Here is a 72,089-nt window from a genome sequence, read left to right as displayed (position 1 = left end):
TGAAATCACAACAAGTGACTCTAAAGTTTCAGCATGTTGGAAAAGATGACTCTCTGAAACTAGTTGTCTTCAGTGATGCTTCCCTAAGGAATGTTACAGATGGCGGCACATAAGGTGGACATCTAATTGTGTTAATGGGTGAAGAAGGAAGATTCTCACCTATCTGTTGGCAGCCAAAGAGGATCAGAAGGGTTGTCTGAAGCTCACTAGCTGGAGAAACCCTAGCTCTTGCGGATGGAATTGACAATGCCATCTCTCTGGCAACTCTGTTCTCAGAGCTTACCACTGGTGAGACAAAACGGCACATTCTACCTGTAGTTTGTGTTACTGACAACTACTCCTTAGTTGATACTGTCAAGTCAACCAAGTCTGTCACAGAGAAAAGACTTCGTCTTGAGATTAGCAGCATCAAGGAACTTATTCAAGCACAGGGAATCCAGCAGATTCTGTGGTCGGCCACAAAGGAACATCTTGCTGACTGACTAAAAAGGGAGCATCCGGTCATGTGCTCCTAAAGGCACTCAGTAATGGAATGTGGCAGCCTGAGTAATAAAAATTAAAACTTTGTCACACAACCCATTTGTAATGGGTAACTTAAATAATACTTGGGACATTTAATTATTTTGTTGATGTTTTATTTGTCTTTAAAGAAAAGTGGGAGATTATTACGTTCATGTTTTAAGTATCCCTATATTTCTGTTATTACGGTGCTATCGCTCTGTTATTAGTATACCTGCGCGGTAGTCTCTCTGTTGGACCTGACCTGAGTGCAATGGCAACTGTGTACTGTGGAAATACGGTGAATTTAACGTTGTTAAACTGGAACCTAGTCGTTGTGTCATTTTGAGTTAACATTGGTAGCAGAGGATGGCTAATAACTATGATGTGCAACCTCGCTTCGACAAGAAGAGGTCGTATGAATGTTGTAATCTGGACACACTGTAACCTAGTCGTTGTGTCATTTTGAGTTAACAGCTGCCATCCAGTGGCCCCAGCAATGGACTGCAGTTACTACTGTTGACTGGCTGCCATCCAGTGGCCCCAGCAATGGACTGCAGTTACTACTGTTGACTGGCTGCCATCCAGTGGCCCAGGCAATGGACTGCAGTTTCATGTGAATCTGTTACACCGTATGCAAGTGATTGTGACTTGTTTCTTCCTTCGAATTTGATTGTATTTTTATGCAGTTTTTCTATTCCCCCCCAGCACACAGACACACACACACACAGATTTTCAAACGGATGCCTTCATTCAATTGTAATGAAAACCAATTGTATTGACAAACATTTCATATCTATGTGTGCTTCCTTATTTCTGGATAATGTTTGTGTGGTGTGGTCTGTCTCTGCGGCTTATGCTTTTTATTTACAAGCAGGCTTTACTACTGTAATGCTCTCCTGTCTTGTCTACCCAAGAAAGACATTGGTCAACTGCAAAACATACAGAATGCTGCAGCATGGGTACTGACCAAGACCAAACGGAGAGCACACATTACACTGGTTTTAAGGTCTCTGCACTGGCTGCCTGTGAGTTTTAGAAATAAAGCTTGATTTGATTTGTACCTATTGTTCATTTAGGGCTGTGTTGGAAACCACTTCTACATCTACTTCCCAAAGGTTAGTGGATAGACAGACAACTACTTTACTTATCAGCTTATCTACATGAACATCAACCACCAAATACACACACAGGCGGGCACCGGTAGGTCCCCTGCGTGCCACACACACTGGTGAACCTTCATAGAGGCCTGCTGTGTGCGTTTCTGAATAGACACTGAACAGAGGGACAAACACTCACACACACACCTGACACCACATTGACTGACATGAATCTGTCAACACTTCCCTCTCACCAGCGGGCCTCTGGCTATTGTTGGCCTGGATGTCTCTCATACTTGGCATGACTGTGTCTGGGTGACAACAGCCAGGCGACCCGCGCAGGCCAATGAAGTGATTGACGAGCTCCGGCTCCAGTGTTTGTTTCCAAGGTTGGATTAGACTCAGAGAACAACGGAGCTAAAAATACAAGGTGATTGAGGATTTGATGCAGGGGGGCAGGTTTTAAGATTCACCATCTATTGAAAACAGAACTCGCAATACCCACAAATTGTTTCTGCTTCTTATTAGACTGGTGTAGTTGTCTCGTGTGTCCAATAATCTACCCGAAATTATGCTGTAATTCTGAGTTGAGTGATCGTGTTTCTGGCATTTCCATCCCGTGTAACCTTTTACAGGAAAGTGCTGTTATAGTTGGTAGTGTACACATTATTTTCACTCCTATTCCTTAGCTTTAGAAGACTAAAGAAGTGGTTGTAAGACAGTGCTGATAAAGCCTTTGGCCAGGTCATCCAGAAGATCACTACTATATCATATTAATGTGATTCCTGGTACATTAAACACTGCACAGCTAGAGCACAACTTTTGACTGGAGGTCAATGTGAAAGTGGTTTTCCCTCGCCTGTCGGCAACTTCCATTTGAAGTTTACAAAGTAGTAGATGAATAACCCCATGGCATTGTCAAGCTATCGTTTGTCAAATCCATCAACACAGTTAAAGGGATAGTTCACCTAAATTAGAAAAATGACATATTGGTTTCCAAACCCTGTAAGCAGTCTATAGACAAGGTATGACCGCAATCCATGCTTTGGTTTAGTTTCCCTGGCACTTATTTCAAATGCTAATGTTTTAGCATTTGTGGCACAAATCCCAATCAGGTACCTATATTAGCATTTTTCGCGCATCATGTCCAAATCATCCCAAAGTATCTGAAATGAATTGTCTAGCTCAATAAAGTCACTTATAGATTAGCTGGACATGATGCGCAAAAAATGCTAATATAGGTATCATGACTTGAATGGGATTTGTGCCACGAAAGTTATAATGTTAGCATTTGGAAACAGTGCCAGGGAAACTAAACCAAAGCATGGATTGCTGTCATACCTTGTCTATAGACTGCTTACAGGGTAAGGAAAAAACATGTAATTTGTTTATTTGGGTGAACGATCCCTTTAAGCTGCTCCCCGTGGTCATACATGCCTCTATTAGATCACTGAGTACCAGACAATTGAAACTAGACACTGATGTGAGTACGCATAACAAACCAATGGCAACCTTTGGCGATTCATTTTTTATAACGCCATAAATAAAACCCATACATCTATTCTTCCATAATAAATAGCATAGTGAGATACACACAACTTTTCAAGAAGTGGTGAACTGTCCCAGCGTGATAGGCCAAGTGGTCAGTGACAGGGTGGAGAGATCATGCGTGAGGAAGGCAGCGAGGGGTTAAATCATGCGGTTTTACCATTGAGATCAGCCCTGAGGGAGTCAGAGTCCGAGAAAGCAACCTGTTGCTTAATGAATGAGGAAATCATCATGATATTGACAACTGTAAACGTTCATCAGCCTCAAGCCTTTCCTATTTCTTTAAGACTACATACTGTATCAGCCTAAAGGCTTGACTCAGTGGAGGACTATGATGACTTCACTATTCTACATTACTCCAATCATTCACTTAACTTTTATGTGACCTCTCTGTGTTTAGGGTGTTCACATATTTATGTGCTTTGTAAGCGCATCAATTACTAATCTCTTGTGGACAGACTATGTAACAAACATGGTATTGTAACGTCTGTCAAAAGACTGTGGGATGTGACGACTAACGAGGAGCAGTAGTTCTGGTGCTTTTGTGGTTTTCCGTCACTGGTTATTTGGACGTATCAGGACTGGGTGAAGATGGTGCTTTTGGAAGTGGGGGGGCTTTGGCTGAGAGTTTCCGTTTAAGGGGTGGAGACTTCGCTAGTCTCGTTAGTATCTTATCTCATACATCTCTCCCCGTAACCTAATTGAGCATCTGACGCAATTACAAAATATTTTCGTTTTGGGTTTCCAAGACTACCACATATGGTCTCATCTGAGGGCTTTGTGGTACACTGTTAATATTGGGTTGGGTTCCAAAACGATTTTGTACAGGGTTGTCAAATATTTGGTAATGGTAACTGAAAGCAATCGGAGGCTCTGTAAAACTTTTATAGAAACCCCTCCACTCCAGCAGAGAACTACAACCTGATTTACAAAACTACAAATCCCTCTAATGGACTCCTCAGCACTGGACTCCTCACAATTTAACCCCCTGCTGCCTTTGTACTGTGGTAGGGTGTGTGGCGGAGCGCTTTCAGGGACTACACAGCTCCTCCTCCGTTCCCGTCCCAAGGCTGTAGCAAGGCTCACTGGCCGCCAGATGCGTCGAACATCTTCTTGCGGCCCTCCATGCCAGACATGGCCTCCACGTTCTTACGCCAGTCGGTCACCTCAGCCGTGAGCACCTAAGAGGGAAGGGGAACAAACACTGTGCTGTCAGACATCAGCGTTTAACTAGCTTTAGTGCCCAGGCTTCCTTGTGTTCGTGGAGAGTTGTCTCATGTGGCCACATTACAACCTATCCCCATACAATGTGTAGAGGGAAAACAAACAATGAGTAGCGCTATGCTAACTCATGTTTGATTAGCTAGCTAGCTACTATAATAAGCTAACGTTATGGTCGGAGTTAGTCTTTGTTTAACCATTAGATGCAAATGCTCGGATGTCCACAGTAGCATGGTTTCCAGTACCACGCCATCTCTGCGCAAGCCAGTGCTTACTAGTGCCAGAGAGGTTTCAAACTGAGAGATGCAACATGTGATTGTGCATATTTTCACTGTGTTCGATCAGTGATTACTTCAAGGTAAAGTATTTAAACATGGCCCAAGTCCCAGTTACCTTGTCTTTGTCCTTGTTGGTGTCTTCCTTCTTGACAGACTTGAGGTTGGACCTGAGGTCCATAGAACCTTTGTGTTTGGTGCCCAGCAGAGCTCTCATCATCTCGTCTGCAGAGACGCGCACCTTCCTCAGGGCGGGCTTCTTAAACTTCCCTCCTAAGTCCTGCACCTTCAGCTTCAACTCATGGATCTGTAGATTTAATCGAAATCTACTATTAAATATTGTAGCAACCTTAAGCCAACACCTAGCAACCTCTGCAAAAAGTGTTGGTTTGATACTTGCTGGACCCGGGTTCGAATCCCGGCCAGGGCCAACCCCAGGAACTGGTACTGACCCATGAATTGTCCCTGACCCAGCTGCAACACTGAGACTAACACCCATTTGTTACCACCACAAGAGGCAGGACCTTAGGATAACATCTCACCCAAAGGGCCGAAGACTTACATCTTTGTTGTGCTTGGTCACTTTGGCCTCACAGTCGTATCTCTCCTCATCTACCACATCTATCTTTCCATGGAGCTGCTTGCATAGGTCCTGAAGAAAATAGAGAAACACACTACGATTAAATATCATACATGAAAAAGGTGATATCTAGAACCTAAAAGGGTTCTTCGGCTGTCCCCATAGGAGAAGCCTTTGTGGTTCCAGGTAGAACCCTTTTTGGTTCCAGGTAGAACCCTTTTGGATTCCATGTAAAACCCTTTCCACATAGGGTCCTACATGGAACCCAAATGGGTCCTACATGGAACCCAAAAGGTTTCTACCTGGAACCAAAAAGGGTTCTACCTGGAACCACAAAGGCTTCTCCTATGCGGACAGCCAAAGAACCCTTTTGGAACCCTTTCGTCTAAGAGTGAAGAATCAATCTCATTGAGATATATGTGACAGAATAACCATGCTGGAATATTTACTTGAGTGTTGTTCAGTTACAGTCCAATTGTTTAGCTTTGTGGTTGGCCCACTAGTTTGGCCCAGTCGTATTGCTCCCTCGATTGGCTGACTCTCTTATCTCTCACCTGTAGCTCAGCCAATGACAGTCCAGAGAGCTGCAGGGGGGGCAGTCTCTCTCCCACGTAGCGCAATTTCTCCTCATCCCTGTCCTGCGTCTCCTGTTCCAGCTGCTCCATCGCCCTGGTGAGCAGCATGATCTGATTGGATGAGAGAAAGATCCGTCATTGCAGGGGTGGGCCAGAGGTGGAGGAACCAGTGTGATACTACTATGCAGTAGCTGGGAAGATGGTGTCACTACAGCTGTATCCATAATAAAGAATGACTTAGTTATAATCTATGTTAATTGTTAACATAATGCATGGTAATTTACCTTCAGGGAGAGCTTACGCGAAGCCGTAATCTTCGACTTCGGCTGTAGGGAAAAGGACACAATGTTATTGCAAATGTGTGCCCAATGCTGTCTACTTGAAAGTGAAAATAGATTTTGTCAAGATCGGTGACCTATTATTTTATTGGGACATTTTTGTGTTGTCCCAAAAGGGTTTAGGTGGTCACAAAACTGCCACTCACAACAAATCTACTTTGGACCTAAAGCATTGACCTAACAATGGGCCAGTTTCCTGCACACAACTAGTCCTGGAATGAAAAGCTCTTTCAATGGAGATTCTCCATTGAGCATACTTTATACTCTCTTTATAGCACTCATCCATACAGGGAGCCAGTTACAGTTTAGTCAGGATGTGGTCACTCGAAAACATTCAGCTATGTGGGCCCTTGATAGCTGACAATAACTGATAAGATTGAAGTGGCAACCTTGGGACAACGTGTTCCCTCTCTATATAGGGATTACCACTGTTGAACTAGGGCTGTCTCTGGTTCTGTCTCTAGCTCACCTTGTCAATTAACTTGGGATTCATTGGCCTGGGTTTGTATTGCTCCTACAGGGACAGAGGGGACATGTTAGGACATCGTTCAAAATAGTCAAAGTATACACACTTCTATGAGGGGTAGCCTGAAAAACGTGTCTCTTGATTGATTGGTCTTTGTTCAAAATTGCAAGTAAGAATTCAACTAGACGTGAAAGAAATCAAGTCAAAATAGAATGAAGACTTTTCCTGTCCTAAATCTAATACGATGATGATGACTATGGTCATGACAATGATGATGGTGATGATGGTTAATTTATCAATATTAAAAGACCTACCTCGCTTAAATTTGACCAGGTTTATGGGCACAAAAAGACAAGGGAGACACAGAAGAAAAAAGTAGCATTAGTAAAAAGAAAACATCATTTGTAACCTGCTGGAGGTTCATTACATTGTAATAGGAGACCGACCGACAGACAGACAGACAGACAGACAGACAGACAGACAGACAGACAGACAGACAGACAGACAGACAGACAGTTGCAGCCTTGTCCCCAAGCCCCGTCATCCTTTTACCCATAGATTAGGGCAAGGACACTATAGGGAAAATCCATTCCGCCGCGTATAGCATTGTAGCATCCCCTCAGTTTTAGCTCAGTGTATGGCTAACTGGCAGCTTAACAGAGTTGTTATGTGTCAGTTGCAAAATATCCACAATCAGGTAGAACGGACGTATCATACCCTCAGAAGCAGTTATTATAACATACATAGCATACATTATACACATTATAACTTGGGGCCTACAACATGCTGCAGCTGTAAGACGCAAATGGCTTTTCATCTCAAGACAATAGGTCCACTTCGTTATAATAAGGCTAAATATATATATATATTATGTATTTTTAAACAGATAACACACTGAGATTGAGATATACATAATCATTAAAGCGGTATTAATAACAAAATGTATTCGAAGGGAACTATACGCATAATTAATTAAGTCAAGCGGACCTATTGTCCCAGATAACAATACTTACTCATCAGCCATTATGAAAACCTTGGTTGGAGAGAGAAAATTAGATTTTGAAAGCCGATCCAGGCAATTAAATTAGTGCACCTTCCCTTTGTTGAATTACCTGATCAGCCTGAAACCCTCAGATCATTTCAAATCACTGACAACAGCAACAAAACGCCACCATTCACTTAAGTGATTATTAAGGAAACTAAATAAATAAGTCATTAACTTAATAAATACTTAAGTTTGATTCTGAATCACAGAATCCCCACCACAAATGAGTATTACCTGGAATCTGGTGGACCACAGTTGGGTCGGGTACAGTACTCTCTCTCTCTCTGTCTCTGTCAAACAACAGAGGGATCTGAGACAATGGGGGGGGGGGGGGTTCTCTTTTATGTGGGGCTGGGCAGGGCTGGGCAGCGGGTGGACAACAGATATAGCCTAGCACCAGGGTCCTGCAGGAATGGGCTGGCTGGCCAACAGGGATGAAATATCACCTCCTGTGACATTGTGGGTTTAAATGTAATAATAAATCATGACCAACGCCTTAATGGCATTGTCTGAAAACGTCTGTGAAAGCCTCTCGCTGCCTTTTGCAAAAAGCCCTTGTTCCTATGGAACATTGAAAATAAACAGAGTAATGCTGTTTGGGTTATTTTGTTGGTTTGGTGGATACATACTCTATGTTTCACTTGTATGGTTTATGTTCTCATGAAAGTCCATGAAAGTGATCATCTTGTCTTGAAATGAAAAGAATACATGCGTATATTGGTTATTGGGATTTTGACTATCATTACTAAACTACAGGTAACTGCCAAAATAAAGGAAACACCAACATAAAGTGTTTTGGGCCACCACGAGCCGGCAGAACAGTTTCATTGCACCTTGGCACAGATTCTCCAAGTGTCTGGAACTCTATTGGATGGATGCGACGCCATTCTTCCACGAGAAATTCCATCCTTTGGCGTTTTGTTGATGGTGGTAGAAAACGCTGTTTCAGGCGCCACTCCAGAATCTCCCATAAGTGTTCAATTGGTTGAGATCTGGTAACTGAGACGGCCATGGCATATGGTTTACATCGTTTTCATGCTCATTAAACCATTCAGTGACCACTTGTGCCCTGTGGATTAGGGCATTGTCATCCTGGAAAAGACCACGCCCATCAGGATAGAAATGCTGCAGCAAAGGTCGAAGGTGATCACTCAGAATGGCTGTGTATTTATTGTCATTTATTTATTTTCCATGCCAGGAAAATGCACTCCACACCATAACAGAGCCGCCAGAATCCTCATTTACTCAAGTGTTTCTTTTATTTTGGCACTTACCTGTGTATCTTTAATAGGCTGCTGTGACAATATACAGTAGTTGAAGCATTTTTAATTTGATGTGACAGGTTTTATAGAGGTTAATCAGTGACAACAAATCAGAAGGCTTGTGAAAATCTTCCACGGCTATTTCAGGCACTTGTCAGAGCCTGTTGTTGTGATATATGTGAAAGTGTGATGTGATGTTATGCTGCAAAAAACTGACGTTCATAGTTCCAATGGGGATAGTAAAGTTGTCCTCAACTTTAAGAAGTTGTATATCTGAAGTATTGCTAGGCCCAATGTTCTAGAGCTGATATTCTATGTGGTTAGAGCTTCTTGTGATCTTGTCTCCCTCGGCCTCACTCTACAGATAATAAAACTTGTAGTTATGACAACGGGGACAGGCATGTCCCTCCTGTCACCAGCACTATACCACATAACTGTTAAACTTATCCTCCAGACGTTCCACATGCTTCTCCTGGCCTATACTGTACATGGGTTGCGTCTGAAATGGCAGCCTATTTATAGTACACTGCTTTTAACCAGGGCGCATAGGGCTCTGGTCAAAAGTAGTGCACTAGCCTATATCTACGCAATAAGGCCCGAGAGGGTGTGGTGTATAGTCAATACCCCGCCTAAGGGCTGTTCTTAGGCATAACGTGAAGCCATGTTATATCAATGGCAGCGTAGTGATACTTCAGATAGAACAGTAAATAAGGATTTTTATGTCGTACCGGATGGAATGCTGTTTTAACCAATCAGCATCCAGGAACCAAACTACCCGTTTTATGAATAGGGTACCATTTTAGATGCACTCATGGTCTGTCTTTTTGGAGGTCAAACAAACGCTAGTAAACACACTATACTCTTATAGTATTTTACAAGGCATTTATTAGACATTTTATAAGACCGTATTTATTATTAGATAGTTAGTCAATTGTTGGCATGTCATAAAGTTTCAAGGGAATGGAGGAAATATAGCAGGCAGACACATGGAAACATATCAGTCACCACAATGCCACTCAGAATCAATCCACAGTGTGTATAACGTAGCTGTATACTGTAGTGTTTCATAGGCCTGTACTGTTGTATGTGCTCAGTGCATATACTGGATGGGATCCACAGGGTTGTCATTGGTCACCGAGCTGATATCCCCCTCTCGGATGGGACAGGGGTACGAGGGACAGGAACAGGGGTACAGGAGGGACAACAATGTCTGAGGGGGGTGGAGGCAAATGTTCTGTCATCACTCCCTCAGTGATCCCCAGCAGGTGGGCTGGCTATTTCTGCAGCAACCCGACACACACACACACACAGACACACACACACACACACACACACACACACAGCTATCTGAGACCTTCTCAACATGCACTTCCTGCTGTCGTTATGATTTCTGATAGGTACTGACGACTCAATGTGTTGCCTTGTAGGCTCCCCCGTAATGTGCTTACGCTTGTAAATCTGATCAAACGAACAAAAGTTGAGTCAAAGGGATGCAGAGGTGAAGGAAGGGAGACACACACAAACACACACACACACACACAGGAGGCGTTGCGAGGACAGGCCATCACCACAGCCATCACCTGTTCTGTTCATGAGTCCTGGGCTTATTGTCACCTGTGTTTTGTCATTTCCCTGTTATAAGATGAAGCTCTCCTGCGGGGTATACTACAAAGGAAAATCAATGAGCTAACTTGACAGTTGCCTTAGTATTTTGAAATAACTTTGTATAACTTTGGACAAGTTTGAAATGGGCATGGTCTAATTGATTCAACAACCAATTAGCTTGAATTCGAAAATCATTAGTTATTTCAGGTTGTTTATCAAAGTTAGCTGGCTAACTCATTGATCCTGCTTTTTAGTATACCCCCCTGGTTCATGTCCAGCCCCGCCCAGAATAAACCTCCTACAGATACTCTGAAACAGTTTGTTAAAAATGTGCTCCAATGCTTTGGTGGCAGGTAGCCTAGCCGTTAGAGTGTTGGGCCAGTAACTGAAAAGTTGGTGGTTTGAATACGTGAGCTGACAAGGTGAAAAATCTGTCAATGTGCCCTTGAGCAAAGCACTTAACCCTAATTTGCTCCAGGGTTCGCCGTACTACTATGGCTGACCCTGTAAAACAACACAATTCACTGCACCTATCTGGTGTGTGACCATAAAACATGTTTTATTTTTTTTACATATCGAGATTACGAAAGGGCACCAAATCAGTCTCTGGCATGGGAATCATCTAAGAACACAACAACCTTTATATAGGACGTGATGTGACCTGTTAAAAACCATGGTCTGCCTTTTGACAGTGAGTTTCACAGGTTGTAACAATGGCAACAACAGCTCTGTCTTTCATGAACAGCTGATGTAGGTTGAGCCCCATATCATGCCAGGGTATTCTCTGTCCAGGCGGGCGGCTAACCTTGATCCTACCCACTAGGGTTCCCCCACGGGGGGGTGACAGAGATGGCCACACATACCCCCGTATGCCTCAGTACCCCCCCCCCCCCACTAAATATATCTCCCTGCATTAGCCCATATTCCCGCAGCAAGCAGGCAAACCAGGCTGATAAATACCACAGTTCAGTTCACTCAAATCCCCTCACCGAACTGGTGGTCTTCTACACAGATCTGGTTCAGTCAAGATGCTTAACATTCCAAATCCAGGCTACGCCAATGGGCTGATGATGGAAAGCATAATTAAATAGTAGTTTATTCTCCATACTCCAATAAGCACTCCTTTCTCCCGAAGTGCGCACTTGTTGACTACCCTTCATGGATTTGACAGGAAATTACTTTTATAAGAAACTTCCTCTAGGCCATTCCTACACCAATGCTCTTCCATTTGTGGGGAGTAGTAACCTACTAACGTAGCAGGCGTAGAAAGAACAGAGACCCCGGAAGTTAGGTTGAAAATACTGTAAAAAACTGAAACATCCGCATTCTGACGACTCTGCGGAGAGTGGGGGAGTAGTGAATGAGTGCACACTTCAGGAGAAAGGAGAGATTATTGGGACGCAATCTATGAGGAGGGCTAGGAGTTTTTCCTACCATGTGACTTGACCAGGAAAAACTCTGGGCCATAGTTTTAGGTTATTACTAGAGTTGAGCCTGGATTATTTCCTTATCAGTTCATGTGGTCCTACCTATGAGATAAAGAGCTTATAATGTATTGGCATTCTTAAGGTGCTGAGCATGAAACTTTGATAGACAGCGACAGGTTTATAGCTGGGTGTGTTTTTTCAATTTTGTTCAAACATTAAACATCCGCAGTATTCTTGCCATCCTCATCAATTAAAGTATTTCACACCACCATACACACACATACACAGGAATTTATCTCCTCTGAACACTCCTGGGTGTCTCAGCCCTGTGGACACTGTAAAAACAATAGAAATTTGTGGGCTCAAATGTGTAATATATGGTTTGGTCACAAGATGTCATTAGATTTCCATTATTACACCAAAGAGTCACTGTATCTGCCTGTCATCCACATGTACTCTATTCATTCAGGGTTGTAAATACTGTAAAATGACTGTAAAAATTGTGAAATCCCTGTGGGTTGATGAGGAAATGGAAAATTTTATGTTTGAGAGGGATGAGGCAAGAGGAACGACAAATAAGTCTGGCTGCACAACCGATTGGCAAACATACTGCAAATTGAGAAATCATGTGACTAAACTGAATAAAAGAAGAAGAAAAAACTACACTATGAAACAAAGATAAATGACATAAAGAATGATAGTAAAAAGCTTTGGAGCTACTTCAGCTCCGTCATTCATTGAATCAGATGGGTCATTCATCACAAAACCCACTGATATTGCCAACTACTTTAATGATTTTTTCATTGGCAAGATTAGCAAACTTAGGCTTGACATGCCAGCAACAAACGCTGACTCTACACATCAAAGTATATCTGACCAAATTATAAAAGACAAGCATTGTAAATTTGAATTCCGTAAAGTGAGTGTGGAAGAGGTGAAAATGATTGTTGTCTATCAACAATGACAAGCCACTGTGGTCTGACAACTTGGATGGAAAATGACTGAGGATAATAGCGAACGATATTGCCACTCCTATTTGCCATATCTTCAATTTAAGCCTACTAGAAAGTGTGTGCCCTCAGGCCTGTAGGGAAGCTAAAGTCATTCCGCTACCTAAGAATAGTAAAGCCCCCATTACTGGCTCAAATAGCCGACCAATCAGACTGTTACCGACCAATCAGCCTGTTACTGTAAACTTTGGGGGAAAATTGTGTTTGACCAGATACAATGCTATTTTACAGTAAACAAATTGACAACAGACTTTCAGCACGCTTATAGGGAAGGACATTCAACGAGCACAGCACTTACACAAATTACTGATGATTGGCTGAGAGAAATTGATGATAAATATGTTGTGGGGTATGTGTTATGACTTTACACGCCCTGCTATATTGTGGATAAAGAGTTACCTGTCTAACAGAAGAAGAAAAAAAATTGACCCCCTTTTTCTCCCCAATTTCGTGATATCCAATTGCGATCCAATTACGATCTTGTCTCATTGCTGCAACTCCCCAACGTCCAACTCCCCAACGTCCTCCGAAACATGACCCGCCAAGCCACGCTTCTTAACACCCGCCCGCTTAACCCGGAAGCCAGGTGTCGGAGGAACACCGTTCAATTGATGACCGAAGTCAGCCTGCAGGCGCCCGGTCCACCACAAGAGCTTGATGAGCCAAGTAAAGTCCCCCCGACCAAACCATCACGATGCTGGGCCAATTGTGCGCCACCCTATGGGACTCCCGGTCACGGCCGGGACTGTAGTGATGCCTCAAGCACTGCGATGCAGTGCCTTAGACTGCTGCGCCACTCGGGAGGCCCAGAGGGTGTTCTTTAATGGAAGCCTGTCCAACATAATCCAGGTAGAATCAGGAATTCCCCAATCCAGCTGTCTAGGCCCCTAGTGTGTCTATGTATGCGGATGACTCAACACTTTACATGTCAGCTACTACAGCGACTGAAATGACGGCAAAACTTAACAAAGAGCTGCAGTTAGTTTCAGAATGGGTGGCAAAGAATAAGTTAGTCCTAAATATTTCAAAAACTAAAAGCATTGTATTTGGGGGGGTATACAGAAGATAGCCCTATTTGGTAAAAGACCAAGTCCATATTATGGCAAGAACAGCTCAAATAAGTAAAGAGAAATGACAGTCCATCATTACTTGAAGACATGAAGGTCAGTCAATACGGAACATTTCTATAACTTTGAAAGTTTCTTCAAGTGCAGTCGCAATAACCATCAAGCGCTATGATGAAACCCAGAGTTACCTCAAGCCCAAATATATCATACTTTGACTAAAACAATGACTTATTGACTTAAGTCATTGTGCAACATCATGGGTTAGCTCTGGCCATCATCTTTCAGCTCGAAAATGTGGATTTCTACTGTTGTGGGCGTTTAACTGGCTGTGTCTCCCATAGACAACAATGCAATAGCAGCTGGGTGTGGTCTACTTAGTTCATTTACTTTCATTGAACCAGAAAAAACAGTGAGTGGTGTGTCTCGCTTCCTCTTCTGTCTCTGACCTGACCCTAACCACAGCACTTTAGTGTTCAGGAAGGCTATGTCACTTGTGATGACCCAGAGTTACCTCTGCTGCAGAGGATAAGTTCATTAGAGTTACCAGCCTCAGAAATTGCAGTCCAAATAAATGCTTCACAGAGTTCAAGTCACAGAAACATCTCAACATCAACTGTTCAGAGGGGACTGTGTGAATCAGGCCTTCATGGTCGAATTGCTGCAAAGAAACCACTACTAAAAGGACACCAATAAGAAGAAGAGACCTGCTTGGGCCAAGAAACACAAGCAATGGACATTAGACCGGTGGACATTTGTCCTTAGGTCTGGAGTCTAAATGTTCCAACTATCATTTGTTTTTCAACAGGACAATGACCCAACACACCTCCAGGCTGTGTAAGGGCTATTTGACCAAGAAGGAGAGTGATGGAGTGCTGCATCAGATGACCTGGCCTCAACAATCCCCCGACCTCAACCCAATTGAGATGGTTTGGGATGAGGCGGACGGCAGAGTGAAGGAAAAGCAGCCAAAAAGTGCTAAGCATATGTGGGAACTCCTTCAAAACTGTTGGAAAAGGTTGGCTATTTCAAGAATCTCAAATATAAAATATATTTTGATTTGTTTAACACTTTTTTGCTTACTACATGATTCCATATGTGTTATTTCATAGTTTTGATGTCTTCACTATTATTCTACAATGTAGAAAATAGTAAAAATAAAGAAAAACCCTTGAATGAGTAGGTGTGTCCTAACTTTTGACTGGTACTGTAGGAATTAGAATACTAGTAATAGGAACTCAATGTTTCAGCTCGTCTCATTGGCCAGAGACGGCGCATGAGTGTATCGTGGCAAATATGTTACCTTGGTCACCTGCCATCTTTAGGCTAATGGAGTCCCAACGCTTATCTGTGGATATGAGCTCTTGTTAAAGTCAGTGCAACATTTTCTTTACAATAGTGTTTATATTGCGTACAAACACTGGAATTGGATAACATAAACACTGCCTTAAAGGAATTTGAAGAGGGAGACTGCAAAGTCTTGGCAATATAAACAGTGTGTGTCCTTTATTTACAGTTGAAATAGAGGCGGAAATTGGATGTGCAACCTTTGGACGGGGGGACACAGTGTTTGTATTTTGTTTACAACAAACCCTCTGGCGTGTTATGAAGAACAGGGACAATGCATCTCTCTTTCTCTCATTTGTGAGGTGCAAAAAATTACAATCCATTATACTTCTATAAACCCTGTGTCACGTTCGTTCATCGACGGGACGGACCAAGGTGCAGCGTGATATGCATACATGTTTATTTGACTTATAAACACAACGACAAAAGAAGAAACGAAACGTGAAGTCCAAGGTACACAAACAACATACCTAACACGGAACAAGATCCCACAACCCCCTAGTGCCAATAGGCTGCCTAAATGTGGTCCCCAATCAGAGACAACGAGCGACAGCTGCCTCTGTATGGGAACCACACCGGCCAACATAGATATAGACGTACTAGATCTAAACCTAGAAAATACAACATAGAACATCACAACATAGAAAGTCACACCCTGACTCAACAAATAAGAGTCCCCAGAGTCAGGGCGTGACAGTACCCCCCCCAAAGGTGCGGACTCTGACCGCACAACCTTTACTAGTAGGTAGGGGCCGGGTGGGCATTTCGCCTCGGAGGCGGATCCGGCTACGGGCGTGACCACCACCTATTCTCCGCCTCCCTGTTGCGCCCCTGGTCTGGACTGGACCTTGGCGCGCTGCTTCCCCTCTCCTTCCTCCCACTATACTCCAAGCCCTGTCTGGACCCTGGTGTGGGAGACCCTGAACCTGGAGAGGGGCTGACGTCTGGGTCTGGACTGGAGCCGCTGACCGGAGCTGGACCAGGCACCGGTGGAGCGGACTGCTCAGGCTCCGGACTGGAGCCGCTGACCGGAGCTGGACTAGGCACCGGTGGAGTGGACTGCTCTGGCTCCAGAGTGGAGCCGCTGACCAGATCTGGACTGGACCCCGGTGGAGCGGACTACTCTGGCTCCGGAGTGGAGCCGCTGACCGGAGCTGGATCAGGCACCGGTGGAGCGGACTGCTCTGGCTCCGGAGTGGAGCCGCTGACCGGAGCTGGACTAGACCCCGGTGGAGTGGACTGCTCTGGCTCCGGAGTGGAGCAGCTGACCGGAGCTGGATCAGGCACCGGTGGAGCGGACTGCTCTGGCTCCGGACTGGAGCAGCTTACCGGAGATGGATCAGGCACTGGTGGAGCAGACTACTCTGGCTCCGGACTGGAGCTGCTGACTGGTGCCGGACCAGGCACCGGTGGAACAGGCACGGGCCGTGCCAGACTGGACACACTCACCACTGGTCTGGTGTGAGGAGCAGGCACAGGCCGACCCGGACTAGGAACATGCACCACTGGCTTGGTGCGAGGAGCAGGAACAGGCCGGGTCGGACTGGTGACACGCACCACTGGCTTGGTGCGAGAAGCAGGAACAGGCCGGGCCGGGCTGGCGACGCGCACCACTGGCTTGGTGCGAGGGGCAGTAACAGGCTGGCCGGGCTGGCGATGCGCACCACTGGCTTGGTGCGAGGAGCAGGAACAGGCCGGGCCGGGCTGGCAACGCGCACCACTGGCTTGGTGCGAGGGGCAGGAACAGACCGGGCTGGCGACGCGCCCACTGGCTTGGTGCGAGGGGCAGGAACAGGCCGGGCCGGGCTGACGACGCGCACCACTGGCTTGGTGCGAGGAGCAGGAACGGGCCGGACCGGACTGCAAAGGCGGACTGGAGGTCTGGAGCGGAGAGCTGGCACAACCCATCCTGGCTGGCTACCCACTTTCGCACTACACGTGCGGGGCGCTGGCACAGGACGCACTGGGCTGTGCACGCGTACTGGAGATACAGCTCGTAGAACCGGCGCAGGATATGCGGGACCGAGGAGGCGTACTGGAGACCAGAAGCGTTGAGCTGGCACACCCCGTCCTGGCTGGATGCCCATCTTTGCACGGCACGTGCGTGGTGCTAGCACAGGACGTACAGGACTGTGCCGGTACACTGGCGACACAGTACGAAGCTCCGCTTAACACGGAGCCTGCCCAGTCACACGCCTCCTCGCGTGAGTACGGGGAGTTGGCTCTGCTCTAACGCTAGGCTCCGCCAACCACCCTTTTAGCCCACCCCAAAAAAATTATTGGGGCTGTCTCTCGGGCTTCCTCCTCGACCGGCGTCCTCTGTGTTGCCGTTGCTCCTCTCCTGCCTGGGCATCTACCTTCGCCCATGGCCCTTTCCCCGCGAATATCTCCTCCCATGACCACAATTTGCCCACCTGTGACATGGCTATTCGCTCTTCCTGGGCACGCTGCTTGGTCCTCGTTTGGTGGGATCTTCTGTCACGTTCGTTCATCGACGGGACGGACCAAGGTGCAGCGTGATATGCATACATGTTTATTTGACTTATAAACACAACGACAAAACAAGAAACGAAACGTGAAGTCCAAGGTACACAAACAACATACCTAACACGGAACAAGATCCCACAACTCCCTAGTGCCAATAGGCTGCCTAAGTGTGGTCCCCAATCAGAGACAACGAGCGACAGCTGCCTCTGATTGGGAACCACACCGGCCAACATAGATCTAGACGTACTAGATCTAAACCTAGAAAATACAACATAGAACATCACAACATAGTGTGATGTCACGAGAGGCTGTGTCCTGGAGGGACGTTACATCCCCCTGAGGTGGCTGCAAACCCAGACAGCTATGGCTCCATCTGCTGGTATGGTCGGGAACCCCACCCCTCTATGGCCAATCTTCCCACGCAGCTGAAACAAATGAGGAGCTGATGAGCTGAAGGTTTGTTGAAGGGAAGAGACACGGTCTCCAAGCTGGGCTCTCTGGAGGACAAGAGTGCTGCACGTCCACTTCCATGAGGAATATAAGGATTTGGAGATACTTACCTTTGGGAAATACTCACCTTTGGATATATGCACCTGTGGAAATACGTGTGGGACATTTGGAAGGACGTTTTGCTGGGTTGGCCACTAGCTGCAACGTGGAATACAGTAAGACTGGGGAAAAGTTATTTGAGCGAGGGAGAGTTATGATTTTGGATGTGGAAGAGACATCCCTGAACTGTTAACCCTTAAAGAGCCACCAGAGAACAGAATTGTGTTATACTTTCGTTAGTTTCCCAAGACCTTTAATAAAATCCTTGTTTTGTTTGAACCTTGTCTCCTTGCACTACTTGAGCAATCCCGCTGAAAGCTGTGTAGCCTCTCGTGACGTCACAGGTGGTGGAGAATACGGGCACGCTCAAGCGTTAATAGTGCATGTCAGAGGAGGATACCGAAGGTTTGATCACCCAGTTTTCCAAGTCCCCGCCGACTGAAATGGAGGACATATTGAAAGCCCTTGTTGCTGGCCAGCAAGCCCAGATGCAAGTAAACGTGGCTCTCTTGGAGGAGCAAAAGAAAGCCAACCTTCTGAAGGCAGAGGAATTGCAGTTGCAGAGACAGAGGGTGGTCCAAAATACCCGCCCAATAAAGGCAAGTGACTGTATATCTAAGATGGGAGCTACCGATGACATTGAGGCATACCTGCATGCATTTGAGGCCACGGCCACTAGGGAAGCCTGGCCCAAGCAACAGTGGGTTGGTCTGTTAGCCCCCTTTCTAACCGGGGAATCGCTGAATGCTGTCCGGGACCTGGGCCCTGACCAGGTTACTGACTATGATGCCCTGAAGTCTGAGATCCTCAGCAGATATGGACTCACAAAGTTTGGTATGGCCCAGCGCTTTCACAGCTGGACCTTCCAACCAGACCAACCTCCTCGGGCGCAGATGCATGAACTTGTCCGAATCGCAAGGAAATGGCTGGATCCGCAGAGGAATACAGCAGCGGCGGTGGTGGAGGCCGTTGTGGTGGATCGTTACCTACGCGCCCTGCCTTATGAGGCAAAACGGTTCATCAGTCAACAGGCCTTGACCACGGCTGATCTGACCGTGGAAGCTGTGGAAAAGTACCAGGCCACAGCGGAGATGCTGAATGCTTCCCGAAAAGACCCCAGGAGGGCGGCCCCACCACAAATGGGAAGAACCCGTCCAAAGGACCCCAAGGTCTCGAACCCAGCCACGTCAGGACTTATCCCGGCTCCAGGGGGAGCCAGAAACCAGGCGGGTCCAAGAAGAGTACACCAGGAGGGGGGAAACTCGACAGTGTTACCGGTGTGGGGAGATGGGACATATCTCCTGGCAGTGTGGGAAACCAGCCGATGAACCTATGCCCACTGCGGAGTCCTCCAGCTCAGCACCCACACACCGTTTTGCCTCGCTCTTGGGAGTCGTAGATGGCGGCCCAGATCGACCCCCCCACCTGCCCGGTAACTGTGAATCACCATGATGTGGAGGCCTTACTGGATTCTGGTAGCCGGGCCACCCTGGTGCGTAAGGATTTGGTGGGCCCAACGTGTCTGACCCCCGGGGAAAGTCCTCCCAGTTTCCTGTGTCCATGGGGACACCAGAGAATACCCCATTACTGAACTTACAATGACCAGCACACGGGGAACCATACACACGACGGCGGGGGTGGTTGATTCCCTCCCCGTCCCTGTCCTAATTGGACGAGACTGCCCAGCCTTTTACCCACTCTGGAGAGAGTCTCAGGAGAGGATAACCCGAGTACCTCGGAAACGGAGAGGCAAGACTCATCCTGGGAAGGCTCCGGTGCAATCCTCCGAGTTACTCACTCCCGCCCGGGCTCTGATAGGGATGGCAGGTGCCCAGACCGACACAGAGACGGAGCTACAGAATCTGGACAAAGAACTGTCTGGTCTGAAGGGGACCGCTGAGAGGTATCGTTTGTTAAAGCAACAGTTAGACATGAAGACAGAAGAGTTAGATATCCTCCAGGCTAAACTCCAACAGAGCTCCTTCCCTAAGCAACAGGAGGAGCTGGAGAGGCTGCGCAGGACCATCGAGGAGTGTGAGGAGACCCTGCGCAGTAGTAAGGAGGTCCAGAAGAAGGCAGAGGAGAAGTACAAGGTGTTGGAGAACAAGATGAAGAATGCGGAGGCAGAGAGAGAGAAGGAACTGAAAGCTGCTCAACAGAAGCTAAACTCTGCTAAAACCAAGGCTGATGCGTTCAGTAAGAAACTCAAGGAGAGACAACAGGAGGCTGAGTCCCTGGTCCTAGAGTTGGAGGAGTTGAAGAGAGAGCAGTCTGGCAAGCACCACGGCAATGCGGACGCCCTCTCCCGGCGTGATGCCTTCTTCGCTGCCTTTACCCCGACGAGGACGTCGGTCCCGAGGAGGGGGATGTGTGATGTCACGAGAGGCTGTGTCCTGGAGGGACGTTACATCCCCCTGAGGTGGCTGCAAACCCAGACAGCTATGGCTCCATCTGCTGGTATGGTCGGGAACCCCACCCCTCTATGGCCAATCTTCCCACGCAGCTGAAACAAATGAGGAGCTGATGAGCTGAAGGTTTGTTGAAGGGAAGAGACACGGTCTCCAAGCTGGGCTCTCTGGAGGACAAGAGTGCTGCACGTCCACTTCCATGAGGAATATAAGGATTTGGAGATACTTACCTTTGGGAAATACTCACCTTTGGATATATGCACCTGTGGAAATACGTGTGGGACATTTGGAAGGACGTTTTGCTGGGTTGGCCACTAGCTGCAACGTGGAATACAGTAAGACTGGGGAAAAGTTATTTGAGCGAGGGAGAGTTATGATTTTGGATGTGGAAGAGACATCCCTGAACTGTTAACCCTTAAAGAGCCACCAGAGAACAGAATTGTGTTATACTTTCGTTAGTTTCCCAAGACCTTTAATAAAATCCTTGTTTTGTTTGAACCTTGTCTCCTTGCACTACTTGAGCAATCCCGCTGAAAGCTGTGTAGCCTCTCGTGACGTCACAATAGAAAGTCACACCCTGACTCAACAAATAAGAGTCCCCAGAGTCAGGGCGTGACACCCTGCAACACAGATAAGGTGTACGTAAACATTTTACCACAAGGTCCAACTAAAATCCAAACAACCTTTTCTCCATTGTCTTTGTAGTTCAAATGTAATGCACTGTTTTTGAGTACATCATTGTTGGTTGTACTAGTAGACACATCAAACACAATATATATTATCTATAACAGTCTATGAATTATGAAAAAGCCATTGGTAGCCTCGGATGACAGAGTTGAGGATTCTAGGTGAGACGGTTGAGCAGTTGGCAACTAGTCATAGCAGGAGGCTAGTCGTCACAAGTGACATAGCCTTCCTGAACACTAAAGTGCTGTGGTTAGGGTTAGGTCAGAGACAGAAGAGGAAGCGAGACACACCACTCACTGTTTTTTCTGGTTCAATGAAAGTCAATGAACTAAGTAGACCACACCCAGCTGCTATTGCATTGTTGTCTATGGGAGACACAGCCAGTTAAACGCCCACAACAGTAGAAATCCACTTTTTCGAGCTGAAAGATGATGGCCAGAGCTAACCCATGATGTTGCACAATGACTTAAGTCAATAAGTCATTGTTTTAGTCAAAGTATGATATATTTGGGCTTGACGTGACAAATCCGAACTGCGGTGTCTTTTCCTATGATATATAAATTAATTTCAGCCTACGTTTCGGTCCTATTTGAATGTTACCACCCACCAGCATAGCATTGTTTATTAATCAGAAACAGCTGCAAAGTTATTTCTCATCGTGACTGAAATTAACCAAACAGCCTTGTGTCCACTTGGCCACCTGAGCCATGGAGCAAATAAAAATAGGGGTACAAACGTATGTTTTTGCGGCGCCACTTTATAATAATTTGTCAATTTTCACTTATTTTTTTAGCTAGTCTATAATAAAGATATATATCTGACCATTTTATCAATGGTATAATTGGTGATATGATAGCATTTTGCAAACCCGCTCCCCCCGTCGCCCCAAGATGAATGGTTTTGACCACTAAAGTTTTGCTTCACTACAAGCTCAACTGCTTTGATTGGTGTAACATTAGCTAAAACCATAAAATGTCTATCAATAATAAAAAGTCACCCACAGGGGCTGTTCCTCCACCCAGATACTGTTGATCTAACCTTGGTAAAGAAAAGGAAAGATTGGTCAGAAGTCAGTGATATAGGGAAACTGGTTGACAATTACATTGGTAAAAGTTTATATGCTTTTTTACAGATGGATCCAAGGACCCAGATAGTGGGCACAGGCGCAACTTTCACTGGGGACGGGGGGGACATGTCTGAAATTGCATTTTTGTCCCCCCCAGTTTTATCATTGGAATGTAATATAAAACGAGGCGATGGTGTGCTTTAGGACCATGTGGATGCCTCCGAGCGGTCGGGTAGGCTGTTTGGAGTGTTTATCCGACTGGATAAAAATGAAATATATACAGTGGGGAAAAAAAGTATTTAGTCAGCCACCAATTGTGCAAGTTCGCCCACTTAAAAAGATGAGAGAGGCCTGTAATTTTCATCATAGGTACACGTCAACTATGACAGACAAATTGAGAAAAAATATCCAGAAAATCACATTGTAGGATTTTTAATGAATTTATTTGCAAATTATGGTGGAAAATAAGTATTTGGTCACCTACAAACAAGCAAGATTTCTGGCTCTCACAGACCTGTAACTTCTTCTTTAAGAGGCTCCTCTGTCCTCCACTCGTTACCTGTATTAATGGCACCTGTTTGAACTTGTTATCAGTATAAAAGACACCTGTCCACAACCTCAAACAGTCACACTCCAAACTCCACTATGGCCAAGACCAAAGAGCTGTCAAAGGAAACCAGAAACAAAATTGTAGACCTGCACCAGGCTGGGAAGACTGAATCTGCAATAGGTAAGCAGCTTGGTTTGAAGAAATCAACTGTGGGAGCAATTATTAGGAAATGCAAGACATACAAGACCACTGATAATCTCCCTCGATCTGGGTCTCCACGCAAGATTTCACCCTGTGGGGTCAAAATGATCACAAGAACGGTGAGCAAAAATCCCAGAACCACACGGGGGGACCTAGTGAATGACCTGCAGAGAGCTGGGACCAAAGTAACAAAGCCTACCATCAGTAACACACTACGCCGCCAGGGACTCAAATCCTGCAGTGCCAGACGTGTCCCCCTGCTTAAGCCAGTACATGTCCAGGCCCGTCTGAAGTTTGCTAGAGTGCATTTGGATGATCCAGAAGAGGATTGGGAGAATGTCATATGGTCAGATGAAACCAAAATAGAACTTTTTGGTAAAAACTCAACTCGTCGTGTTTGGAGGACAAAGAATGCTGAGTTGCATCCAACGAACACCATACCTACTGTGAAACATGGGGGTGGAAACATCATGCTTTGGGGCTGTTTTTCTGCAAAGGGACCAGGACGACTGATCCGTGTAAAGGAAAGAATGAATGGGGCCATGTATCGTGAGATTTTGAGTGAAAACCTCCTCCCATTAGCAAGGGCATTGAAGATGAAACGTGGCTGGGTCTTTCAGCATGACAATGATCCCAAACACACCGCCCGGGTAACGAAGGAGTGGCTTCGTAAGAAGCATTTCAAGGTCCTGGAGTGGCCTAGCCAGTCTCCAGATCTCAACCCCATAGAAAATCTTTGGAGGGAGTTGAAAGTCCGTGTTGCCCAGCGACAGACCCAAAACATCACTGCTCTAGAGGAGATCTGCATGGAGGAATGGGCCAAAATACCAGCAACAGTGTGTGAAAACCTTGTGAAGACTTACAGAAAACGTTTGACCTGTGTCAATGCCAACAAAGGGTATATAACAAAGTATTGAGAAACTTTTGTTATTGACCAAATACTAATTTTCCACCATCATTTGCAAATAAATTCATTAAAAATCCTACAATGTGATTTTCTGGATTTTTTTTCCTCATTTTGTCTGTCATAGTTGACGTGTACCTATGATGAAAATTACAGGCCTCTCTCATCTTTTTAAGTGGGAGAACTTGCACAATTGGTGGCTGACTAAATACTTTTTTCCCCCACTGTATATATATATAATATGACCCCCCCACTTCTAAAACCAAAGTTGCGCCCCTGTGTAGAAGACTAACAGATAAACTGTCAGTATACACAGTTGAAATGTTGGCGATAATAGTTGCCCTCCAGGCGTGGAGCACCTACAACCTGTTAGAATTATATTATGCTCAGATTCTCTGTCTGCATTGAATAGTTTATCATCTGGTATAATAGGAGTGACCTACTATCGGAGGTATTGATGTTATTATGGAGAATTGAGAGAATGGGTGTAGTAGTGAGATTCTGCTGAGTCCCAGCACATTCTGGTGTGGAAGGGAATTAAGTTGTAGACCAGTTAGCTAAAAGAGCTTTGAAATAAGTTATAATTGATATTAATGTTCCACTGGGTAGAGGTGAGGCCACATGTCAGATCAGAGCCATTTTGATAGATGTGTGACAGAAGAGATGGGAGGGACTCTGAGCCCAAGGGCTGGAATTTATATGCCCTCCAAAGAAAGGCAGGTGGACCAAGATTCAAAGGTCAGATTAGGAAGGAAGAGGTGGTGTTTGCTCGATTGTCATTACATCTGGTTGGCAAGCATGTGAATGGTTTGGCCTCCCGAGTGGCGCAGTGGTCTAAGGCAGTGCTAGCTGTGCCACCATCGCGCACTAGCGACTCCTGTGGCGGGCCGGGTGCACGCTGACTCGGTCGCCAGGTGTACGGTGTTTCCTCCGACACGTTGGTATGACTGGCATCCGGGTTAAGAGGGCACTGTGTCAAGAAGCAGTGCGGCTCGGTTGGGTTGTGTTTCGGAACCTGCACGACTCTCGATCTTCGCCTCTCCGGTGTCCGTACAGGAGTTGCAGCGATGGGACAAGACTGTAACTATACCACGAAAATTGGGGAGAAAAAGGGGGTAAAATACCACAAAAAACAACAACATGTGAATGGTTTGTGTCTGGAGTGTATATTCGATGAAATGGTGGAGCATGTGTTGTTGTAAGTGTGTTGAAGAGAGGGAAAGATTGAAGTGTAGGGTCATTGAGGTTGGAAGGGATTTTGGGGATGGGGGAGGGTCTATTAGAAGTTATTAGGGTTATTTGTTATTTTCTCAGAAGTACTGAGTTGGGTAGGAGGATTTAGAAATGTTGTAAACTGTGATTGGCCACACACTCCAGCACAGAAGGTGGCAGCAAGCACCTTTAACGCTGGTTTGTGGACCGCCATTATATCATAGAAGAAGAAGATGCACACATGACTGTAAGTCGCTTTGGATAAAAGCGTCTGCTAAATGGCATATTATATTATTATAACAGTACCACAGAGGGCAGCACAAGACCGTGCTATTGGCACTGGCACCCATTCACAGCAGGGAGCGAGGCTCATTCAAGCACTCAGCAGCACAAGAAGCACTTTGTTGGGGGGGTTGCAAGAGAGAGGGAGTGGAGGGATCAGCCTGGTCTCATAGACTAGACATAACATAGTAAAATTAAATCCGGGACATCGAAATTAGTATAATATGTTACGTTTGTTATGGTTACGTAAGACAGAAGGTTACTTAAGGCTAAAACGAAAGTAGGGTGGTTGGTCGGGGTGGATGGGTTTGCATATAGCAACCCAAAGGTTGTGTGCTTGAATCTCGTCACGGACAACTTTGCAACTATTACTACTTTTTAGCTACTTTGCAATTGCTACCATTCTGGTGTGTCTTTTGCATAAATATTTGTGTAATTGTCCCGCAGCAAAATAAAACCCTATGACAGGGTTAAGTTTTCAGAAGACTGAGGTGGGTTTTTATCTAACTTTTTAGCTGGGCTTTGCTCCTGTCATATTTATTTTGATCCTAACAAACTCCCCAGTCCCTGCCGGTGACAAGTATATCCATAACATGATGCTGCCACCACAATACTTGAAAACAACATTGTATTCACTCCATATTACTGGCCTGTATGACAAAGTGCAAAAAAAGTTTAAAAATCCACTGCAAATTATCCATTCTGTTTTGCAACAAGGCTGTTAAGTAATACTGCAAGACAACACTTTTTGGCCTAAATTAAAAACTACAGAGTTGGGTCAAATCCAGTACAACACAACAGAGTGAAACCCTCTCTATTTTCAAGTTTTGTGGAGGCAACATCATGTTATGGATATGCTTGTCATTGCCAGGGACTTGTCACAATCGAAACTGTAATTTAGGGGTGGAGACATATCCAATTATGAAAATGTTCTATAATCTAATTTAATCCTTTTTAGATTACATTTTAAGGCAGCAAAATGTTTTAAAAAAGTCAAGGGGGTGTAGACTTTTATAGGCACCATTCGAAATGTAACATGCAGTATACTGGAGTGTCCCGGATCTACGTTTACTATGTTACGTCTACCCCTGAGGTTGGAGGGATGTAGAACTACTGTAGCTGAAGAGGGGGAGAGAAAGAGAGATTCAAAAGACAGTACACTTGCAAGGCTTCCAAGAAGATCCAGCAGGACAAGGAGAGAGGAGATAAGGAAGGGATAGCATGGTCCATTCGGGTCGGATGGAACAAAATAAGTGACCGCAAAGGGCGATGTGGGTCTAGGGAACCTGGCAGGGATTTCACACAAGACCGCTGTTGAGTAGGGAAAGAGCGGCCGACATCTAGTTGATGCATGCGGGGTCAGTGATGCACCAAGACGAGTGTGGTGGATTCCAGCAACCCGCCGCTGCAGAGAGCGAAGCCCGTTCCCGCTAGCTTACCGCCGGCCGAGATGGCGCATGGATAGCGGATCCCTTAATGCTGCAAAACATAACCAAGGATTTATAACAAAACCGGCAGTTTGGGAGCTAAACCAAGGCATTCGATGCTTGCACTACCGGAAATAATAAAAACGCGCATTTCCATTGAAACTCCGAGCCTTTTGGATGAGAAAGGATGCCGTCTCCACTCCCGAAATAGAACCTTTCACACATAGCTAACGGAGAGGGCCAGCTTGCGTATTTTTCACCATACTAGATTTGTTTGAATAGGCGGGTTGTGATTCGTGAACCACAAGCTGTAACAATGTTGGTGAGATGCCACCGGAGCAAGCTGTCGGTGTGGGCCGTTCTGTGTGTGCTCGTGCTGTGCTGGCTCTACATTTTCCCAGTGTACAGACCCCGGAGCGACAAGGAAATAGTTGATGAAGTGCTGCGGCAGGGACAAGTATGGCAGAGGAACCAGACGGACATCGATCTGTTCAGGTGGGCTTTCACTCATCTCACAACATTAGGCCTATGCGATTTGGCCTGCATAAATAATGAATAGCAATATGAATATTCTGCGATATAGAAAAACATTATTACATGATTGTGTCCATGTAGCCTATCATCTCCTACAGTTTATTTACGTACATAACAGGACAATACTTAGGCTAATAATAATAATAATAATAATAATAATAATAATAATCATGTTTATTAAATGGTAAAAGAGGAATGCAAATGGAGAAAAAAAATCAATCACTATTAAGCTGAATCTCCAGGGCACAACAGTTACAGTATGGTAGGCCTATTTGTTGTATCTAGTCGCACTCATGAGAATAGGACAGGAGTCGTAGGCTATAATGCACTGAGGAAAAGCAGATTAGGGAAATGCGCAGAACGTGACACCTGCACGGAAAAGCGCAGAGACGCGTTTTTATGATGGTGCGAAGAGTGAATTAGAATAATTGAATAGGATCTCTATGATTTCGCACGTTTGGAGTTGAAAAGGTTACCTCGCCACCGAAGCTGTGTGTGTCCATGGAAAAACAGAAATGCAAGTGTATTGGTGGTGCTGAATCTAGGACAAGGCAACCACCAACAACCAGCCTTTCGCCATTTACCATTGACCATTTCCACACTTGCTTCAAATTCGCCCATTGACAGTTGGATTGAATATGATATTTTTATCAGATCTGCGCCGCCTCCTAATTGATTCCAAATGCATTTACACTACTCAGGCTTCCCCATAGTAGGCCTACTGTCGATGCAGACAGGATGTATGAACCATGTATGAATGTGTCATTGTGTGAAAATAGCATGCATGACACTTGGACACAGTGTATCAATTGAGACAGTTGTCTCTTGATCTGAGTTATAGTTGATGGTGCGGACTCTGCAATGAGTGTTTATTTCATCAATAGAGAATGCTCAAATGACATGTGGCCCAGAGTCCCAGACTGGTAACTATAATTCAGATAAAGAGACTGTCTCAATTTATACACTGTGTCTGAGATTCACCCATGCTATACACACAATGACAAATTCTCTTCTTATTCTGACTGTCTATTTATAGCTCAGGGGTAAAGGTTTTCCATATTTACCACAGATCTAGGATCAGCTTACCCTCCCCAAATCCTAACCTCACGCATAAGTGATGACACCCTAAACTGACATTAGATGTTAGTGTCGAGACACAACGTCATCCTACTCCCTCTCTCGTTACAGGAAGCTGCTTTCAGAATGCTGTGACCCGAGGAGGATGTTTGCGGTGACCAAGCAGAATTCACCTATGGGGAAGGTCCTGTGGTACGATGGAGAGTTCTACCACTCACACACGGTCAACAATGAGACCTACTCTCTCTTTGTGCAGGTAGGCCTCTACTCTGGTCATGGAGGCCAGCAGTGTACTGGCTTTTGTTCCAGCCCAACTCTAACACACCTAAACACACAACAATATATTTGTGTGTGTGTGTGTGTGTGTGTGTGTGTGTGTGTGTTTGTTTGTTTGTTTGTATGTGTTTGTGTGTGTGACCACACTTGCATGGTCAATGATGGTAGTGTAGAGAATTTTGGGGGTTGTCCATGTGTGGTATTGAACTCCAAACCCCCTGACGCCAAGGAAAACACACCAACCACAGTCTGTGCTAAGGGTAAACTTGCTTCACAATGACGAGCCATGAATATATGTAACAAATATATCTCACCAGCTTCCCTTTCACCCACGATCAACTGTGATAGCCCCACGCTATCACATTTTTCACACCGTCTCAATGATAAGAACATCATTAACATCTCACTAAAACAGTAACTGAACAATATACACTTTGAACTGAGAAATGAGTTTAACCTTTGCCACATACACTGTAAAACCATAAAACATATGACACGGTTATAAACTAAATGTCAGTGTTTAAAACTTAACCATAAGGCATTTAGATTTGCCAATAAATGTTCTCATCTTAAACACAGGCATTTAGAATGCAAGAATAAACATGACAGTCAGCTTTTTCCAGTCTGTTTCCAACCAGGAGAACACCTACAGTGGGGAAAAAAAGTATTTAGTCAGCCACCAATTGTGCAAGTTCTCCCACTTAAAAAGATGAGAGAGGCCTGTAATTTTCATCATAGGTAACACGTCAACTATGACAGACAAAATGAGAAAAGAAAATGCAGAAAATCACATTGTAGGATTTTTTATGAATTTATTTGCAAATTATGGTGGAAAATAAGTATTTGGTCAATAACAAAAGTTTCTCAATACTTTGTTATATACCCTTTGTTGGCAATGACACAGGTCAAACGTTTTCTGTAAGTCTTCACAAGGTTTTCACACACTGTTGCTGGTATTTTGGCCCATTCCTCCATGCAGATCTCCTCTAGAGCAGTGATGTTTTAGGGCTGTCGCTGGGCAACACGGACTTTCAACTCCCTCCAAAGATGTTCTATGGGGTTGAGATCTGGAGACTGGCATGGCCACTCCAGGACATTGAAATGCTTCTTACGAAGCCACTCCTTCGTTGCCCGTGCGGTGTGTTTGGGATCATTGTCATGCTGAAAGACCCAGCCACGTTTCATCTTCAATGCCCTTGCTGATGGAAGGAGGTTTTCACTCAAAATCTCACGATACATGGCCCCATTCATTCTTTCCTTTACACGGATCAGTCGTCCTGGTCCCTTTGCAGAAAAACAGCCCCAAAGCATGATGTTTCCACCCCCATGCTTCACAGTAGGTATGGTGTTCTTTGGATGCAACTCAGCATTCTTTGTCCTCCAAACACGACGAGTTGAGTTTTTACCAAAAAGTTATATTTTGGTTTCATCTGACCATATGACATTCTCCCAATCCTCTTCTGGATCATCCAAATGCACTCTAGCAAACTTCAGACGGGCCTGGACATGTACTGGCTTAAGCAGGGGGACACGTCTGGCACTGCAGGATTTGAGTCCCTGGCGGTGTAGTGTGTTACTGATGGTAGGCTTTGTTACTTTGGTCCCAGCTCTCTGCAGGTCATTCACTAGGTCCCCCTGTGTGGTTCTGGGATTTTTGCTCACCGTTCTTGTGATCATTTTGACCCCACGGGGTGAGATCTTGCGTGGAGCCCCAGATCGAGGGAGATTATCAGTGGTCTTGTATGTCTTCCATTTCCTAATAATTGCTCCCACAGTTGATTTCTTCAAACCAAGCTGCTTACCTATTGCAGATTCAGTGTTCCCAGCCTGGTGCAGGTCTACAATTTTGTTTCTGGTGTCCTTTGACAGCTCTTTGGTCTTGGCCATAGTGGAGTTTGGAGTGTGACTGTTTGAGGTTGTGGACAGGTGTCTTTTATACTGTTAACAAGTTCAAACAGGTGCCATTAATACAGGTAACGAGTGGAGGACAGAGGAGCTGTGAGAGCCAGAAATCTTGCTTGTTTGTAGGTGACCAAATACTTATTTTCCACCATAATTTGCAAATAAATTCATTAAAAATCCTACAATGTGATTTTCTGGATTTTTTTTCTCAATTTGTCTGTCATAGTTGACGTGTACCTATGATGAAAATTACAGGCCTCTCTCATCTTTTTAAGTGGGAGAACTTGCACAATTGGTGGCTGACTAAATACTTTTTTTCCCCACTGTATATCTCCTTAGTGTTCAGATTTGAACCACTAGCGTTTACTTTCCCATAGGCCTGTTTAGAGTGCATCTAGTCATTAGAAATGTATGTGACTTTCAATGCCTTTTATTCAGATCAGTGTTAGGAATGTCTGTCACCTTACCTATATTTCAGCACAACTGAAAAGTGCCCGGTTTCCCGATAGCGATGGCTTACGAGTGTTTTAACGATGCATCTTTCCTACAACGGCCAAAGATGTAACATGCATTTCCTAAAACACCACTCAGGGAGAACGGTCGCTAAGTGCGTCGTTGGAGCATGTGTCGATCGATACTGATAAGATCGAAATAAAGGGAGCGCTGCTCTTGGATCATCTTTCTCCATTCAAATCTTTCCTTAACATTATAATTTTTTCACAATACTAATGACAGATCAGCACCTACAGAGATATTACCACCTATGGCAAATATTGAGGCGGCTTATTTGAATGCTTACCAATAACCCAACTAGGCCATAACTAAAGGCTGAGGATAACTAGGCCATTACTAAAGCCTGAGGATAACTAGGCCATAACTAAAGCCTGAGGATAACTAGGCCATTACTAAAGCCTGAGGATAACTAGGCCATAACTAAAGACTGGGGATAACTAGGCCATAACTAAAGGCTGTGGATAACTAGGCCATAACTAAAGCCTGAGGATAACTAGACCATAACTAAAGCCTGAGGATAACTAGACCATTACTAAAGGCTGTGGATAACTAGGCCATAACTAAAGACTGAGGATAACTAGACCATAACTAAAGCCTGAGGATAACTAGACCATAACTAAAGCCTGAGGATAACTAGACCATAACTAAAGGCTGTGGATAACTAGGCCATAACTAAAGGCTGTGGATAACTAGACCATAACTAAAGCCTGAGGATAACTAGACCATAACTAAAGCCTGAGGATAACTAGACCATAACTAAAGCCTGAGGATAACTAGACCATAACTAAAGCCTGAGGATAACTAGACCATAACTAAAGCCTGAGGATAACTAGACCATAACTAAAGCCTGAGGATAACTAGACCATAACTAAAGCCTGAGGATAACTAGACCATAACTAAAGCCTGAGGATAACTAGACCATAACTAAAGCCTGAGGATAACTAGACCATTACTAAAGGCCTTATGACATGTATAGTAAGTGGTCATAAAGGGTTTACTTTTAATTATTATTTATTTATATATTAGGATCCCCTATTATTATTTCTTGTATTTTATTTATTTATTAGGACTTTTTAATTGGGTATCCTAATAAAAAATAAAAAATAATTAAAAGTTAACCCTTTATGACCACATACCATACGCTTCAGAAGGCCTTTAGTTATGGCCTAGTTATCCTCCACATTGTGATCTGAGAATCCTGCCTCATGGGCCACATCAGACCTGCAAGTCACAATAAATAAATAAAATGAATAACTCTACCTGGGGTCCAAACAAAACACACCAAATAAAATGCCAAATATAATAACATAATATACACATACTACATAATACCACATAATACTACATAATCTCCTGTTTCTGCCTCACGCTTCAGAAACAGGAGATGGCACCTGCCCTATAAGCCGTTCCTACATAATACAATACATAATACAATACAAAATATATCAAAATCTCTGTCTCTTCACAGTCCCTGTTGTGCCGTAAAGTGTTCTTTTATCTGGTTTTTTAATCTGGTTTTATTGCTAGCTTGAGTTACCTGGGGTGGCAGGGAGTTCTATGTATTCATGGATCTATTTAATACTGTATTTCCCAGCCTCTGTACTGGACATGGGGACTGTGAAGAGACCTCTGATTGCATGTCTTGTGTGGTACCATTGAGTGTCCGAACTGTGTGACAACTGCTTGAACAGACAGTTCGGTACCTTCAACACATCAACATCTTGCACAAAGACCAATAGTGATGCAGTCAATCTCTCCTCAACTTTGAGCCAGGAGAGATTGACATGCATGATACTGACATTCGCTCTCCGTGTACATCTAAGTGCAATACGTGCTGCTCTGTTCTGGACCAACTGCAATGTACTTACGTCCCTCTTCGCCGCACATGACCACAGAACTGGGCAGTAGTCCCCGCAGGAGGCCTTTTGCCTCATGGGAGGCCATCATTGTAAATAAGAATTTGTTCTTATTTGACTTGCCTAGTTAAATAAAGGTTCAATTAAAATAAATAAAAAGTAGTCCAGGTGCGACAAAACTAGGGCTTGTAGGACCTGTCTGGGTGACTGAGATATCAAGAAAGCAAAGCAACGTCTTATCATGGACAGACCTATTCTCATTTTAGCATTCGGAAAGTATTAAGACCCCTTGACTTTTTCCACATGTTGTTACGTTACAGCCTTATTTTTAAAAAAAAATGTCCCTCATCAATCTACAAACAATACCCCATAATGACAAAGCAAAAACAGGTTTTTCGAAATTTTAGCAAATTGATTAAATAAAAAAAACGGAAATATTTACATTTACATAAGTATTCAGACCCTTTACTCAGTACTTTGTTGAAGCACCTTTGGCAGCGATTACAGCCTCAAGTCTTCTTGGGTATGATGCTACAAGCTTGGCACACCTGTATTTGGGGAGTTTCTCCCATTCTTCTCTGCAGATCCTCTCAAGCTCTGTCAGGTTGGATGGGGAGTGTCCCTGCACAGCTATTTTCAGGTCTCTCCAGAGATGTTAGATCGGGTTCAAGTCCAGGCTCTGGCTGGGCCACTCAAGCATATTCAGAGACTTGTCCCGAAGCCACTCCTGCGTTGTCTTGGCTGTGTGCTTAGGGTTGTTGTCCTATTAGAAGGTGAACCTTCACCCCAGTCTGAGGTCCTGAGCGCTCTGGAGCAGGTTTTCATCAAGGATCTCTCTGTACTTTGCTCCGTTCATCTTTCCCTTGATCCTGACTAGTCTCCCAGTCCCTGCCGCTGAAAAACATCCCCACAGCATGATGCTACCACCACCATGCTTAACTGTAGGGATGGTGCCAGGTTTCCTCCAGACGTGACGCTTGGCATTCAGGCCAAAGAGTTCAATCTTTGTTTCATCAGACCAGAGAATCTTGTTTCTCATGGTCTGAGAATCTTTAGGTGCCTTTTGGCAAACTCCAAGCGGGCTGTCATGTGCCTTTTACTGAGGAGTGGCTTCCGTCTGGCCACCCTACCATAAAGGCCTGATTGGTGGAGTGCTGCAGAGATGGTTGTCCTTCTGGAAGGTTCTCCTATCTCCACAGATGAACTCTGGAGCTATGTCAGAGTGACCATCGGGTTCTTGGTCTCCTCCCTGACCAAGGCCCTTCTCCCCCAATTGCTCAGTTTGGCCAGGCGGCCAGCTCTATTCTTGGTAGTTCCAATCTTCTCCCATTTAAGAATGATGGAGGCCACTGTGTTCTTGGGGACCTTCAATGCTGCAGACATTTTTTGGTACAATTCCCCAGATCTGTGCCTCGACACAATCCTGTCTCGGAGCTCTACGGACAATTCCTTCGACAATCATGGCTTTGTTTTTGCTCTGACATGCACTGTCAACTGTGGGACCTTATATAGACAGGTGTGTGCCTTTCCAAATTATGTCCAATCAATTGAATTTACCAAAGGTGGATTCCAATCAAGTTGTAGAAACATCTCAAGGATGATCAATGGAAACAGGATGCACCTGAGCTCAATTTCAAGTCTCATAGCAAAGGGTTGAATACTTATGTAAATAAGGTATTTATGTTTTTTTATTTTAATACATTTGCAAAAATGTCTAAAATCCAGTTTTTGCTTTGTCATTATGGGGTATTGTGTGTAGATTTTAGGATTTTTATTTATTTAATCAATTTTAGAATAAGGCTGTAAAGTAACAAAATGTGGAAAAAGTCAAGGGGTCTGAATACTTTCCGAATGCACTGTAAATGCTTTGACCATGACAGCTTGCCTTCTAGGGTTACACCCAGCAGTTTAGTCTCTTCAACTTGCTCACGTCCTACAGTATTTGAGATATTTAGCACCAGCCTATCGCTAGTTACCCATTCTAAAACTGACTGGAGCTCTATGTTAAGGGTGTCAGTTAATTATTTTACTGTCGTAGCTGACGTGTATACTGTTGAGTCGTCAGCGTACATAGACACACAGGCTTTATTCAAGGTCATCAACCTTGTGTAACAGTAAACCACCCATCACATCAAGGGAGAATGTCAATAGTCTAAAGTGGTTTCCTCTCCTTATCTCCTCTCCTTCAATCTGCACTGGTCTGAAAGGACTCGAGAGGTGAAAATCTGTTTAGTTGAAGGAGAGGAGACACGGTAGAGGAATCTATTTTAGATGATTGCGATAGCCCCTAAATGACCCAGAAGGGTATAGGGAACTTAAAGATGCGTCATCCACTCAGAGACTACAGTAGGGAATAGATGGGAAATGATTTGTCATAGGTCACTAGCCCCGGGGAACATGTGAATATGACACCCTGAATGCAAGCTGTGGGATTTGAGATGGATCCCACTTTATCATGAAAGAGGGAACATAAAGGAGGACATAACAACCTCATCGGAGATCGGATCAGATAGCCAGAGATATTCAGTCCTCATAATGTGGGGAAAAACACAGATGGCTTGTCAAATTGTGGGACTCATCAGATATATCCATTCAGCTGTATAGGCCTACATGTTGTCTGCCAGGTGGTGTGTGTGTGTGTGTGTGTGAGTGTGTGTGTGTGTGTGTGTGTGGGTGCACGTGTGTGTTCTAAACAGAACATTGAAAGTAATAATGAAAGAAATGTTGGACCCTTTCTCTTTCATTCCATCTCTCTGGTTATTAACAACAGACCATCCTTTGTTACTCAGAGCAGAACATGCAGTATTTATCTGGTTACTACATCTGGCCAATTCCGCAAACTCTTGGCTTCAGTTGAAATCAGTAGGGCTTCAGTTGCAGGTGTTAATGGTTTAAAGAAGAGATGGAAATATCTACTGTGAGTCCCAGCCCCCCAGGACCATTGATGCGTGGCCTGGTAGCTCATTACTACCTAGCCCTGAGAAAACACTAGTGTGAGAAGACAACTGCTGTTGTTATTCTAGGTAGGGACAGTGTGTGTTTCTTTGTGTGTGTGTATCTGTAGAGGGGGGTTTAGGTGTGTGTGTGTGTGTAGGTTAAGGTGAGTGTCTGGATGTGTATGTGGCGTGCGTCGTGTGTGATTGTATGTGTGTGCGCTGTATTTTGAGTGGGAGAAGATGAGGAGGAATAGGGGAAAAAATGCCACTTCAGAGAGGGAGAGAGAGAGAAACGGCAGCATTTTAGCTACATAACCAAAAACACATTACCAGAAAAACAACAATCTACAGCCTAAGATATTCATTCATTACATATATACATACTGTACATTCATGTGATTCAATGCTACACTCTTCAGCAGTCCCCGTAGGATAACCCTTTTGGGTTCCATGTAGAACCGTCTGTGAAAAGGGTTCTACAGTGAGGGAAAAATGTATTTGATCCCCTGCTGATTTTGTACGTTTGCCCACTGACAAAGAAATGATCAGTCTATAATTTTAATGGTAGGTTTATTTGAACAGTGAGAGACAGAATAACAACAACAAAAATCCAGAAAAACGCATGTCAAAAATGTTATAAATTGATTTAGTACTTGGTGGCAAAACCCTTGTTGGCAATCACAGAGGTCAGACATTTCTTGTAGTTGGCCACCAGGTTTGCACACATCTCAGGAGGGATTTTGTCCCACTCCTCTTTGCAGATCTTCTCCAAGTCATTAAGGTTTCGAGGCTGACGTTTGGCAACTCTACCTTCAGCTCCCTCCACAGATTTTCTATGAGATTAAGGTCTGGAGACTGGCTAGGCCACTCCAGGACCTTAATGTGCTTCTTCTTGAGCCACTCTTTTGTTGCCTTGGCCGTGTGTTTTGGGTCATTGTCATGCTGGAATACCCATCCACGACCCATTTTCAATGCCCTGGCTGAGGGAAGGAGGTTCTCACCCAAGATTTGATGGTACATGGCCCCGTCCATCGTCCCTTTGATGCGGTGAAGTTGTCCTGTCCCCTTAGCAGAAAAACACCCCCAAAGTATAATGTTTCCACCTCCATGTTTGACGGTGGGGATGGTGTTCTTGGGGTCATAGGCAGCATTCCTCCTCTTCCAAACACGGCGAGTTGAGTTGATGCCAAAGAGCTCAATTTTGGTCTCATCTGACCACAACACTTTCACCCAGTTCTCCTCTGAATCATTCAGATGTTCATTGGCAAACTTCAGACGGGCATGTATATGTGCTTTCTTGAGCAGGGGGACCTTGCGGGCGCTGCAGGATTTCAGTCCTTCATGGCGTAGTGTGTTACCAATTGTTTTCTTGGTGACTATGGTCCCAGCTGCCTTGAGATCATTGACAAGATCCTCCCGTGTAGTTCTGGGCTGATTCCTTACCGTTCTCATGACCATTGCAACTCCACGAGGTGAGATCTTACATGGAGCCCCAGGCCGAGGGAGATTGACAGTTCTTTTGTGTTTCTTCCATTTGCGAATAATCGCACCAACTGTTGTCACCTTCTCACCAAGCTGCTTGGCGATGGTCTTGTAGCCCATTCCAGCCTTGTGTAGGTCTACAATCTTGTCCCTGACATCCTTGGAGAGCTCTTTGGTCTTGGCCATGGTGGAGAGTTTGGAATCTGATTGATTGATTGCTTCTGTGGACAAGTGTCTTTTATACAGGTAACAAGCTGAGATTAGGAGCACTCCCTTTAAGAGTGTGCTCCTAATCTCAGCTCGTTACCTGTATAAAAGACACCTGGGAGCCAGAAATCTTTCTGATTGAGAGGGGGTCAAATACTTATTTCCCTCATTAAAATGCAAATCAATTTATAACATTATTGACATGCGTTTTTTCTGGATTTTTTTGTTGTTATTCTGTCTCTCACTGTTCAAATAAACCTATCATTAAAATTATAGACTGATCATTTCTTTGTCAGTGGGCAAACTTACAAAATCAGCAGGGGATCAAATACTTTTTTCCCTCACTGTACATGGAACCAAAAAGGGTTCTTCAAAGGCTTCTCCTATGGGGACAGACGAATAACCCTTTTAGGTTTTAGATAGCACCTTTTTTTTTCTAAGAGTGTAAAAGAGGCGTGTTAAAACAGTGTATCAGAGATGGGGGAGGTGAAGTGTGTGTGTAATTTGTGCCATAAGCTCATGGTTCGTTAGCTACACATGTCCACAGACAGAAGAGGAGAGGAAGGAGGGAAAAAAAAAAAAATTCTCTCTTTGTCTCCACCCCACACACTCCTGATTGAGCTCTGCTGATTCCCTCGTTTCTCTCTTCCTCCATGGCTACCCACTGGGCACGGACGTCATTTCAACGTCTAGTTTTGATTTACATTTGGTTGAGATGTCAACTAATGTGAATTCAACGTGAAATCAACCAAAAAATTCAGCATGTCATTGGGTTTAGTGGTACGGGGTGCTGGGTCTCTGGTCGTTGTGGGGGAGGGCGGCATGGATTGGGAGGAATGTAAGGGGAGATGGGTGAGAGGGGGACTGATAAGCAACCTTGGTTGCTGGGTGGGATGCAAAGGGGTGGGAGGCATGCTTTCTTCGGGTCGGGGAGGTGGGGAGTGGGGCTAGGCAGGGTGGGAAACATGGTTTCCGGATGAGGAGGTAGGATGTGGGCGGGTGGATGGGGACTGGGGGGGGTGAGTCTGGGTTATCTTTGTATGCATTTCTTTGATTGTTTTTGTATCTGTGACCCCCTCTGAACAATAATAATAATAAGTTGGGTGGGAAAAAAATGAAATGCCTTACGTTGATTACTTTTTGCAAATCCCAAAATGTTTCCACGTTTATTGAACATCATGAGATAAAACATTTTTTGTTGAAATGACGTGGAAACAATGTTGATGCAACCAATTTTTGGCCAGTGGGTATGTTATTCTAACGGTCATGGTAGAGATGTGGCTGCTGCTGCCCTCAGATAGTTCTGGTTTCACACCTCACTGTCCAGATGGAGAGAGACACCTAGCTGAGCCTCACCGCCGTATTACTGAGGCAAATCATATTTTGTTGTGTGTGTGTGTGTGTGTGTGTGTGTGTGTGTGTCTCTGTCTGTCTGTCTGTCTGTCTGTCTGTCTGTCTGTCTGTCTCCCTACTAGTAAAGGTTTCCTTGACACCATCTAATGGACCTGTTTATGACTGAGGCATAGACACTACAGAAAACATCTTAACTTGACGTAGAGAGAGAGAGGGATAGAGAGAGTGTGTGTGTGTTTGTGTCACTGTGCGCGTGTGTGTTTCAACGACCAAGGTCCTGTGAGATCTGTGTGCTGTGTTTGCAGAGCATGTTTGCAGAGCATGTGAGTGAGTGTGTGTCAAGTGTGTGCTTGTGTACCCTATCCTCCCTGGTCCTAACCACTAGTGGCTACCCACCCACATTACACACAAGGACAGCTCTAGACAGTACTGTATAACCACTGCCTGACAAAAATAGAGCCTGAAGCAGGGAAGAGGAGGCACTCACACACTCACTCACACACTAACTCATTCACACTCAAGTAGTCATACTCTATTTGTCTACTTCTTCACTGTGGATTAATTTTATAGACTCAGCCTCTCTGCTTAACAATAATCTCTTGCTCTCTTTCTCACTTTCTCTCTCTTTCACTTTCTCTCCCTCTTCTTCTCTCCCTGTCTCTCTCCCCATCCACAGCCTCTCTCTCTCTCTCTCTCTCTCTCCTCTGTCTCTCTCTCTCTCTCTCTCTCTCTCTCCTCTCTCTCTCTCTCTCTCTCTCTCTATTCTCTCTCTCTCTCTCTCTCTCTTTCGACACGGACACACACACACACTTGGGCCGTCCTGAGTAGGGCTAACTACTACTGATTGCAGGCCTGGGCATAGAGCACCAACCATGCCTGACCAGAACTGGCAGTGCTACCAAGCTCATGGGCACAGCAAAACAGAGCCCTTCTGACCACACAGTGAAGCGTTGGCATCATCTGGCATCGCCTTGCATCGCCTGGCATCGCCGTCCTTTGGAGGAATGTGTCATTCAGGAGCTGATTAATTGAGAAGCTTTGTTAGCTTTGATCACATAGAGAGGCTTCTAGGCTGTGATCTCATTGGTGGTCATTGGTGGTCATCATCCTCAATCTCCTCCTCTCTCATTGGTCTGGTTAAAAATGTAATGTTTTTTAAAGTATAGCCTGGTTTAAAAATACGTTTTGGTCCGTGTGTTGGTCCGTGTGTTGGTCCGTGTGTTGGTCCGTGTGTTGGCCCGTGTTTTTGTCTGGGTTTTTGGCCTGGGTTTTTGTCTGGGTTTTTGGCCTGGGTTTTTGGCCTGGGTTTAGGCGCGTGGTATATCTCCCTTAATTCAACCTACTCTCTTCTCATAATACTTCTCTCAGTGAGATATCATCAATCCACCAAAATATAATTAATGTTTGGATCACATGTGTTACAATGATATGGAGTGATATGTTCCCAGAACTGTGAGCTGGCCATTGTTCTCCTCTAGCTGGCTCAGCCCCTTTCATGGTTCACCAGAAACCCTGGGGGAAACACAGAGCGAGAGAGTGAGAGAGTGAGAGCGAGAGAGAGAGAGAGCGAGAGAGAGAGAAAGAGAGAGAGACGTTAAATTCTGGAGGGGGAGCAGGAAGAGGAGGAGGAGCAGGGGAGGAGGAGGAGGAGGGGGGGGAGGTGGAGGAGGGGGGGGAGGAGGAGGAGGAGTAGGAGGCGGGGGAGGAGGGGGAGGGGGGGAGGAGGAGGGGGTCCAGTCCTCCACTCCAAAGGGAATAATGAGAGCATTTGTTTCTCTCAGGACTCTCTGTTCATTGCTGGCACCGGCTCAAGCAGGGCCCAGACTCACAGCAACAGGCCAATCGAATAGAGAGGATTTGCCTCAAGAGGCACCCATAGACACCCCATTCACTGGCCAACACTGGCCATACTTAGGCCCTTATGGTCGGCCTGTAATGGGGGTTGAAAAGAGAGTACCCAACTAGCCGTCTGGGAACATTCCCAGGACTTTTAGCTCACATTCCTACTACATTCTAAATACGTATTTGATCCAACATTCCGATAAATGTATAAAGTGCATTTAGTTATTTACTTTGCATGCATCCAAATGTAACTTAGCACAAGAGCTGGTCAAAATATTATAGCAATGTAAAATAAGTGAATGTCCTGTAGCAAACCGTGAGCAGACATTTAGTGTTTTATACTTTTTTAGGAAAGTAGTCAACATTTATAACATGCTATAGCCTATTTGTCTTTGTTGCAGGAGGTACATTCCACATGTAATCTACTTAACCATTCAGAGGAAGTGGCATGGCACTGATTTCTGTTGTGTGTTTAGGAGGATTTGGGTCATTGTGACCTGTCATAAGCAGGTCTTCAAATTCAATAAAGGAGTAATTGAGTAAACGTGTGAGAGGATTGTAGTTTAGGATGTATGTCATTTATTGCTAAATGTTGCTATCCACCTGTTGAAATGGAATATGGGCATTTCCATCGAAAAGGACCCATGAGCACCAACATGTGAAGTTCATAGGAGCATATCAAATTGTGTGTCAAATTAAAGCTAAGAGTCTATCTATATTTTTGGGAAATGAAGGCATAGATAAAAAAAATTACCATTTTCCATAAAGAAAATGAGGCATTAGTAAAGGCTTTGATTTCTGGATAAACGTAAGATGGCACCATACTGAATGGCTGCCGTTTTGCGAGCTCCGACCCAACTTTGCTATTTTGTGATTCTTTTGGTGTTTATTTTTACTTTATTTTCACTAAATGTATCCGTTATCATTTCTTAGAACCGACAAGAACTTTTGAACATCAGATCAGCAGTTACTTACCCCAATTTCTGTAATTCTGACCCAATTGTCGGGGTACTCAAGAGGAAATGCCGGCGTTACAGAGGCAAGAGAATCCTGGTGAGAATAAGGTGAAGAGAAAACCGGCCACCTCCATTCCCTCCCTCCATTCTATTGGCCAGTCACTTGATACTAAGATGGATGACCTCTGATCGCGGATTTGCTACCAACGGGACTCTCGTAACTGCAACATTCTCTGCTTTTCTGAAACATGGCTTTTGGACAAGATACGCCCCATGGCTATACAACTCGATGGATTCTCCATTCACCGAGCAGACAGGACAGTAGAATCAGGGAAATCAAGAGGGGGAGGGGTATGCCTCTTCATCAACAACAAATGATGTTCTGACTCGAGTGCAGTGGTATTCTCGACCCATTGTTTACCCGTCTTGGAATACCTGATGGTCAAATGCCAACCCTTCTACCTCTCGACAGAGTTTTCAGCTGTTATCGTGACTGTTGTATACATTCCACCTCAGGACAAGAAATATAACAAGCTGGCACTTAACGAACTGTACGAGGCTATAAACAAGCAGGAAAACTTTCATCCGGAAGCTGCCTTCCTTGTCGCCGGCGATTTTAATTCTGCGTCATTAAGACACGTGACGCCCAACTTCCATCAACATGTCTCCTTTGCCACTAGGGGCGAAAGAGTCCTAGACCACTGTTACCAACAAGCAAGCATACAAGGCCCTCCCTTGTCCACCTTTCGGCAAATAAGATCATGACTCCGTATTCTTGCTTCCTGTTTACAAGTAGAAGCTCAAACAGGAAGTACCCGTGACTCACTCCATTGAGAAATGGTCATCAGAATCAGAGATTATGCTACAAGACTGCTTTGCTAGCGCTGATTGGAATATGTTCCGAGATTCCGCCGATAACATCGACGAGCTAACCACTTCCGTCACCGACTTCATAAAGAAATGCATCGGCGACGTTGTCCCCACAGTGAAGGTTCGCTGCTTCCCCAATCAAAAGCCCTGGATTAACACAGAGGTTGGCGCTAAACTAAAGGACAGGGCTACCGCACACAGGGCCATGGCAGACAACCCTGAGGATACGACTGAGGACAATAACAAGGACAGTAAGGCCATCCACAGAGTCATCAAATGAGCAAAAGGACAATATAGGAATAAAGTGGAATCATATTACACAGGATCTGACGCTCGCCGCTTGTGGCAGGGGCTACAGTCAATTACAGATTACAAAGGAAGACCCAGCCGTGATCTGCCCAATGATGCCTCTCTACCAGACTAACTCAACACATTTTATGCACGCTTCGACAATAACAAGACCCTTAATCAGGTCAACACTCGCAAGGCCGTGGGGCCAGACAGTATTCCAGGGCGCATTCTCAGAGCATGTGCAGATCAGCTGCCAGGCATATTCACAGTAATTTTCAACCTCTCCTTGTCCTAGTCTGTAATCCCCACGTTTTAAAATGACTACCTTCATTCCTGTTCCCAAAAACTCTAAGGCTTCATGCCACAATGACTACCGCCCTGTAGCGCTCACATCTGTAATCATTAAGTGCTTTGAAAGGCTGGTTATGGCTCACATCAAATCCATCGTCCCAGACACCCTAGAACTACTCACATTTTGCATCCCGCCCCAACAGATCCATAGATGACACAAGGCGGCAGGTAGCTTAGTGGTTAAGAGCGTTGTGCCAGTAACCGAAAGGTCGCTGGTTCTAATCCCCGAGCCGACTAGGTGAAAAATCTGTCGATGTGCCCTTGAGCAAGGCACTTAACCCTAATTGCTCCTGTAAGTCGCTCTGGATAAGAGCGTCTGCTAAATGACCTATTATTATTATTACAATCTCAATTGCACACCACACTGCCCTCAGGTGGTGTGAAAGGAAGGCCCGGAAAATCGTTAAAGACTCCAGCCACCCAAGCCATAGACTGTTATCTCTGCTTCCGCACGGCAAGCGGTACCGGTGCATCAAGTGTGACACCAACATGCTCCTGAACAGCTTCTACCCCCAAGCCATAGGACTGCTAAATAGCTAACAAAATGGCTACATGTACTATCTGAGTTGACCTTGTATTTATTTTAATTTGTGTATTTGGTCTCAGTGCACACTCACAGGACTCTACACACTGGCACACCAACACACACATAGCATGTACACACATTTATACAGACTATACACACACGCACATAAAATCTTCATTTACGCTGCTGCTACTATGTTTATCATACATCCTGATGCCTATTCACCTTACCCCTATACATACAGAATCTGCCTCTATCACTCCAGTATCCCTGCACATTGTAAATATGGTATTGGAACTGACCCTGTATTTTTATTTATTTTTTAATTTTTAGTCATTTAGCAGATGCTCTTATCCAAAGCGACTTACAGGAGCAATTAGGGTTAAGTGCCTTGCTCAAGGGCACATTGACAGATTTTTCACCTAGTCGGCTCAGGGTTTAGAACCAGCGACCTTTTGGTTACTGGCACAACGCTCGTAACCACTAAGCTACCTGCCGCTTACTTACTTTCTCGTGTTCTTCTCATTTTTATATCTTGTGTGTTTTTCTTCTACCTTTTGTTATTTTTAGAGCTACATTGATATTGATTACTGCATTGTTGGGTTTAGAGCTTGCAAAAAATGGCATTTCACTGTATTTGTGCATGTGACATTAAAACTTGAAACTTGAGATGGGGTCTTAGAAAACGTCTACCAGAAAAAGTCTTGGAAAAGGTATCAGAAATACATCAAAACACAATAATGTTGACCTAAAGACCCCTGCCAACTAATATCAACACTTATATTTAGTTTTTCAGAAATGGTTTACCTTCTGTAAGTTTAAGAAATATTGCTTTGTGCCTTGTAATTCCGTTCCCAAAAACCCACATCTTTAAGACATTTTCAAATTTCTCTCTCTCATGAGGGAGGATAATGAAAGTTCACAGAAGTAACAAATAATAGTAGACCTACCAATTAGTGATAGTGATTTTACTGAAATCAATTTTGTTTATGAATTATTAGGTGATTAAAACTCATCTTAAAATTGATAACGGAATTACCAGAAAATCATTAACGGAATTACTGCAACAGAATTGGCTACAATGGGAAATCATAATAGTCACAAACCACAGTTGGGTCACCTGTTACTGTCTTCCCTTCCACCGGCATAATGTTCAGCTCATAACTGTTTTCTTTCTTTTTCTGTTGGTCAAACCAAGAGTTAAAAGGGTCTGGACAATCTCTCTCTCTCTCTCTCTCTCTCTCTCTCTCGCTCTCTCTCTCTCTCTCTCTCTCTCCACCATAATTTGCAAATAAATTCATTAAAAATCCTACAATGTGATTTTCTGGAGAAAAACAATTCTCAATTTGTCTGTCATAGTTGACGTGTACCTATGATGAAAATTACAGGCCTCTCTCATCTTTTTAAGTGGGAGAACTTGCACAATTGGTGGCTGACTAAATACTTTTTTCCCCCACTGTATATACAGTGTTGTAATGATGTGCAAATAGTTAAAGTACAAATGGGAAAATAAATAAACATAAATATGGGTTGTATTTACAATGGTGTTTGTTCTTCACTGGTTGCCCTTTTCTTGTGGCAACAGGTCACAAATATTGTTGCTGTGATGGCACACTGTGGTATTTCACCCAGTAGATAAGGGAGTTTATCAAAATTGGATTTGTTTTCTAAATCTTTGTGGATCTCTGTAATCTGAGGGAAATATGTGTCTCTAATATGGTCATACATTTGGCAGGAGGTTAGGAAGTGCAGCTCAGTTTCCACCTCATTTTGTGGGCAGTGTGCACATAGCCTGTCTTCTCTTGAGAGCCAGGTCTGCCTATGGCGGCCCTTCTCAATAGCAAGGCTCACTGAGTCTGTACATAGTCAAAGCTTTCCTTAAGTTTGGGTCAGTCACAGTGGTCAGGTATTCTGCCACTGTGTACTCTCTGTTTAGGGCCAAATAGCATTCTAGTTTGCTCTGTTTTTTTTTTGTTAATTCTTTCCAATGTGTCAAGTAATTCTCTTTTTGTTTTCTCATGATTTGGTTGGGTCTAATTGTGTTGTTGTTGTTGTCCTGGGGCTCTGTGGGGTCTGTTTGTGTTTGTGAACAGAGCCCCAGGACCAGCTTACTTAGGGGACTATTCTCCAAGTTAATCTCTCTGTAGGTGATGGCTTTGTTATGGAAGGTTTGGGAATCGCTTCCTTTTAGGTGGTTATAGGATTTATAAAACGGTTCTTTTCTGGATTTTGATAATTAGCGGGTATCGGCCTAATTCTGCTCTGCATGCATTATTTTGTGTTTTTCGTTGTACACTCAGGATATTTTTGCAGAATTCTGCATGCAGAGTCTCAATTTGGTGTTTGTCCCATTTTGTGAATTCTTGGTTGGTGAGCGGACCCCAGACCTCACAACCGTAAAGGGCAATGGGTTCTTTAACTGATTCAAGTATTTTTAGCCAGATCCTAATTGGTATGTCGAATTTTATGTTCCTTTTGATGGCATAGAAGGCCCTTCTTGCCTTGTCTCGCATATCGTTCACAGCTTTGTAGAAGTTAGTTAGTAGTGTGAGGTTGGGTGCTGCAGGCTGTTCTAGTGCCCTCGCCAATTCGTTGATATATATGTTGAAAGGGTGGGGCCTAAACTGCATCCCTGTCTCACCCCACAGCCCTGTAGAAAGAAATGTGTGTGTTTTTGCCAATTTTAACCGCACACTTGTTGTTTGTGTACATGGATTTTATCATCTCTCTCTCTCTCGCTCTCTCTCCAGTTAATGTCACCTCTCCCAACTCTTACAAACACCTACCCATGAGCCCCCTCTCTTTCCATTTACTGTAACCAGTATCCTTGGCCTTGATGTTAACGTCCACAGGTGGACCAGACTGAACCACATCTGAACCTATCATAGACGTATGTTTCACAAGTTTGGAGAGTACAATACAATACAGTACACTGAGTACACTCTAAAAATTAGGGGTTCAACAAGGGTTCTTCTAAGATCCTCAAAGTTCTTCGAAGAACCTTAGGGTTCTTGGAACTGACAATTGCCCCCAAAAGATTATTCCAAGAACCCCAAAGGAGGTGGGGTTCATCGAGGAACCTCCTTAGGTAGTGGGGGTTCTTGTTGGAACCTAACTGCCCAACTGAAACATTTGGATTTAAATTTGAAAGGACAGCAGGTGCAGGCACTTAACTCAGAAATGTAAATATCTCCTCAATTTAAAGTAAGATCTGTCCCTTGTATGATCTAAATTGATATTCTTTTATGATGATATCTGTCTGTTCAGATTTGTGCAAATCTTTCTAAAACAGAAAATGGACACAATTCAATGGATATCAATCAACAAAGAAGTAAGAATATGTATGTTATAAGAATATGTTGAAGGCTAGCTGTATTGGGTGCAGATGACTGAACTGCTCACTTTTGTGTCTGTGAGGAGGCATACAAAGGTATGTCAATTGGTATTGGTATGTTATGCTGATCACATGTACCATCCTCCTCCATTACCTCTTCAAAGAATAACCCATAGGCCTCTACATTATGGACAAGGTATGTCTATGAAAACCATTATCAAAACATTTGTTTTCATTCACATTCACCACAGAAACCAAGGTATGAATACTGTCGTGTGCATGTTTTGTTAATCATCTGTATAATTACATTTCTTTCGATTCACAGACTTCATCCTCCCTACACCTCTGATGAATATAACAGGAAACCTGTTCGATCACCATGCACTGCAAAATCATTCTGGCTATGGATATGGAGAACATCAACACATTAACATCAACACGCCAGAGGATATACCCATTGGACTTGGGACTCTGCTGGGAGTTTACCTCATATTTAGATTTTTTTATTCTGCGTTGCCACTAAAATCATAATAAACACTGACACCTAAAATATTGTGTTATTGTTGTTATTGTTATGCATATTACTATCATTAATAGTGATAATAACAGGGGAGGGGGGATAGTTCAAAAATGAACCCCAAAAGGTTCTTCAAAAGGTTATTCGAGGATCATTAAAAGGGGTTCTTTGAAGAACCCTTTTAAAGGGTTCTTCGAAGAACTTATAGGGGTTCCCCCACAGTTTCACTTTGAATAACCCCTAAAGGAAACTCCAGGAACCTTTTATTTTTAGAGTGTAGAGCACAGTAGAGGAAAGACAAGTAGAGTATAGTACAGTATATTGTACTGTACTGAACTATGCTCTACTTTACTGTACTGAACGCTACTGTACTGTATTGTACTGAGTCAAAGTGTAATTCCGTTACTGTGGAATTGCCCATATGGCATTAGTGCAAGAGGTTCAAATATTTGATGGTCGCGTAGATTAGGCCTAACAGCTGGTTTGCTTGGATGTCTGAAAAGGGGTGGGGGTGTTATTAATGAGTATTATAAATGAATTGATGATGATGTGCATGTGTTTTCTATTCTAAATAGGACAGTGTGTAGTACCCTGGATGACAGATTCTTATTTTCTCAAACATTTGACTTTACCTTTGTCTTTGATTGTTAACAAAAGTTTCAGGCCGGCAGCCAGGCCAGTCCACTGCAGGATGTGTGTGTGTGTGCGTGTGTACGTACATGTGTGTATGTTTACATGTGTGCTCACTTCATGACACTCACGTCCCTCTCGTTTTCCAGGAGACACCTCTTCAGCTTCCCATCAAGAAGTGTTCGGTGGTGGGCAACGGAGGTGTCCTGAAGCACAGCGGCTGTGGGAAGGACATTGACCAGGCTGACTTTGTCATGCGGTAAGAGAGGGGCTGTCCGCTCCAGTGCCCGTCCAAATATGATTTGGCTGTCCCACGCTCTCCGGTGCCAGAAAGAGCAGCCAAAGAAGAGAGAGAGAGAGAGAGACAGAGACAGACAGACAGACAGACAGACAGACAGACAGACAGACAGACAGACAGACAGACAGACAGACAGACAGACAGACAGAGACAGAGAGAGACTTGAGGACAAACAAGAGAGGGTTTGATTTGATTTAGTTGACTAGGCTAGTTCTACCTGGGATCACTGTTGTCCCCCTCATCTCAGGCATGCCTGGCTGGCTTAAACCAGGCTTAAACTAGGCTTGAACCTGGGAAAGGCAAGACTAAAATAATAGGATTGCTTTGGAGCTCCATCTCCAACCAAAGCCTATAGCCTCACTGACTGCCTGACTGGAAGTTTGGACAAATGTTATCGTTTTGTTATAACTGTGGTATCATGTGTTATCATTTATTGCCAAGAAAAGGCAAGACAAAAAGCTAAAAGCTAGTTCTATTCTGAAAGCAAAATCATGAAGAACCACTATCTGCAATCCTGACCAAGTTCTCAAGTAGTAAATGCTTTATGGTCACTGTAAAGTCACTATCAGTATATTAATGCACATGTGTACTTATGTTTCTCATATCTAGGTGCAACCTTCCACCACTGTCTAGGGAGTATGTTGAGGATGTGGGGACCAGAACTCACCTGGTGACAGCCAACCCCAGCATCATTGAGAAGAGGTACACTCCTTTCCTTTCAAAACTGCTGTTGACTGTAAAATATATGGATGTGTGGGACAGCATCCAAGTCCTCTCCTTTTCAGTCCACTCCCTCTTTCTCTCTATCCTTCCTCTCTACTAATCTCTTTCGCACTCTCTCCCCACCGCATCGCCTTTCTCTCTCTCTCCCATTATCGCCTGCTATCTCTCCTCTTCAGCTCTCTCTCTCTCTCATTCTCTCCTGCTATCTCTCCTTCTCTCTCCCTCTCTCTTTCTCTCCTGCTATCTCTCCTCTCCGTCTCTCTCTCTCTCTCTCTCTCTCTCTCTCTCTCTCTCTCTCTCTCTCTCTCTCTCTCTCTCTCTCTCTCTCTCTCTCTCTCTCTCCTTCTCTCCTGCTATCTCTCCTCCAGCTCTCTCTCTCTCTCTCTTTCTCTCCTGCTATCTCCCCTCTCCAGCCCTCTCTCTTTCTCTCCTGATATCTCTCCTCTCCAGCTCTCGCTCTCTCCCCCTCTCTCTTTCTCTCCTGCTATCTCTCCTTCTCTCTCCCTCTCTCTTTCTCTCCTGCTATCTCTCCTCTCTCTCTCTCTCTCTCTCTCTCTCTCTCTCTCTCTCTCTCTCTCTCTCTCTCTCTCTCTATCTCTCTCCTCTCTCTCATTCTCTCCTGCTATCTCTCCTCTCCAGCTCTCTCTCTCTCTCTCTCTTTCTCTCCTGCTATCTCTCTCTCTCTCTCTCTCTCTCTCTCTCTCTCTCTCTCTCTCTCTCCTGCTATCTCTCCTCTCCAACCCTCTCTCTCTCTCTCTCTCTCTCTCTCTCTCTCTCTCTCTCTCTCTCTCTTTCTCTCCTGCTATCTCTCCTCTCCAACCCTCCCTCTCTCTCTCTCTCTCTCTCTCTCTCTCTCTCTCTCTCTCTCTCTCTCTCTCTCTCTCTCGCTCTCTCTCTCTCTCTCTTTCTCTCCTGCTATATCTCCTCTCCAGCCCTATCTCTTGTCTTGTCCTAGCTGCAGATTTCCTCATCCAGACTGGTGTTTTATAGAGGAGCCATGATACGGAGCCAAAACGTGTGTGAATGTTGTCTTGTTCTTCTATTGTCGTGGGGACCTGAAATCCCCAAATGTCCCCACAAGGATAGTAAAACAAGGAAAATTCTCCCTCATGGCGACATTTCCCAAGTCCCCATGAGGACAAAGTCTATTTTAAGCTTAGCGGTTAAGTTTAGGGTTAGGGTAACACTTAGGGTTAGAATAGGCGATATGCACAGGCGAGCATTACGTATTTCCGGTTAAATCTCAGGATGGATGTAAACTTCCGGTTATCGTAGAATGCTGTGCTACCGTATGCTAGCATTGAATGCTTGTCGTCAAAAACATCCGAAACTGTTAATTTTCATTGTTGTTGTTGTTTATCTTAATGTTTATGTTAATGTTTTTACTTGTAATACTTCGTCTTGACTTATAACACGATGACGTGTAAACGTACGAAAGTGTCCTTTCAAAAACGGGATGACAGCTCTTCCAGCCATCACTGCTGTGTGCCGCAATGTACAGTGTCTGCCAGATGCAATTCTTCTGTTAGTTTTTTTACTTTTCCCAAAGACAGTGAATTACATAAACGGTGGGTGATTAACATTCGACGAGTCAACTTTCTTACAACAAACACACGAGTCTGCAGCCGACACTTTCTAAGTGAAGATGTGATAGAGCAGGGGTGTCAAACTCATTTTAGCTCAGGGGCCACATGGAGGAAAATCTATTCCCAAGTGGGCCGGACCGGAAAAATCATGGTATATATAACTTAAAAACAACAACTTCAGATTGTTTTCTTTGTTTTAATACGATCAACATACAACATAAAGCTGGAGCCTGAGGACAGTGTGTCCAAAATAGTACAAGCACAACATCACTATTGATCATAAAACACGTCAAGTTTATTTGAAAATTCTAAAGAAAAAGAACACACAAACACACAATGGCTCAGTGATTAACAGAACTGTTTCACAGATCACAGAACTATATCAGGGTGTCATTTCTCAGGCAGAAATGTAGATAAAAATAATGAAATCCTGTTCCCCAAACAAGTGCAAGAACCACAGAGTCAAGAATAGGTTAAATATACAAATAAAATAAAAACAATTAAAAACAATAGCACATCAACATAAAAACATATAAACATAAAGCTGGAGCCTGAGGACAGTGTCCAAAAGCACAACATCACTATTAATCATAAAACACCTCAAGTTATTTGAATGTTCTGAGGACAAAGAACACACAAACACACAATGCCTCAGTGATTCACAGAAGTATATCACAGATCACAGAACTATATCAGGGTGTCATTTCTCAGGGAGAAATGTAGATAGAAATAATGAAATCCTGTTCCCCAAACAAGTGCAAGAACCACAGAGTCAAGAATAGGTAAAATATACAAATAAAATAAAAACAATTAAAAACAATAGCACATCAACATAAAAACATATAAACATAAAGCTGGAGCCTGAGGACAGTGTCCAAAAGCACAACATCACTATTAATCATAAAACACCTCAAGTTATTTGAAAGTTCTGAGGACAAAGAACACACAAACACACAATGCCTCAGTGATTCACAGAAGTATATCACAGATCACAGAACTATATCAGGGTGTCATTTCTCAGGCAGAAATGTAGATAAAAATAATGAAATCCTGTTCCCCAAACAAGTGCAAGAACCACAGAGTCAAGAATAGGTTAAATATACAAATAAAATAAAATCAATTAAAAACAATAGCACATCAACATAAAAACATATAAACATAAATCTGAAAGCTGGAGCCTGAGGACAGTGTCCAAAAGCACAACATCACTATTAATCATAAAACACCTCAAGTTATTTGAAAGTTCTGAGGACAAAGAACACACAAACACACAATGCCTCAGTGATTCACAGAAGTATATCACAGATCACAGAACTATATCAGGGTGTCATTTCTCAGGCAGAAATGTAGATAAAAATAATGAAATCCTGTTCCCCAAACAAGTGCAAGAACCACAGAGTCAAGAATAGGTTAAATATACAAATAAAATAAAATCAATTAAAAACAATAGCACATCAACATAAAAACATATAAACATAAATCTGAAAGCGTTGCTCAAACTCCCGTAACAGTCCCGTTATTTTATCTTTGAACCGCTTCATGTCTGCCACATGTTGGGTCGCGCACACATTTTTCAGACAGGGGAAGTGAGCTGCATCACCACCGGCGAGTTGCGTCTCCCACAATGACAGCTTCAACTTGAAAGAACGTATGCTGTCATAATACTGCGTGACAACTTTGTTGCGCCCTTGCAGCTGTTTGTTCAAGTTATTCAGGTGCTCTGTAACATCCACCATAAATGCAAGGTCCTGCATCCATTCTGCGGAATGAAATTCTAACACTGGTTTGCCCTTTTCTTCCATGAACTGTTCAATTTCTTCTCGTAAATCAAAGAAACGCCTCAGCACAGCACCTCGGCTTAACCATCTTACCTCAGTGTGGTATGGCAGGCCATAGATGTGGTCTTTCTCTCTGAGAAGGCTGTCAAACTGACGGTGATTCAGGCTTCTGGATCGGATGAAATTAACAGTTTGGATGACCACCTTCATGACGTTATCCATCTTTAATGACTTGCAACACAAAGCCTCCTGGTGCAAAATACAGTGAAAAGTCAAAAAATCGCGTCCTCCATTTGCAGATTGCACTTTCTCTCTGAACTTTGTCACAACGCCTGCTTTTTCCCCGATCATTGAGGGCGCACCATCTGTAGCCAGGCTGACAGCGCGGGACCAGTCCACTCCGACCCTGTCCAGCGCGCCGACGAGTGCGGTAAAAATATCAGCTGCTGTCGCTGCATCTGTCATCGGCACCAACTCCACGAACTCCTCGGTGACGGTCAATGTGTCATCAACTCCGCGGATGAAAATGGCCAGTTGTGCAACATCTGTAATGTCCGTGCTTTCATCAATTGCAACCGAAAACGCAATAAATGACTTTACTTTTTGCTTCAACTGGCTGTCCAAATCCACTGAAAGATCGGAAATCCTGTCTGCAACTGTGTTTCTTGTCAGGCTGATATTTGCAAAAGCCTGCCGCTTTTCAGGGCACACAATCTCCGCTGCCTTCATCATGCATGTTTTTACAAATTCACCCTCACTAAATGGTTTTGAAGCCACTGCGATTTCATTAGCAATGAGGTAGCTAGCTTTCACTGCAGCGTCACTGATGTCTCGGCTGTGAGTAAACACAGACTGCTGTTTCTTCAGACCCGCCAACAGTTCATTCACCTTCTCTCATCTCCGCTGTCCTTGAAAGTTGTCATATTTGTCGGCATGAAGACTCACATAGTGGCGACGAAGGTTATATTCTTTCAGCACTGCAACATGCTCTGAACACACCAAACATACAGATTTCCCATTCAATTCAGTGAATAAATAGGATGACCATTTTTCTTGGAACACTCTGCATCCACTTTTCTCTTTTTTGACAGAGACATATTGGGGCAATGAGGGTGCCAAAGCACATAATGTTAAAAGTAGAAGCCGTAATAAATATTGCGGGCAAAACAAAGTAGCTCATTGGCTGCACGTGCTTGACCTACTTGCTCTGCCCCGGTATAAACAGTTTGCTTGCTTAACACAATTGCTATTGCGCCATCCAGTGGACGCAATTGGAACAGCAGTTTATTTTATTGAAAAATTGTAGCGCAGTTTTATACTTTACAAAATTATTATTATTATTATTATTATTATTATTATATTTTTTTTTATCATCTCGCGGGCCGGATTAAACCCGTTTGCGGGCCTGATCCGGCCCGCGGGCCGGACCTTTGACACCCCTGTGATAGAGCCTCCGACGGAGAGATGCTAGAATGGTATTGAAATGATACAAACCATTGTTCGTGGTTTATGCCACTTCTGCTCTGTTTCAGTGCACGAAAGTACAGGAGGGACGACAGACATGCCACATTCAGAGTAATGGGCAGTCTGATATAGTAATGCAACCAAATGATTGCATATCCCACACCCAGCCACACAGGAACAGTAGCTTTTAACAAGCACAACTGGCTGTGAATCACGCAATGTCATCTGAAATACACAGAAGCATAATTTAATGGGTTTTGAAAGACGAGGGTCTACAGCAGCAGGAGTAGGAGAAAAACTTGTTCTTTCTACTTTTTACTGGTGTAAGCAACTTATCTACTGTCTCGTGTCACTTTTGTGCTTGCTGCATCACTTTCCTACTGTCTTGCACCACTTGGCTATACTGTCTCCCACCACTTACCTATTGTCTTGTGCCATTTACTTACCTTCAAACAGTATTGGCAGAGCAGTAGGTGAGTGGTGCAACATTGTAGCCTAGTACCAATAACAACAGTAGAGTGAAGGTTTTGCTCCTAATTCCTCTTGAAAAGTAGAAACATCAAGTACAAAAGCAAGGAAGTTGGGCCATATGTTTATAAAGAAAGAAGTAAAGATGACAGGACAGTTTTGAGTAGAACATCAGCAGTTTGAAGAGTAGCTGAGTGGAATATGTTACTGTCATTGCAGTCATCAAGTCAGGAAAAAGTAGTAATCTCATTATTGTTTACATTTCAAACCAAACTCCAATTTGTTTACAACAGACCCAACAACAAAGCATGGCAATTCCCACTCAGCTACCCTGGTCTGTATTAGGCTACCACTGTTCAGCTATCGTGAAAACCACTACAGTTCTAAAGTGTTCTCTTAGCAATGGCAATCAAAGCTGTGGTAACATTAAACGAGTAAAACATGTGTTGAACTGAACTTTGAACAAGTTCAACAGAACTTTGAACGTGTCACTTAATCTAGTCTTGCTCTCAGCTGGTGTGGTGGCTTTAGTTTCTTCATTGAGCGGTAGCAGTGGGCTCTCACAGAGATCTCATTTGTAGCCCTGTTTTTACCTGATACTTTCATAAAAGTACAAACACATGAAGTGAGGTATATACACATGATTAAACTTTATTTAAAGCATTGATTGATTTAAAGCATGATTAACCTGAAGCAGGACGGAGTCATGACTTAAAACACCAAAGCAAGGCTTCTAGCTCAGGCTAGCTAGCGTTAGCATATTACCTTCAAAGTTGCAAAGAAAAGAAGAAACGTAACATTTGAAGCCTTTATCCAGTTTGCTACGTGGTGTCGTACTGGATGTCCGGACGACCCTCCGTATATCATTAACAGATACTTTAGGCAACTCCAGCAAACACCTTGTAAACTTCATCTCTGCCATCATAACGGTCTACTGTCACTGTCTAATGTTTTTTTGCGGTAACCGGAAATGTCCAAGCATCCTTACGCCAATGCGGAAGTGATGCGTGCATAGAGCCTATTTGCATTTTATTGCATGACATAAGTATTTGATCACCTACCAACCAGTAAGAATTCCGGATCTCACATACGAGTTAGTTTTTCTTTAAGAAGCCCTCCTGTTCTCCACTCACGCCAATGCGGAAGTGATGCGTGCATAGAGCCCATAGGGAATTAGAATCCCCACAAGGATAGAAGAACAAGTGTGTGTGAACAGAGCCTCTTTGTGTCTGTTTATAATCCTACTCTGTGCAGCATCTGTAGTGTAGACAGGCAAAACCGGAAGACTTATGCTGGAATTCAAGCCTGTTTTCTGCAATGTGTTTCCTCTCAGCGTGTTTCTGAACCGTGTTATTGCTAACACACCCCCATGCTGCTTTCCTCATCTCTGTGCATTTAACGATTGATAAAGTCTCGGTGACATTATCATTGGACGTTGGCACAACGTCACTCCTGTCCTCAAGACATTTTGTTGATATTTTGAAGCCCAATCACGGTGAGGGCAGGTAGGCTGTACTGTATATTGTTGACATTTGGGGTGCTTCAAAATGCAATGCAGTACAATTGAATCCCCGCCTCCACAAGCAACTACACCCACATGTACAACACATATGGTATGAAATATCCTGAGAGGACATGCCATAATACCATAATCCATAAATACCCATGGAATGAGGGGGGCGGTTCTATCTGGACTCTACAGATACTTCCAGAACCCATTTCACACGACATCCACAGTAGATTTAGCCTGGAATGCATGACCAGATCAAATTGATTTACTAAAAGAATCACCCTCTGTTTTTCCTCACGTCATAACGTATGCCTGTGACTGTAGTGTGTGTGTGTGTTCTTGTGTGTGTGTGTATCCCCGTGACTCTACTGGCATAGAGTTTAGATTTCCGAAGGCGACATTAGCATGGATACACCGTAGTCACCATAATAATATAATGACTAGAACAGAGAAAGCCCCTCTGACCAGAGCAATTTAAAGGTGCAATATGCAGATATCGCTCTGCCATTTCCTGGTTGCTAAAATTCTAATAGTTTGCCTAATTTCAGTTTGTGACAAAACAAGTATAGTGTAGAGAATCTAAACCACTGTGAAATATATTTTCCATAACCAAAAATATTTTCAGCTGTTTGAAGCTGTTGTACAAAACAAAAAGTAAAAGACGCAAAAACTAAACTTAAGAACGGAAAGCATAGAAAATGGCACATAGAACTTATATACCGCTTCTTAGACTTGCTTTCAATGAGAATGACAGATCTATAGCACATTTCTATGTGAATTTGGTCAGGTCTACCAAAAACGTACATATTGCAGCTTTAACAGTACACTCATGGGTACACCAATATGGCCACCGGTCCACCCGTCATGGAACGTTGACTGGGTATGTCCGTTCTATAGGTTCTATTTCTATGGTACTCACACACTCTCATCTCTATCTCTCTCTCTCTCTCTCCCTACTCAGGTTCCAGAACCTTCTTTGGTCGCGGAAAGGCTTTGTGGAGAGCATGAAGGCCTACGGCTCCAGCTACATCTACATGCCAGCCTTCTCCATGAAGCCGGGCACCGACCCCTCCCTGCGGGCATACTACGCCCTGGCCGACACCTCGTCCAACCTCACCATGCTGTTTGCGAACCCCGAGTTTCTCAGGACCGTGGGCAAGTTCTGGAAGGGTCGCGGAGTGCACGCCAAGCGCCTGTCCACAGGCCTCTTCCTGGTCAGCCTGGCACTGGGGCTGTGTGAGGAGGTGACGGCCTATGGCTTCTGGCCGTTCAGCGTGGGGCTTGACAAGCAGCCCGTCAGCCACCACTACTACGATAACGTGCTGCCGTTCAGCGGGTTCCACGCCATGCCTGAGGAATTTGTCCAGCTCTGGCAGCTGCACAAGAGCGGCACACTGCGTTTGAGGGTGGGACACTGCCCCCCCCGGGAAGGGGGCATATAAGACTCAAGGGACCAAGGGCCCCTTCCCTAAGCGACCCCCACCCTCACCTAATAAACCTTCTCCTACCTCCGCTTACAACACTCCAGCCCCCGGCGATCGTCCCCGGCAACCCACCCGCAAACCCACCACCTCTTTCTCCCCCATTAGCATGAGAATGTAACCCATGGTTACCCACCCAGCCCAGAAAGCCCCCACGCACCCCCATCCTCTCTCTCTCTCCTGACCTTCATCCACTCTCACTATATGTGTGTGTGTGTGTGTGTGTGTGTGTGTGTGTGTGTGTGTGTGTGTGTGTGTGTGTGTGTGTGTGTGCGTGCAGAGAGGGGGTCTGCTAACTGTCTCAGCTGGGGCTGGAGGATTCTTTGTGTGATGACTACTCAATGTGACATAGGCAGCAGCTGGGCCCAATGCCCCCACTGACTCTTTGTTAAACAGAGACAGAAGGAACAGTCCTAACCAAGAGGTTTTCATAGAAGTCTTAAGAGAACAGACTGAAAGACTTGAAACACGGAAACAGAAAGGAAAGGAGGAACCAAGGTGTCCTGATACTAGGCTTGTATGAGAGAGGACTAAAAGGGAGAATTAAAGATGTCTTGGTACCTTGCTCGTTCAAAGGAGTTCGTTGTTTTTTGTCTTGAACAAAAACCCTTGATGGACATCTTAAGCAACCAATCAGGTTTGAGGTTCAAAGTAGGATCCAATAGAAAAGGAGAGTGAAGCACTATATCGAGCTCCTAGAATGTTCCATTTTACAGCCAAGCTGAAACAGAGCCCTGTTCACTAAAAGGGAGGCCAAGAACATTGCAGTGCTAGATATATCCGTAAGTTATTTCATATTTGTTAATCATGACTTTAATGATACATATTTTTCATTTTATATAGGTTGATATTCTACGTTGATTTGGTTATGTTAAGATTGAGAGTTAATTATGTATTCAAATGTTTTCACAAAAATACACTGCAGAAGAAAAGATGAGAGCCAATGTATGGATGCTTCACAAATCATGACCTCATCTGTGTGTGTTTATCGAGAGGTTGTGTCCTTGAAGGCTCACCCCCGTTCACGCTACGAGCCCTTATTGGTATGATCCACTTTCAAATGCACTCCATTGACAAGAGACTGGGAGCTACCATATCTTGCCTTCTGCAGGGGCTGTTAAAAAGTGTCCTCCCTGCATTTAGAAGGAATTGAACTGTGACATATTTGTGTATTGCGCTCATGCTGTCAAGTGACTGAAGACACACAAACAGGCTTTGCAGGCTTTTGGAAAGTGGCATCTTGACTGAGTGATGACAACACTGCTTGTTTCTGTTCAGGTGCAGGACACCTGCTCACATTGAACTTGAACTTTCATACTCTTCTTCTTCATCACCATCATCATTGTCATCATCAGTGTGCGTCTGAATGTCAGGGCAGTTACTTGAATTTTGCTGTCCTGCATTTGTTTCTAGATGATTTTTTCACTATCATTCATATCAGGGTTGGGGTCAATTCCATTTCAACTAGTAAACTGATATTCCAATTGAAATGGAAATGACTCCAACCCTGATCCGTATACATTTACATTTGCATTTTAGTCATTGAGTGCATACATTATTTATTTTTTGTATACACATACAAGGGAATTAACATATGATGTGTAGTTGGTGCTAGTTCTTCTGTCATCATCACCAAACAGTTGAGACAGTGTAAGAGCCAGCCCTTTTCTGCATGGATCATGCATGGAGTCTAGCACCAACACTGAAACAACATTTTAACAACGTTTGGACTAACCTACAGGTACAGATCAGATCGTGTGAATTATGAGGTTTCTTCAAACCCATGACCTATTCCTCATATCTACTGTATAATGAAAGGTTTTAGTGCCTTCAGAATTCACCAAGGCAAAGGGAAACGTTAGACTACTGTATGGTATCTTTAAAATGACATTTTCCCTTGTCCCCCTTTTGAAACTATGATTTCCACAATCACAATGTGACACTGCTATATCATAGAAGAATATGGTTCAAGTATGAATTATTTGAGCCATTTGAATGTTTGAAGTATTTCAAGGGTGCATCTGAAATAGCACCCTATTCCCTATGTAGTGTACTACTTATGGCCAGCACCAATAGGTTGCACTACATCGGGAATAGGGTGCCATTTCTGACGGTACCAAGTGAAAATGACCCCCTTGACCTCTAAATGAAAACCATGTGACTATGGAAACAAGTCCAAAGTCTTAGATTGAGCTGGTTGTCATTGGACCAAGTCAATTAATGATAAACCAAACCTGTTTAAAGTCTCTTCATTGCCAGTCCTGAAGCAAACTTGTGCTCACTTCCAACCGGGAATTGAACTGATGATACTTTTAAAAAAATGAATGCGATTGAATTGATGACACGTATTTGCATCTTCGGTCCCACTTTATTTGGATAGTCTGGATAGTCCATCTGTAGATGGTCATACTATCAACAAACTATCTGTTGATAAACAACTGATTGCTAAGGTTAGGGTTAGGGTAAAGGTTAGGGCTAGGGTAAGGCTTAGTAGATAGTTAGTTGACATGTTACTGATAGTCTGTAGATAGTCTGTAAAGCATCTAAAGATGGGCTATCCAAATAAAGTGTTATCTCACCGTCTGGTTCCTCTGCCCAGTATTGTGAATGAGTGATATTTTACTGTGTAATTTGCAGTAAGCATGACTGTGACTTTGTATGTGTTTTGGGGTTCTGAGTTTCAAACTCATTCTGACTTAGTATTTCTATGTCCATTATTTTGTGAAGCGCCATATTGGGTTGATTATGTCCAAAAAGAAACAGCGCAAATTGCACCTCAATATCGGTTTTGCTGGCAATCCCTTTTAACCTTAGTCTGGGACCAGTCATTTGCCAAATGACAGGAGTGGCAAGGAGTGGAATGTTAGCTAAAAATACTGGTACCCAGGCTATATAATAGCCTACACTGGGGTTGAAATGTGACATAATGCAAACACAATGTGACGTTCTCAGCTACACAGTGTGTGAGCGTGTGTGAGTCAATCCAACTTACAGTGTCATCAATAAGATGACATCTAGTTAATGAGGGCTTCTGCATAGTGGTACTTCTGAATCTTTCCTACATATATTTAGATGTGTTTTTAGTGTATGCCGTTGCCTGGTTCATTTGGACAATAGATATAAAAGTGTTTTCTTTGCCTTGAATTTGTTTCTGAAAAATACTTTGGAAAGAAAAAAAGCTGTGAGGTCTTTACATTATTAAGCTGTTAATGTATATTGAACCCTTGTGTCAATCACCTTATGTCAGCTCAATGCTGTTTTTGGCGAGAGTACCCTGCCTGAGCATGTTCGAATACAGTAAGTGAAAATGAAGGACTGAAATGTGTTTTATGTGCCACCTGGACTACGCCCCAACCACACACAAAAAAGACAACCAACCAAGAAAAACATTGCATCCAAATAAGAGGTAAACACTGGTATCCAATAAAAAAGGCAACAATATCGAATCACTACCACTCTTGTGTTTTGTTTTCAATCATCTTTGTTCTCAAATGATTCCATTGCTTTGTAGTTCAATGGGGCTATGGTCCCCTTCACTTACAGATGGGCAACAGCTGTTATTGTAGCTAATGGTCATTAGTTAACCAGCACACCTTTAATTGATTGATCTACAGCAGGTGGGTCTCGTTAACCCATTGTGCCTCAGGAAGCCTATTGTAGTATATCCTCGTACAAACCATCCTGATCTCGCGAGCTACACGGATAGCGAAACAGAATGTAAACTTGCGAGATCAGGATGGTTCGTACGAGGATAGTTGTAGTAGGGCCTGCTGTTCAACTCAAGGCAAGCCTAGGGGAGATGGGCTTGTACAACTACTAACCTATTTTGCAAAGGATCTTTTCATTTGCCTTGTCATTGCGGGATATGGGTAATTCCATGTAACTGAATTACGCTGAGATGACGATTTTTCACTTTAGAATGTAGTATGCCAAACAAAAAACGTTTATTTCAAAGTTTAATAAGACATACAACTCTATGCACAATGACTACTTTGAACAATTTACACAGTACATAAAAATAAATAAATAATTTACTGGAAAAACTGTGCAGATGCAAAGTCTACCTCAGTTTTATTCTGTTACCAAACATTTCTTCCAGCAAATGTGTTTTGTCAAATTCGCAGTGGAAATTGTTAAAAGTAGACCTTGTACATAGAGTTGTATGTTTTGTTAAACTTTGAAATCAACGTTTTTTGTTTGGTATACATTTTAAAGTGAAAAATCTGAGTCTCAGTGTAATTCCGTTACCATGGAATTATTGCACATATGTAATCTTGTCCACCAGCTGGCTGTCTCTCTGTCTAACCTATGCAGTAGCAATTGAGCCTGGGGACGAAGTTATGTGATTTGCCGCAACAGAGCTGAACCACAAATCATGCCTGATGTCCACCAGATGCATATGTGTTTTGTTTTGCCGGATGTCTAGCCTGCATTTTCCGTACTTGACGCACATGTGCTTTGCTTTCCAACTCGCTAAAAGCTAGCTAGTTGGAGTCTGTGTGTACTTCTGTACCACCTCACAGTAAAGCAACGCACAAGTTGAAAATATTAAAGGCATGCGGTACACCAGAAGCATAGAAATGGTGCGCTTAGAACAGCTCTACCACTTATTAGACTTGCTTTCTATGAGAATGACAGATCTACAACTCACATTTCTATGTGAATTTGGTCAGGTCACCCAAAAAGTGACATAATGCAGTTTTAATGTTCCAACAGGCGCCTGATACAATTTGCTAAGATGGCTAAGAGGCCAAATGGCTCAGAGGTAAGTTGTTCTTCTGAGTCTCAACATTATATAGTCATTCTAAATGACGTATACAAACATGCATCATTACAGACATTGGGTGATATGAGACTGAAAACACTTTCAGCATGATAGGAATAGAGAGAGAGAGAGAGAGAGAGAGAGAGAGAGAGAGAGAGAGAGAGAGAGAGAGAGAGAGAGAGAGAGAGAGAGAGAGAGAGAGATAGATAAAGAGAGTGGGGAGAGAAATATACAGTACCAGTCAAAAGATTGGACACACCTACTCATTCAAGGGTTTTCCTTTATGTTTTACTATTTTCTACATTGTAGAGTAATAGTGACGACATCAAAACTATGAAATAACACATATGGAATCATATAGTAACCAAAAAAGTGTTAAACAAATCAAATATATATTTTATATTTGAGATTCTTCAAATAGCCACACTTTGCCTTTATGACAGCTTTGCACACTCTTGGTATTCTCTCAACCAGCTTCACCTGGAATGCTTTTCCAACAGTCTTGAAGGAGTTCCCACATATGCTGAGCACATGTTGGCTGCTTTTCCTTCACTCTGCCGTCCGACTCATCCCAAACCATCTCAATTGGGTTGAGGTCGGGGGATTGTGGAGGCCAGGTCATCTGATGCAGCACTCCCTCACTCTCGTTCTTGGTCAAATAGCCCTTACACAGCCTGGAGGTGTGTTGGGTCATTGTCCTGTTGAAAAACAAATGATAGTCCCACTAAGCCCAAACCAGATTGGATGGCATATCGCTGTAGAATGCTCTGGTAGCCATGATGGTTAAGTGTGCCTTGAATTCTAAATAAATCACAGACAAATCAAATCAAATCAAATCAAATCAAATTGTATTGGTCACATGCGCCGAATACAACAGGTGCAGACATTGCAGTGAAATGCTTACTTACAGCCCTTAACCAACAGTGCATTTATTTTAAACAAAAAAAGTAAGAATAAAACAACAACAACAAAAAAGTGTTGAGAAAAAAAGAGCAGAAGTAAAATAAAGTGACAGTAGGGAGGCTATATATACAGTAAAATAAAGTGACAGTAGGGAGGCTATATATACAGGGGGGTACCGTTGCAGAGTCAATGTGCGGGGGCACCGGCTAGTTGAGGTAGTTGAGGTAATATGTACATGTGGGTAGAGTTAAAGTGACTATGCATAAATACTTAACAGAGTAGCAGCAGCGTAAAAAGGATGGGGTGGGGGGGGCAGTGCAAATAGTCCGGGTAGCCATGATTAGCTGTTCAGGAGTCTTATGGCTTGGGGGTAGAAGCTGTTGAGAAGTCTTTTGGACCTAGACTTGGCACTCCGGTACCGCTTGCCGTGCGGTAGCAGAGAGAACAGTCTATGACTAGGGTGGCTGGAGTCTTTGACAATTTTGAGGGCCTTCCTCTGACACCGCCTGGTATAGAGGTCCTGGATGGCAGGGAGCTTTGCCCCAGTGATGTACTGGGCCGTACGCACTACCCTCTGTAGTGCCTTGCGGTCAGAGGCCAAGCAGTTGCCATACCAGGCGGTGATGCAACCAGTCAGGATGCTCTCGATGGTGCAGCTGTAGAATTTTTTGGGGATCTGAGGACCCATGCCAAATCTTTTTAGTCTCCTGAGGGGGAATAGGCTTTGTCGTGCCCTCTTCACGACTGTCTTGGTGTGTTTGGACCATGATAGTTCGTTGGTGATGTGGACACCAAGGAACTTGAAGCTCTCAACCTGTTCCACTACAGCCCCGTCGATGAGAATGGGGGCGTGCTCAGTCCTCTTTTTTTTTCCTGTAGTCCACAATCATCTCCTTTGTCTTGGTCACGTTGAGGGAGAGGTTGTTGTCCTGGCACCACACGGCCAGATCTCTGACCTCCTCCCTATAGGCTGTCTCATCGTTGTCGGTGATCAGGCCTACCACTGTTGTGTCGTCGGCAAACTTAATGATGGTGTTGGAGTCGTGCCTGGCCATGCAGTCATGGGTGAACAGAGAGTACAGGAGGGGACTGAGCACGCACCCCTGAGGGGCCCCCGTGTTGAGGATCAGTGTGGCAGATGTGTTGTTACCTACCCTTACCACCTGGGGGCGGCCCGCAAGGGTTACCAGCAAAGTGTTACCACAGTGTTACCAGCAAAGCAACGTCACACCATAACGCCTCCTCCTCAATTTGTTACGGTGGGAAATACAAATGCGGGATCATCCGTTCACCCACACCGCGTCTCACAAAGACACAGCGGTTGGAACCAAAAATCTCTGATTTGGACTCCAGACCAAAGGACAAATTACCACCGGTCTAATGTCCATTGCTCATGTTTCTTGGCCCAAGCAGGTCTCTTCTTATTATTGGTGTCCTTTAGTAGTGGTTTCTTTTCAGCAATTCGACCATGAAGGCCTGATTCACACAGTCCCCTCTGAACAGTTGATGTTGAGTTGTGTCTGTTACTTGAACTCGGTAAATAATTTATTTGGGCTGCAATTTCTGAGGCTGGTAACTCTAATGAACTTATCCTCTGCAGCAGAGGTAACTCTGCATCGTCCATTCCTGTGGTGGTCCTCATGAGAGCCAGTTTCATTATAGCGCTTGAGGGTTTTTGCGACTGCACTTGAAGAAACTTTCAAAGTTCTTAAAATGTTCCGTATTGACTGACCTTCATGTCTTAAAGTAATGATGGACCGTTGTTTCTCTTTGCTTATTTGAACTGTTCTTGCCATAATATGGACTTGGTATTTTACCAAATAGGGCTATCTTCTGTATACCCCCCCTACCTTGTCACAACTCAACGGATTCACTCAAATGCATTAAGAAGGAAAGAAATTCCACAAATTCACTTTTAAGAAGGCACACCTGTTAATTGAAATGCATTCCAGGTGACTACCTCATGAAGCTGGTTGAGAGAATGCCAAGAGTGTGCAAAGCTGTCATCAAGACAAAGGGTGGCTATTTGAAGAATCTCAAATATAAAATATATTTTGATTTGTTTAACACTTTTTTGGTTACTACATGATTCCATATGTGTTATTTCATAGTTTTGATGTCTTCACTATTATTCTACAATGTAGAAAATAGTAAAAATAAAGAAAAACTCTGGAATGAGTAGGTGTGTCCAAACTTTTGACTGGTACTGTATATACAGTTGAAGTCGGAAATGTACATACACTTAGGTTGAAGTCATTAAAACTCATTTTTCAACCACTCCACAAATTTCTTGTTAACAAACTATAGTTTTGGCAAGGTTAGGACGTCTACTTTGTGCATTACACAAGTCATTTTTCCAACAATTGTTTACAGACAGATTATTTCACTTATAATTCACTGTATCACAATTCCAGTGGTTCAGAAGTTTACATACACTAAGTTGACTGTGCCTTTAAACAGCTTGGAAAATTCCAGAAAAATATGTCATGGTTTTAGAAGCTTCTGATAGGCTAATTGACATCATTTGAGTCAATTAGTGGTCAATTGGTGGTCCTCTGTAGCTCAGCTGGTAGAGCACGGCGCTTGTAACGCCAGGGTAGTGGGTTTAAACCCCGGGACCACCCATACACAAAAATGTATGCACGCATGACTGTAAGTCGCTTTGGATAAAAGCGTCTGCTAAATGGCATATTATATATATTATTATTATAATTGGAGGTGTACCTGTGGATGTATTTCTAGGCCTACCTTCAAACTCAGTACCTCTTTGCTTGACATCATGGGAAAATCAAAATAATTCAGCCAAGACTTTAGAAAAAATTTGTAGACCTCCACAAGTCTGGTTCATCCTTGGGAGCAATTTCCAAATGCCTGAAGGTACCACGTTCATCTGTACAAGCAATAGTACGCAAGTATAAACACCATGGGACCACGCAGCTGTCATACCGCTCAGGAAGGAGACGCGTTCTGTCTCCTAAAGATGAAGGTACTTTGGTGCGAAAAGTGCAAATCAATCCCAGAACAACAGCAAATGACCTTGTGAAGATGCTGGAGGTAACAAGTACAAAGGTATCTATATCCACAGAAAAAGAGTCCTTTATCGACATAATCTGAATGGCCGCTCAGCAAGGAAGAAGCCACTGCTCCAAAGCCGCCATAAAAAAGCCACATTACGGTTTGCAACTGCATATGGGGACAAAGATCGTACCTTTTGGAGAAATGTCCTCTAGTCTGATGAAACAAAAATAGAACTGTTTGGCCATAATGACCATCGTTATGTATGGAGGAAAAAGGTGGACTTGCAAGACGAAGTACACCATCCCAACTGTTAAGCAGGGGGGTGGCAGCATCATGCTGTGGGGGTGCTTTGCTACAGGAGGGACTGGTGCACTTCACAAAATAGATGGCATCATCAGAAAGGAAAATTATGTGGATATATTGAAGCAACATCTCAAGACATCAGTCAGGAAGTTAAAGCTTGGTTGCAAATGGGTCTTCCAAATGGACCATGACCCCAAGAATACTTCCAAAGTTGTGCCAAAATGGCATTGGAGTGGCCATCACAAAGCCCTGACCTCAATCCTATAGAACATTTGTGGGCAGAACTGAAAAAGTGTGTACGAGCAAGGAGGCCTACAAACCTGACTCAGTTACACCAGCTCTGTCAGGAGGAATGGGCCAAAATTCACCCAACATATTGTGGGAAGCTTGTGGAAGGCTACCCGAAATGTTTGACCCAAGTTAAACAATTTAAAGGCAATGCTACCAAATACTAATTGAGTGTATATAAACTTCTGACCCACTGGGAATGTGATGAAAGAAATAAAAGCGTAAATAAATCATTCTCTCTACTATTATTCTGACATTTCACATTCTTACAGGAGCGTAGAATAGGGGATATGGAGAGAGATAGAATGTGTTATTAGATGACAGGTGTCTGTCTGTGCATAATCAGTCATTTTAAGTGTGTGTGTGTGTGTGTGTGTGTGTGTGTGTGTGTGTGTGTGTGTGTGTGTGTGTGTGTGTTAGTACAGTACGGGTGGGCATGAGGAAATGTTTATCTTTTCTATGCACTGATTCCTGTAATGATTCGTAATCCACCTGCAACGATCGCTTATGGTTTACAGTTGCAGATAACAGTATCTGTTCATACTTTATCTGCAACTTGAAAGTGTTTTACTGTTTGCCATAATCTCCAGCGTGACCTTACCGCTGGATGGTGATCTGATGGAGATCTAACGTTTATGTAACGTTGTGGAAAAGTGATATTATCCCAGATAATGGACACCAGAGGAAAGCTTTAAAAGCCACCAGGAAAGGGATTTTACCGCCTACACACTGACGAACACGCATGCAAGCAGACATGCACGCACACCCACACATGCACACCCACCCACACTGCTTTCAGAGAGAGCATTTTATTTGCAAGAGAGAAATAATATCAATTTTCACACTGCTGTTTATTCTTGTTTTAGTTCGCCCTGAGGTGGGATTTATTCTACAATTCTTCACGATTCTCCACTCTCTCTCTCTCTCTCTCTCTCTCTCTCTCTCTCTCTCTCTCTCTCTCTCTCTCTCTCTCTCTCTCTCTCTCTCTCTATCCTCTCTCTCTCTCTCTCTCTCTCTCTATCTCTCTCTCTCTCTCCCCCTCTCTCTCTCCCCCTCTCTCTTCCCCCCCCCCTCTCTCTCTCTCTCTCTCTCTCTCTCTCTCTCTCTCTCTCTCTCTCTCTCTCTCTCTCTCTCTCTCTCCCCCTCTTCCCCCCCCTCTCTCTCTCTCTCCCTACCTCTCTCTCTCTCTCTCTCAATCTCTCATTCTCTCTCTTATCTGCTGCAGTCATCTCCCACTCCCTCCTTAGTCGTAGACCTCTAATAATCTTTCCTGCTCTCCTGTAAGCCCCTTTCTTCTTCTTTAGACGGATGCTCGCCTCAGAAGATGAGCTGTAAATAAATTCAGCTCCAGAATGTTAATAGAAACAGGTTCAAAGCCAAGCAGCTAAGTTGATCTGTATCTAAGCCTCTGGAGTAGACAGATGTGTATTGAGCAGAACAGATATGCGTGTCAATGCAAAGTGTTTGCAGATGTTGTTTCTTGATGTCTATACTGACGTGGAACTGTCCCACAGCTATTTTGTCTGGCGTTTTACACAATATCCACTGTGTATACCAGTGTTTCCCAACACTGGTCCTCGAGTACCTCCAACAGTACACATATTGTATTGTAACCCCTGATTAAACTTGACAACTAATCATCAAGCCCTCAATGATTTGAAATGAGGTGTGTTTGTCAAGGGCTACAACGAAACTGTGTATGTTGAGGGCAATGGAGGACCAGGGTTGGGCTGTTGGGGGTGATGGAGGACCAGGATTGGGCTGTTGGGGATAATGGAGGACCAGGATTGGGCTGTTGGTGGTGATGGAGGACCAGGGTTGGGCTGTTGGGGGTAATGGAGGACCAGTGTTGGGAAATTGGGGGTGCTGGAGGACCAGGGTTGGAAAACACTAGTGTAGACAATAGTTCCAGCCAGGGATGTGAGTGATTTTGGGATTGGGTATAAGACCTGGGTGCACGTTAACACTGCACAGCTGATTTAAATAATCAAAGCTTGATGATGAGAAGGTCATTTGAAATATCTGTGTATTGATAGGGGAAAAACCAAAACATGCACCCAGGGGGGGCCCCATGACCGAGTTTGGGAAACCCTGCCCTAGAGTATGACAATTTGACTGGAACGCTTATGGGTACACAAAATATAGCCATCAGTCCACCCATCACAGAACATTAACTTGAATAGGAATGTCAAGTTGAGGGATTTAATTTATATGCAGTCAATCAGTGTGCATCTTCTACAGATCAGCATACCAGTCTCTAGTTCAGGGGTGTCAAACGTCCGGCCCGCGGGCCGGATCAGGCCCGCAAACGGGTTTAATCCGGCCCGCGAGATGATTTTGTAAAGTATAAAAATGCGCTGCAATTTTTCAATAAAATAAACTGCTGTTCCAATTGCGTCCACTGGATGTCGCAATAGCAATTGTGTTAAGCAAGCAAACTGTTTATACCGGGGCAGAGCAAGTACGTCAAGCACGTGCAGCCAGTCCGGATGAGCTACTTTGTTTTGCCCGCGATATTTATTACGGCTTCTACTTTTAACATTATGTGCTTTGGCACCCTCATTGCCCCAATATGTCTCTGTCAAAAAAGAGAAAAGTGGACGCAGAGTGCAGAGTGTTCCAAGAAAAATGGTCATCCTCCTATTTATTCACGGAATTCAATGGGAAAGCTGTATGTTTGGTGTGTTCACAGCATGTTGCAGTGCTGAAAGAATATAACCTTCGTCGCCACTATGTGAGTCTTCATGCCGACAAATATGACAACTTTCAAGGACAGCGGAGAAGAGAGAAGGTGAATGAACTGTTGGCCGGTCTGAAGAAACAGCAGTCTGTGTTTACTCACAGCCGAGACATCAGTGACGCTGCAGTGAAAGCTAGCTAACTCATTGCTAATGAAATCGCAGTGGCTTCAAAACCATTTAGTGAGGGTGAATTTGTAAAAACATGCATGATGAAGGCAGCAGAGATTGTGTGCCCTGAAAAGCGTCAGGCTTTTGTAAATATCAGCCTGACAAGAAACATAGTTGCAGACAGGATTTCCGATCTTTCAGTGGATTTGGACAGCCAGTTGAAGCAAAAAGTAAAGTCATTTATTGCGTTTTCGGTTGCAATTGATGAAAGCACGGACATTACAGATGTTGCACAACTGGACATTTTCATCCACGGAGTTGATGACACATTGACCGTCACCGAGGAGTTCGTGGAGTTGGTGCCGATGACAGATACAACGACAGCAGCTGATATTTTCACCGCACTCTGCCGACGCGCTGGACAGGGTCGGAGTGGACTGGTCCCGCGCTGTCAGCCTGGCTACAGATGGTGCGCCCTCAATGATCGGGAAAAAAGCAGGCGTTGTGACAAAGTTCAGGGAGAAAGTGCAATCTGCAAATGGAGGACGTGATTTTTTGACTTTTCACTGTATTTTGCACCAGGAGGCTTTGTGTTGCAAGTCATTAAAGATGGATAACGTCATGAAGGTGGTCATCCAAACTGTTAATTTCATCCGATCCAGAAGCCTGAATCACCGTCAGTTTGACAGCCTTCTCAGAGAGAAAGACCACATCTATGGCCTGCCATACCACACTGAGGTAAGATGGTTAAGCCGAGGTGCTGTGCTGAGGCGTTTCTTTGATTTACGAGAAGAAATTGAACAGTTCATGGAAGAAAAGGAGTGTTAGAATTTAATTCCGCAGAATGGATGCAGGACCTTGCATTTATGGTGGATGTTACAGAGCACCTGAATAACTTGAACAAACAGCTGCAAGGGCGCAACAAAGTTGTCACGCAGTATTATGACAGCATACGTTCTTTCAAGTTGAAGCTGTCATTGTGGGAGACGCAACTCGCCGGTGGTGATGCAGCTCACTTCCCCTGTCTGAAAAATGTGTGCGCGACCCAACATGTGGCAGACATGAAGCGGTTCAAAGATAAAATAACGGGACTGTTACGGGAGTTTGAGCAACGCTTTCAGATTTTTGGTGAACTGGAGAAAGACTTCAACGTTTTTTGCTCGCCATTCACCGTGAATCCCTCTGATCTGCCCGTCAGCATCCAACTTGAAATAATAGACTTGCAGTGTGACTCGGATTTGAAGGGCAAATTTGCCGCAGCTGGCTTGGACACATTTTATCAGAATCTCTTGCCAGGTTACCCCAACTTGACAGCCCTCGCTGCAAAACTGTTGTGCATGTTTGGAACCACATATCTTTGTGAGCAAGTTCTCTGTAATGAGCATAAATAAAACAAAGCTGCGCTCAAGGCTCACGCACAAGCACTTGAATCACATCCTGAAGTTGTCTGCCACTCAGGATGTGACGCCTGATATTGATGTGCTGGTGAAAGCTAAAAGATGCCAGGTATCAGGAGTCAAATAAACTATGCAACCCCACTTAAAGTGCTGCATGAAACACCCTGATATAGTTCTGTGATCTGTGATATACTTCTGTGAATCACTGAGGCATTGTGTGTTTGTGTGTTCTTTGTCCTCAGAACTTTCAAATAACTTGGTGTTTTATGATTAATAGTGATGTTGTGCTTTTGGACACACTGTCCTCAGGCTCCAGCTTTATGTTTATATGTTTTTATGTTGATGTGCTATTGTTTTTAATTGATTTTATTTTATTTGTATATTTAACCTATTCTTGACTCTGTGGTTCTTGCACTTGTTTGGGGAACATGATTTCATTATTTTTATCTAGAAAACCATATTTTTCTCAGAAACCATATTTGTTTGTTTTTCCTACCACACTGACATTACTCCATTCACTGAACCCCCCAAAATTCTGGAATGATGTCATGTCTACTATCAAAAGCAAAAGTTGAATGACATGAAGGGAATAATGTGTGAAAGAGTCAATTACCTTTCTTTCCATACAAACAGCTATGTAAAGCCTTAACTATTCAAGGTACATCACAAGC

General features: G+C 43.9%; 2 protein-coding genes across 4 annotated transcripts; one reads left to right on the top strand and one right to left on the bottom strand.

The window, feature by feature from the left end:
• Positions 1 to 3,107: 3,107 nt before the first annotated feature.
• Positions 3,108 to 7,973, bottom strand: LOC121543397 (troponin I, slow skeletal muscle-like). Of its 2 annotated transcripts, XM_041853229.1 has the most exons (9): positions 7,881 to 7,963; positions 7,615 to 7,634; positions 6,916 to 6,919; positions 6,605 to 6,649; positions 6,082 to 6,123; positions 5,777 to 5,908; positions 5,205 to 5,294; positions 4,761 to 4,949; positions 3,108 to 4,327 (listed from the first exon to the last, which is right to left on the bottom strand). In XM_041853229.1, the coding sequence occupies exons 2-9, from the start codon at positions 7,623 to 7,625 to the stop codon at positions 4,229 to 4,231; spliced, it is 612 nt and encodes a 203-aa protein (XP_041709163.1). In that variant the 5' UTR covers positions 7,626 to 7,634; positions 7,881 to 7,963; the 3' UTR covers positions 3,108 to 4,228. The 2 variants fall into 2 exon arrangements, with proteins under 2 accessions (XP_041709163.1, XP_041709164.1); XM_041853230.2 differs by lacking the exon at positions 7,615 to 7,634 and having other exon boundaries at positions 7,881 to 7,973.
• An 18,834-nt stretch (positions 7,974 to 26,807) lies between these two features.
• LOC121543396 (alpha-N-acetylneuraminide alpha-2,8-sialyltransferase) lies at positions 26,808 to 60,334 on the top strand. 2 transcript variants are annotated; one of them, XM_041853228.2, is made up of 5 exons: positions 26,808 to 27,629; positions 28,857 to 29,001; positions 48,740 to 48,846; positions 49,495 to 49,587; positions 57,376 to 60,334. In XM_041853228.2, the coding sequence occupies exons 1-5, from the start codon at positions 27,451 to 27,453 to the stop codon at positions 57,854 to 57,856; spliced, it is 1,005 nt and encodes a 334-aa protein (XP_041709162.1). In that variant the 5' UTR covers positions 26,808 to 27,450; the 3' UTR covers positions 57,857 to 60,334. The 2 variants fall into 2 exon arrangements, with proteins under 2 accessions (XP_041709162.1, XP_041709161.1); XM_041853227.2 differs by having other exon boundaries at positions 48,737 to 48,846.
• The last annotated feature ends 11,755 nt before the right edge of the window (positions 60,335 to 72,089 follow it).

Source organism: Coregonus clupeaformis, chromosome 28, assembly GCF_020615455.1.
Source record: "Coregonus clupeaformis isolate EN_2021a chromosome 28, ASM2061545v1, whole genome shotgun sequence".
In the NCBI taxonomy this organism is placed as follows: Eukaryota; Metazoa; Chordata; class Actinopteri; order Salmoniformes; family Salmonidae; genus Coregonus; species Coregonus clupeaformis.
This window is presented reverse-complemented; position numbering and strand designations above follow the sequence as displayed.

Bases quoted from the DNA above. Each gene is read 5' to 3' on its own strand.
- LOC121543397 (XM_041853229.1), bottom strand. The intron at 6,124-6,604 runs GTGAGCTAGAGA...TTTTCCCTACAG, and splicing joins ATCCCAAGTTAATTGACAAG to CCGAAGTCGAAGATTACGGC. The intron at 4,950-5,204 runs GTAAGTCTTCGG...TTAAATCTACAG, and splicing joins TGACCAAGCACAACAAAGAT to ATCCATGAGTTGAAGCTGAA.
- LOC121543396 (XM_041853227.2), top strand. From the start codon at position 27,451: ATGTTGGTGAGATGCCACCGGAGCAAGCTGTCGGTGTGGGCCGTTCTG. The intron at 27,630-28,856 runs GTGGGCTTTCAC...CTCTCGTTACAG, and splicing joins ACGGACATCGATCTGTTCAG to GAAGCTGCTTTCAGAATGCT. The intron at 48,847-49,494 runs GTAAGAGAGGGG...TCTCATATCTAG, and splicing joins CAGGCTGACTTTGTCATGCG to GTGCAACCTTCCACCACTGT.